We start from the raw sequence: 72,089 nt of genomic DNA on the forward strand, positions 1-72,089 counted from the left end.
AGAACCAGATACTACACTATGCAAAAATGGTATAGGTTTACAAAAGTATCAATAGATATTTGCATTTATCCATTTCAGCCAAATTAGTATCATGTTCAGAGAGTGTTTGTCATGAGTAATTAGTATAAAAAGGAGATGATTAGCAATCGTTTTAACATAAACTAGGCCCCTAGTGCTTTTGAGTGCTGCACGACCCAGTTTAATCATGATAGTGTTAAAACTCAGATCTATAAACACACAAACACACACACACACACACACACACAGAGAGAGAGAGAGAGAGAGAGAGAGAGAGAGAGAGAGAGAGAGGAGTTTCAGAAAAAGTGCACTACACAGACTTGTCTTCAGCTGTGATAAGCCAGGTGATTTTTCAATGCATCATCAATGGAAGTCATGCTTACTCTTTCAAATCTTCAAACCAACCTGTCACTGTCAGTACGTGGAACTTTTCCTGTGAGTAATCTTTCTCTCTCTCTCCCCCTCCTCCCATTTTTAGACCGGAAATTGTTATTTGCCATGGATGTCAGACTTGATTCATCTGTAGAATCTTTGCCTAGTAGAAATAAGTACTTTTTCTCCAGCTCGAGCTGGACCTGCACAGAATAAAAGTGAGATCTGAATAAAGATGAACACTCACTTTCTTGATGGGCAGAATCTGCTACAACTCCCTATCCAAGAAGGCTGTGAAAAGCTACCTTAACACCTTGTCTTTTGAAATTCCTTTGCTTCAACAACTGTAGCTTCATGCAAACTTTTAAAAATGCAAAAAAAATACAATGGTTTTGAAATTTGATTTATTATGAAAATATTTGCAAAAAAAATTCATTATTCATCATGTTTTTAACATTCTTCAAAATGCCTATTATACTTATTCTTCATAGCAGACATATTGTAATGAACTGACAGGAAAACAGGGAAGGGGAAGAGGATGCTAGTGAGGGTTGTAGCCTTGACTGATACACAGCTGGGCAAGCTGAGGATGGTGAAGGAGATAGAAAGTACTCACAGGGTGACAGAGGATGATGAAGGGATGGGGGGGTCAGTGCACAGGAACCAGAGGAGCAGGTCCCATCACCAGAGCCAGAGGGGCCGCTTCTCCCCGTCACTGGCATTCTGTCCCGTTCTGAGGGTAGCAATTCCAGTCTTGAGACTTCTTGTGGGGTTTTCCCACCTGATGGCCTTCCCATCTGTCCTGCCTTATGCACCATCCCCTGACAGCCACAGATCACTCTGGGCCATCCAACCCAACTTGTAGGTGCAACTCAGTCCAATACACAGGTCCTTCTGAATATGCCGAATTTGGCTTGGGCCTCAGTCAAATCTGATGCACAGCCCTCAGGCCTAGTGAGAAGAGAGCTTAAGCACAAGACTTCAATCGGGCCACACAAATCTTGCTGTGGCACAGCAGCAAAAAATGCCCATAGAAGAGCAAAGTTTCTTGGGGTTCTTCTCTAGGAGCCTGTGTGTTTCCACACTCTCCTTAAGCCAGGCTTTGGCTTAGGCCTATTTCTCTCTTGGCTCTCTCCTCTATGCTCCTTTCATCCTCTTTTATGCAACTTAGAAGGCAAAAAAGCAACTCTGTTTCTGCTCTTCCAGAATCTCCCTCCTGCAGTACACTTGGGCTTTGTACCAAACAGTTGGTGTGCGTGGAAAGGCAAAGAGCTTGACCGTCTCCTTCAACCGGATGATGATGATATCAGAAACAGCCTCCAATTTTGCATTGTAGTTAGACATGCTGCATAACATCTGTCCTTAGCTATGTTGACATTAAGGAGTCATTGCTTGGAAGAAGGCATGCAAAATGTACAGGGAAGACTCTAAATGCTGAACACCAAAACGGCTTTCTTAGCATGTCCCGTTGCATTTTCTTCCTTTTAATATCTTTGCCAGATGAGCAGTAGCTCTGTGACATTGATAGCGTCTTGTTTGGATGCACAAAGATGATGAAAATCAAAGACTTATTGGACATGACTTGCCTGAAGAATTCCTTAATGTGTTTTGCTGCCGTCAACTTAGACACACATTCCTTCTGCAACCTCCTGAGTTACTTGACCAGCCAGGCCATTTGTGATGTAGCAAACCATGAATGTGTACACATAATCACCATGCGAAGAAATCTGCTCTCTCTTGAATGAACACATATATTTAGCCTTGCTCATTACTGTAATGAATTCCGACCTCCTGAAGGTAATGCGCAAACAGAAGAGGCACTCTCAACGGATACACCTTTGACTAACTCCTCTTGTTCATTAGGTATCAATCATTAGCCATAATTTTTAATATATGGGTAATTTATTTGTTAATTATTTGCCAGAGATTTTGGAGGCATAAAGGAAAGGGCTGAAACGCCATTAGGATGAATTACTAGACACAGAAATAGGGCAAGAGCTCAGTGGGAAAGCACATTTTTCACAGGCAAAAGGTCTCAGGTTCAGTCTATGGTTCACACGCATGTATTTTAAAAAACTAATTACCTCTCTGTCTGCAATCATAGCTCATCAGAGTAAAGATTGTTATCAACTGATTAATATGTAATCTATAACCACAGCTACTGCCAAATAGTCTTTTTCCTGTCACTGTTTCCATCAGGAGGATCACTACCAAGTCACTACTGTGGTTTCATTCCAGATGTTTGGTGACTTGTATCTTTGTCATTTGTATCATTCATACCGCACATAGAGTGTGCATGGTACCTTACAGAGTTTCATAGGAGAGGGAGAGAGAGAGAAACAGAAAGAGAAAGAAAGAAGGTCGGTCCCTACTTCCAAGGAACTTACAAACTACAATATACAATACAGAAAACAACATAGACAGTGGTAGAAGAGATAAGGGTAGGGAGTGGGGATGGACAGATATGTTGCTTATAGTTCTCATTTTTCAAATCTTAAATTTAGCTCTCCACATTCCTGATAATTTGAGTGCAAATTTATATGAACAAACACATCTTTGCATGCAGTATTGATTAATTTGCACATTTTTGCAAGCAATTTCCCCTGATATAGTGCATTTTGCATGTTATTTTCACTACTTTGTTGATTTTTATGCACATGTTCCCTTGATATATACAATTTTGTAAACATTGTTTGGCTGGAGAACTGCTTTGCAAAATTCAGAAATTTGCGAAAATTGGAGGATCTCCATGCTTCTCTTCTTGTATTGTTTCAGAAAGTGCAAATGAGATGCTTTGGGCTTTAAATGTGAGCTGAGTTGCGTTTCTTCCCCATCCTTAGTAGGGAGGCAATGCAGATTTACAACAAAAACATAGCTATTCTTGGAATGAGTACTAGGGGGATAAGACTCTCCTGAAGAAATGGGGTTTGGAGAGGGAATCGAAGGAAGTGAAAGCAGCAGCACCATGCCAATGGTCCATGATGGAGCAGCAAGGGCAAATGGACAGGATTGTGATGATGGCAGAGTTGGAAAACTGAAGGTTGCAGAGAAGGATATAATGAGAAGCGAGGGGCGTTATGGTATACAAGGTTGTTAGGAATGTCAATGCAGGGGGACAAAGAGTAAATTGCTATCTACTTGTAAATCACTGTGTGATCTACAAGACTTCTGACTCTAGATTGTTTAACAACAGCAGCAACAAAAGCAACTTTCCCCATCTAAATTAGGTTGCTGAAACGAAGAAAGCTAAACAGTTGGCTTGCTCATCTTGGGATTCAAGTTTTTTTTTTGGGGGGGGTGTTAAGTTATAACAAGCCTAAAGTCTTTTTCAACCCTGGTTCAAAGAGTAAGCAAAAGGAGTTTCAGCTGAACAGAGAAAGGTACATTTATTTTTATTTAATAAAATATATGCAACCATTGATTGTAATGAAAGCCCTAAATGGTTTTCAAGGACAATTGAAATTACCAAGAAAAACAGTTAAGTAATACAAATCAGGTAATAGACTAGAAAGACATTAAAATATATTACTATCTATGTGTCTGGACTGACTTGCATTAACAAGACCAATGCTTTTGGGGAGCCCATTCACCTTTCTTCCATAATGGAACTCCAGGTTACGTAAATGGAGATCTTAGTGGCCTCCCATCTAGATCAGAGCCAGATCTGCTCATCCTCAGCAAGGTGACTGTGCTATGTGTCCATAGTCCATACCCTGAGACCTTAAAGAGGGCACAAAGGCAACAGCTCTCCCTCCCTGCTTGCCCTACAGCAACTTCTATTCATAGCCATTTGGGAATAAAATAGATCAGTCTGATTCCAGTTCAGGATGGACATTGTAGCACCAGTGGGATGGTAGAGCATTTCCCCTTTCTATTCTGTCTTCAGGGCTGAGTTTACCAGCACAACAGTCAGTGTCACAGCACACCCATAGCTACTTTGCCCTCTCATGTGGACATTGTGTACATTAAGTCATGGTACCTCCTATGAGCTAGCTCCAGAGGCATATTCAAAGCTGGATTTTAGCTGCTTATGCACTGTATCTCCAGAGCCAAATGAGTGATGAGGAAGAAAATAAACATACCAATCATCTCTAGTATAGTGTGAAATCCATCTCATCTTTTTTTCATTGCACAGCAGGTAATCAAATACATATACTATAAGGCATAGCTGATGTCTGTTGCATTTGCTACACTTTATAATGAGTGGGGGAAATGTTGATCATAGGAGTAGAAAGAAAACAGATCAGAAAATGGAGTGGAATTTTCCAATTTCAGCTATATTGTAGAAACTACAAGAATCTTTCCGCAGCCATTTGCTGAACAGGCTTTGAAATCCAAATATTGTTCTTCAGAAAAGGACCGAAGAAACTACAGTAGAATATGGACCTTTGGTTTCCATATTGTCCAGACTGATTCTCACATTGCACCTCCAATTCTGCAGTTACCCAGTTCACCTAAATTGATTTGTTTACTTCATTTCTATCCCATCTTTCTTTCCAGGTTTTAGGACACTGTATAAGTTTCTCTCTCATTCCTTTCATTCTATTTTAGGTTAGACTGAGAAACAGTGAATGACCTAAAGTCACCCAATGAGCTTCACTGGTTTCTTTAGTGCAACAATAATCACTACAGTTCCCCCTACAAGAAGTAAGAACAGCCAACAAATCCTCATGTTACAGTGGTACCCCGCAAGACGAATGCCTCGCAAGACGGAAAACCCGCAAGACGAAAGGGTTTTCTGTTTTGGAGGCACTTCGCAAGACGAATTTCCCTATGGGCTTGCTTCGCAAGACGAAAGCCCATAGGGAAATCTCCGGGGACCTGTTTTAAATTGCTGGCGGTCGGGAGCAAAGACTTTCGCCCACAGCTGGCCTTCAGAAGAGGTCCTGGACCTCTTCTGAAGGCCGGCGGGGGGCAAAAGTCTCTGCTCCCCCCCCGCCTGCCTTCCCGGGACAGCGGAGACTTCTCCTCTGCCCCGGGCGATCTTAAAATGCTGGCGGGCGGGAGCGAAGCGTTCACTGCCAACCCCCAGCATTTTAAAATCTCCCCGGGACAGCAGAGAAGCAGCCCCCTGCAACCCTCCCCCGGCTGGAGAGGTGACGCGTGCCTATGGCAGGAGCCTCCATAGGCGCGCGTCACTGTCCAGCTGGGAGAGCGCGCACGGGGCTAAAGCAGCCCCCTGTGACCCTCTCCCGGCTGGAGAGGTGACGCGCGCCTATGGCAGGAGCCTCCATAGGCGCACGTCACCTCTCCAGCTGGGAGAGCGCGCGCGGGGCTAAAGCAGCCCCTTGCGTCCCTCCCCCGGCTGGAGAGGTGACGCGTGCCTATGGCAGGAGCCTCCATAGGCGCGCGTCACCTCTCCAGCTGGGAGAGCGCGCGGGGGGCTAAAGCAGCCCCCTGCGACCCTCCCCCGGCTGGAGAGGTAACGCGGGGCTATGGCAGGAGCCTCCATAGGCGCGCGTCACCTCTCCAGCTGGGAGAGCGCACGCGGGGCTAAAGCAGCCCCCTGCGACCCTCTCCCGGCTGGAGAGGTAACGCGGGGCTATGGCAGGAGCCTCCATAGGCGCGCGTCACCTCTCCAGCTGGAAGAGCGCGCGGGGGGCTAAAGCAGCCCCCTGCAACCCTCTCCCGGCTGGAGAGGTAACGCGGGGCTATGGCAGGAGCCTCCATAGGCGCGCGTCACCTCTCCAGCTGGGAGAGCGCGCGCGGGGCTAAAGCAGCCCCCTGCGACCCTCTCCCGGCTGGAGAGGTGACGCGCGCCTATGGCAGGAGCCCGCCAGCATTTTAAAATCTCCCCGGGACAGCAGAGACTTCTCTGCTGTCCCGGGGAGATTTTAAAATGCTGGGGGTCGGCAGCGAAGCGTTCGCTCCCGACCCCCAGCATTTTAAAATCGCCCCGGGACAGCAGGGGCTTTTAAAATGCTGGCGGTCGGCAGCAAAGCCCTCCTGTCCCCGGAGCTTGCGGGGCGGGAGGTGGGAAGAAAAGCCCTTGTCCCCCCCCCAGCCTTCAGAAGAGGTCGGGGGACAGACTGTCCCTGGACCTGGTCTGAAGGCGGTTTCCCTAGGAACGCATTAATTGATTTTCAATGCATTCCTATGGGAAACCGTGCTTCGCAAGCCGAAAAACTCGCAAGAAGAAAAAACTTGCGGAACGAATTAATTTCGTCTTGCGAGGCACCACTGTATATAGGTAGAGAAATAGTAATAATTTACAGTGGTACCTCAGGTTAAGTACTTAATTCGTTCCGGAGGTCCGTTCGTAACCTGAAACTGTTCTTAACCTGAAGCACCCCTTCAGCTAATGGGGCCTCCTGCTGCCGCCGCACCACCAGAACATGATTTCTGTTCTCATCCTGAAGCAAAATTCTTAACCCGAGGTACTATTTCTGGGTTAGCGGAGTCTGTAACCTGAAGCGTATGTAACCTGAAGCTTATGTAACCCCAGGTACCACTGTATTGTTCAAACTATCATGGGGATTACAGGCGATAGGTAGAGAGGTCCATAACACCCTGTGTCTCCTTGATATCAGTGAAGGATCCAGAAGAGCAGTTTCATTTATTTGTCCAGAGCAGGGATAGTCAACCTTTTTATACCACCGCCCCCAATAATGCATCTTTCTTGATGGTAACATTTCCTTACCACCCACCAGTGCTCGATGAAAGGAGGATTCAGCTTGTGCTGTAGAACCCCCCCTACTGCCCACCTAGAATCTTGAAATGCCCACTAGTGGGCAGTAGGGACCACGTTGACAACCCCTAGTCTAGAGAATTGATATATTGCTTAACATTTTTGGCAAAAACAAAAACACTAAACAGTTTACAAAGATTACATCCTGCTCCTATTGGCCAGCGATAGCACAACATGGTACCTGCAGAGGTTGTCGCACTCTAATTCCTATCAGACCCCACCAGCATCAGCCAATAGTCAGGGATGGTGGGCATTAGAGTCAAGCAACATATTAGCTACCACTGCCATAGATCTTGTACAACGGCAGACATGCAACATCAGATCACTATCAGTGCTTTTTTGGCATATAATGCCACTTTGTAAGGATAAACGTATTCATATGAAACAAAGGCAGAAATCATGTAAGCCATTAATTCAAAAAGACTGTCATTCACATATGAAAAGAGCAATCAGCCAGTAAATAACTAACCTGCCAAAGGAGAACAAAGCCTGCATTGGCAGCAACTGGTGGCTGTTTGTCTAATGCAGTTTATTTGGCCAAAGTCTCACTAAAATGAATAGATCATCAGTCTTACATTGTTGCTGTAACAAAATTATAACCAGTCCCTGTATTTTGGGGAGCCAATCTCATTTCTAGGGAATGGTTTCAAAACTGGAAACATTTTTTTAAAAAACTGACCCACCTTCCTTCACTTAGCTAGGGATAGTTGCAGAGTGAAACATCTTCTCTGTGGTGTTTCCTCTATCATTTCCAGAAGGGTTAGCCTGCTATAGCAAAAGTAACAGTCTTTTGACACCTTGAGATGAACAGATTTTATATGACATAGGCGTGGAGTTTTAAACGAAACGTACTGTGGTCCATGAAACCACATGGCACAAGACTCCTCATTTTCCTTAATGATGCTTCTTTAACTCATGCAACTTGTCACATGGTGCATGAGGTTATGAGCATATTAGGGTTGAGGTGAACATTTTTGGTGGAAGAAAGTGAATTTGGATTCTCGAAAAGGGAACAATTTCATAGGTGGGTCAAACATAATCAGGGTATGTTGTGGGTTCACACTTGGTAGTGGCAGATGCTTCTCATTTAACTTCATATTCTTGTTGAGATGAGTTGTTTTGCCACTAGCTTCAATAGCAGGGGTAGTGGTAGGAGCAAAGGACGAACTCCTTGAGGCAGTTAGTAGCTGCCACCTACCCAGATGACCCTGAAATGGCACTACATGTGTTAGATGTTAAAATAGAGTCATTCTGGGGTATTCTGGAGATTGAAATTACATCTGAGCACTGGCAAGGATAGTTTCTCTCTTGTTGCTAGCATCATCACAAGAAGCGGGGTCAAAACCACACTCCTGACTGATGGGACAGTAAGCACCATTCTCCATAAAACACAGGGAATAATTATGTTTGGCCCATCTCCAGAAACTGGCAAAAATTACCATGGACAACCAGCATCTTTGAGATATGATCACTCTCTTTTCCTGGAGCTGTGGGGTTGAATGTTAAACTGTTAGAGGTATTAGATTATGGAAACAATCTTGGGACCAAAGAATCTCAACCAGTTCAGGATGCAATTAGGTATTTTAGAGTATGAAACATATTATGCAGCTTCTATTTGATGTGCCAGTTTGTGATCTACTGGGACTGGGCACACAGCCCCATAAGAACAGACAATTGATAAGCTACCTTATCAGGAAGAAGGCTTAAACATGTTTTCTTCTGACATGTCTTCTTCACATGAGAGTTATGTCCAGGAAGTGTGGGGGGGGGGCATGGCATGGTATTCCACCAAGGTTTTATTCAAAGAAAACCCATTGAAATTAATGAAAATAACTAAGGTTCATTAATTTCAATAGGTCAACTATGAGTAAAACTTAGTTGAATACCACTCACAAGGCGCTCTCAAACCAAATGCTTCCACTATGGCAAGGACTTTTGGCTTCACAATGGAACTTCCTCTCCTCCCCCCACACACCCCATCCCTTGTGACCCTTAAATCTGCCTTCCAGAGCAGATTCAGGGAGGACACAGGTGTGTGCAGGGAGACGACATGGCAGATCAGTTTCATGGCACAAGTGGAAATCCAAATGCTAGTGAAAGAACTTTGTTGAATACCTCCCATACACCATAAAGTTTAATAGATTCAAATTGGAGAAGTGAATAGGAGCTGCGGAAGAAGTTCGTTGGTGCTTTCTGCTGTCATACCATCGGACTGATGTCCATGTCCAGAATTCAGGGATGGCCCATTTTGTTTTTGGCACCTGAGGCGAACCACAAAATGGTGCCCCCTGCCAAGGAAGAAGGGCTTAATGAAATTCTACTTCAGGAACAAGGAGGGGATAAAAATCTACATTAGGAACAAGGGTGGGAGGAGACCAGCAGCACCTCCTATTTACCAAGAGGCCACAGTAAAGGCTGCTTTAGAGGGGCTGCAATGGAGATGGCAGATCCTGCCTCCAAGGAGCACGCCATAGCTGCTGCCATTGCAATTTCAGGAGTAGCGGGTGATGCATTTCTTGGGGTCTAGATCTGCTGCCCCTTTCGATTCAGCTGCCTGAGGCACTCACCTCACCTTGACACATGGGTGGGCCAGCCCTGCAAATTCAATCTATAAAACAGTAGTGATTTCTGTGGTACAGTAGAGTTGCCCTCCTGACAACAGTGTTGTTATGGCTTACCTAGGTAGCACTGAGGCAGGGCAGCAATGACTGGTCTCTCCAGTGACCCACATGGCCCTGACCTCAGCCCCACCCTGCCCCACCCCAAGCCACCCAGCAGCAGTGTAGTGAGGAGTATTCCATGGTTCCCCACCACCACACATGCCCCTACTGCTGCAAAGTATGAAATTAGACATTTTTAGGTACAGCACCTGGCTCTATTTTTGCTTGTGACTCCTTAGACTGCTTCGTTATTTGCCCATTCTGTGCAGCAAGTTGGAAGTTTGGCACATTAACAAATTATCTGACACTTAATTTCGAGATGTTTTACTGCTGTTGGCTTGCCGCTGCCCAACATCAGAAAATCAATTGCAGAACAAAGACAATGCGTGGTGGAGGTATAATTTTTCCGGGGGGGATTTTATGCTTAAACACTAGAATTTGTGTAAACACATTTTTCAAAGAAAATTAGCCATAATACTTGGCCCCCAGGTGAGCTATATTTAATGTGTGATATACTGGAAGTTGGGGCGGGGGGGGGGGGGAATCTGGCTCCTGTTGGTTTAGCATTTGTCAGAAAATGCCTATGTCCAATTACTAAGAGGTACTGGTCACTGGTAAATCTCTTAGTGGGTTGCGGTGGCCCAAGAACCAGTGTTATGAGTGGGAGGGAGAGTCCATTATCAGAGCTCTAGCATGGCTCCCAAATAGAGCATCATATACTATAGATCACAGCATGCTCTAAACAAACTGGCTTGGATCCAAAGGGGTGCCCGGTATACCCTTGCCTGAGAACAAGGCCCTTCTGCTTGCAAGGAGAGAGGGCTGATTTTTGCAGAGTTGTTCTTCCCACTACAATATTTGTGTCACATTTTATGCTATTCAAGAAGCTGCTCCAACTCCACAATAAAGTTTTGGGAAAGCAGAGAAAACCAGACTTGGATGGCAGGAAAGCCCTGTGATCATAAGTCTACCTCAAGAAGTAAGTATCCAAGTCATTAAGCTTTTACTGTGACAAAGAAATTTAATCTGAACACTTCCTTGGAGTTTTGTGGTACTTTCCTCAAGGAAAGGATAGGGGCTTGGGATTTTGAGACAGGGGCAAGCTAGGAATGGAAGGTTCTGAAAGCAAACTAATAAATATGTATGCTCCTCCTCACCCTGAAATAGTGATTCATTTTTATCTCTAACTTTGTACCAGCTTAGCTATATTACAACTGTCTCTTCCTTTCTTCTTTCCATGCCCCCCCCCCCAGTGTGTATGTAGTTCAGAATAGTTCAATGTGCTTTCAGTAATAATCCTGTATTAGTTCTCCTTTCTGGAAAGCAGTGCATTCTGTCAGCATATACTGCAGGGGTCCTCAAACTTTTTCAGCAGGGGACCAGTCCACTGTCCCTCAGACTTTGTGGGCGGCCGGACTGTATTTTTTTTTGGGGGGGGGAATGAATGAGGGATGATGAGCGGCGCGCAAAAGGGCTCTGGAGAGGGGCTGCTTTAAATGGCAGCTGCTCAAGAGGGGCGCCCAGCCAACTGTGGCTCCTGTGTTTTGCGAGCGGCAGGGGCTAGCGGCAGCGGCAGAGGGACAATGAGCGGCGCTCGAAAGGGCTCCAGAGAGGGGCCAGCACCAACAAAGCTCTGTCCCCTTCCTCCTCTAGGCAGGGTGGGGAGAAGCCAGGAGGAGGGAGGAAGGAGGCGCCGGCGCCGCCGCTGTGTGAGGAAGAGGGAGGGAGAATGAAAAAATGTACGCGCTGGCGATCCACATGCTGGCGATCCACGTGGCGATTCCTGGACCGCCCACAGGCCGGATTTAGAAGGCAATTGGGCCTGATCCAGCCCACGGACCTTAGTTTGCCGACCCATGATATAGTGTAATGAAAGACCGCTGGGTGCTGCTCATTTAACCCTAATGCATTCTAAATGAAATTATTGTGAAATGAGTTCATAACGAAGGTAAGGCTTGAAAGTTGCCATCCTTCACTGAATACATTCATTTGTACTGTTCAAAGTCTACTTTAAATGAAAACACATGCATTCTCGTTTTGAATGACTTTCTTCCATGTAAGGCTGTCTCTAAAATCCACAACTGTAAGGAAAATCTATCCCAGTTTGCTTGGGTTTGTTTCTCTTGGAGATGCTAAGGGTTTTACATCAGGCATCCATGAGCTGATCGTCTGAAGAAAAAATGGCACTGATCAACAGATAACTGTCCCCCTTTGAGCCTGTTAGTGATTTGATTTGAGCTTCATAATTAGCGGGCACACCACGGCCATAAGGGAGCTGAATGTCACAGCTCCTTAGCTGCTGACACAAATGCAGGGAGAGGCAAGGATTTGAGGAGTGACACCTCTTATTAGCTCTCGCATAGGAAAGACGCACACCAAATGACCTACAGAGGGAAATTACTAGTTATAGTACTCTTGTGTCAAAGTCAAGCTAGCTAGACAGTCATCCAGTCAAACAATTTAATTCTTAGACAATAAAAAGGGGAACTGACGGAAGAAGACCTTTTACTTAAAACCCTTCAACAAACCAGACATGTCAATAATATTTACTGTACCTGCCATTTGCACAAATACAGAGCACAGAGACTGCTAAAACCCTTCAAGCTGGCTACACACTGTCAAATGCAGTATCTCTATTATCATTGGTATTGATTTAATGAGCATGACAATTTTGGGATGTGTGGTGGCTGGATGAAATTTGGAGGCTGCCTCTTTTAGTGGTGGAACTGTAGTAAATCCACAGCAGGCATGGCTGCACAATAGGAAGATGTGGTGACGGTCAGCCCTCAGGTCTTCCCCCGAGAGGATGGGTGAAAATTTGTTGCCAACTCCTGTGTCTGCCCCATGTCTCCCTCATGAATTGTGGTTTAATTTTTTTTTTACATGTACAAGGGATAGCAGTCCCCCCCCCCACAACTTTGGACAGTCCCTGACTAGTGATGGGCAAACCCGTTAGTCTTTGTTTCTCTTTTTTCCAAACTTAAGATGCGATTTCTCCATCAATTTGCCAGTTTTTCGTTTAACATTCCACATGGAAATTTGCATACATTCTCTCACACATTTCTCTTAATATATGCTTCTTCTTCCCGTCTCTTTTTCCTGGCATGGCATGTCTTTTAAATCGTAATCCTGAGGGCAGAGACGGTCTTAAACTTCATCTTTGTAAATTTCTTTGGGAACCTTTTCAGCAAAAGAAAAAGGAAGGTAAATGTGTTATCTATGCGCCTCTTCCACAATTTACAGTATGTGAATAGGGAGTGCTGCTTGCAGGCATTGTAAGATGATTAGGCTGCAGGCAGTTTCTTACAAATTGCTGCCCATATATATAGAGAGACGGGGGCAGGCATTCATAAATAGATGCATACTTACAACAGGGCACTATATTATTCAATACAGCCTGTGTTTCACATGGTTATAGCCAATATCTTTGTAAGCAGTGGTCTGAAATGTTTTATTCTCAATTCTTTAAAAATAGCTTCCCTTGCAAAACAAAACAAAACAAAAAAACCTAAACTAAACTAAACTGGATGAATATTATATCTGCCCCTCCATTTTTTAACAGCAAAAGAACCTATTGAAGCCCTTTTACTCTTCATGGATTTTGCCTCCCACTTTTGTGCCCCCTTCCTCTTGCCTCTCATTGACAAGCCCGCCCATTCTGTTTCGACAATATGTTGTTATTAATCAATAAGCTGACTTATGGCACCTGTCACCCCAGAAAGATGCTGTAGAACGGCACAATATGGGATTGGGGGGGATTAAAGTCTTCTGCCTGCATATTCGTGCACTTCACTTTTGTATTAATTGTTTATTTCGCAGCAGGTGTGCCTGTAGAACAGCTGGCGCCCCGACTAAGCCCTTCATCTGGCACATGCCAATTTGACAATTGGAAATTCTCTCAACTTTGTAAGCAAGAGTCTGCCTTGAAAGCCCCAGGCTGTCACTCAAATCCCACAATGCTCAATTGCTCTTGTTCCTTCATGCACCTGAAACTCCCAGTCAAAAGACTGATAGCAACAAATGCTGCCATTTGAGCTTACGGAATCGGAAGCAAAGACATCTGGCAATAAAGTCTTCAAATAATGTCTTGCATGAGCCACACTTGGTAGCTTTTAAATCCAGTTATACTGGATTCATTGTTACTACTTTTGAAGTGGTCAGGTTTTCCAAAAGGCTACTTGTCCAATACGGCTTCTGCTAAAGCTGTAGATAATTAACCTGTTTTAGGCAATTATCTTACTCCCAAAGCTGTATTGATCATGATACACTTAGGACCAGTTGCCTTGCGTTTTTGTTGAATTTAAAAGTAGCTGCCGTGGGCTCCAAGGAATAACTCATTTCCCTAAATCTTCCTTCTCTTTTATGTGTATCTTGTTCTTTTTCTGTTCTCTTACTTTCTTTCTCTCACTTGTCTTTTTTATTATAGATTTTAAAAAGTTGTTGTGGATTTGGATGTCTCTTAAGATATTATGCAACAGCTTTTTGTCTGTTTGGATATAATGAGGTGCCATTTTGAATCAAGATGGTGAAGATACTGAACGTTTCAAAATCACTCTGATTTTAAACAGTGATTTCAAAGCTGCACTGATTTGGGGGTTTCTTAGAACTCCCGAGCAATGAGACTACTAGTAGTGTAATAATAAGAGGGAAAGGACCTGGGAAAGAATTAGGATGGGGTGTTGGGGGTGAAGGCCTGGTCCTGTTTCTTCACATGATAGCCCTATATGTAAGTAACACATGAAAAAGGCTGGTTCATGCCACTCTGTCTCAGTCCGTTGTGCAAATCACATAGGCAGAGTTCTACATAACCTTTCCTTCTGGTATTTGCTCTCTTGGATTGGGGGCAATAATCAGTGCAACATCCAAGTGGTGCATCTTGTCCAGACTGACGTACCCCTCAGAGGAGATGATATACCTTTTCTGAATTTAAGAAGATTTAGGAACCTGCCAACTGAACAATACTATGTGATCCATTCTGCCTTTTGTCCTAAACTGTCCCAACTATTTTTTCACCACCGTATTTCTATTCAGTGCAGTCAATAGGGTTTTTTTTGTTTGTTTTTAAAGGCAGCATGGGAGATTATAATGTAAGGAGAAGCACATACTCTTAGAATTCAGGAATGAATGCAGCAAAGATCAATCTTGTATCAACTGAACAAGCTTTTTTTTATCACTTGACAACCAAACCATATATCCAATAAGTTCTGCACCGCAGTCATTAATTGTAGACATGCTCCCAAGGGACCCTTATCAGTTAGTAAGAAAAAACTTTAAATGTTTCTGTTGTGGTGTCACTCCAAAGATATGTCCACTGTAGACATTTCATGAACACCACCACATAGCCCTGATAAGCTCTGAGACCAAGCATTACTTCTGTCATCTCAGTTTGACAAATAATATTTTTCTGTCTGCCAGGGAGCTGCTTTGGTTGACCTTCAAGAAATGCCATCCTCCAGACAAGGCACTAAAAACTCGGTCCCTTTTAGCCTGCATTAGAAGGCTAGAGATTTTGCGACATTTTGAATCATTGGAAATCAGCTGTGCACCTCTGTATCCCATCCAAAGAAAATCAATATGTCCTGGAAATCATAAGAAATGCTAATCTTAAAACACACAAAATTGCCGAGCGTAAACAGGCTCAGAGCAATATAGATTCAATCCATTATAAAATTGAGAATAACTGAACAAACGGATGAAATATTGTTCTAAGTGATGATACAGACACACAGGAGAATTCCAAGGGACGCACAGAAGTTTGTAACATTACTAATAATTCCCCAAAATCAAGCCTCCTTATTGGATCCCTTAATAGATGACAAAAATAATATGATTTCTTTCTAATATTGTGTGTGATCAGCTTGAATATATGCAATTGATGACAAAGTGGTATAAACATGCATTAAAAGTTTGATGTACCTTAAATTAGCTTTGGGCATTGCAGTATGGTGTATAGACCAGCATTTTTTTGCCTATACAGTAATAACTTGCAATAACTTGTGTTCCCTGTCCAACAAGATTTTGACCTCCACACATATTTGGAACTTATGTACCCCATAGGGGGCAGATCACAACTTTCTTTATTCTCATATTATACTGGAAACACAAAAAAAGTAGAAGCTTAAGTCACTTATACATCAGATGTCAGGGCTTGGCTGGATGAGAAACAGCAGCCAGTAGTCCAGGAGGCACCTGAGTGGGATGGGGACATTGAACCAGGTTCAGACTGGTGAGACAGGGAGGAATCATCAGCAGAGTGAGGGTGAAGTGGAGATGCTTGAGGTAGCCACAGACACTGATAGAGAAGGAGCAGGGACTGTGTCTTCTGCTCTGCAGTACAGTCCGGATTCAGCTCCTTCCCCTCCCCTACTCTCAGCACAAGAAAGAAGGGTCAGGAAAAGGCTAGAACAATTGAGAAAAGCTGAGTCATGACGGAAAGGAGGGAGGTACAAATAAGGCAAGGGGGGAGGTACAAATGAGGGGGAGAGCAGACGGAACTTTAGCTTCTGCAACTGACGTGTTTATCTGATGGATGTGCTGGGTGATGACTTCTTGATTGTTGTTGTTTAGTCATTTAGTCGTGTTCGACTCTTCATGACCCCATGGATCAGAACACGCCAGGCACTCCTGTCTTCCACTGCCTCCCGCAGTTTGGTCAAACTCATGCTGGTAGCTTCGAGAACACTGTCCAACCATCTTGTCCTCTGTCGCCCCCTTCTCCTTGTGCCCTCCATCTTTCCCAACATCAGGGTCTTTTCCAGGGAGTCTTCTCTTCTCATGAGGTGGCCAAAGTATTGGAGCCTCAGCTTCAGGATCTGTCCTTCCAGTGAGCACTCAGGGCTGATTTCCTTAAGAAGGGATAGGTTTGATCTTCTTGCAGTCCATGGGACTCTCAAGAGTCTCCTCCAGCACCATAATTCAAAAGCATCAATTCTTTGGCGATCAGCCTTCTTTATGGTCCAGCTCTCACTTCCATACATCACTACTGGGGAAACCATAGCTTTAACTATACGGACTTCTTGATTACTGAGCAATAAAGTTAATTACTGCAAGCACTGTGTCTAGTTCTGCTTACAGTGTCGGACAACAGATGGAGGGGTTTTTCTGGCAGCCTGATTCTTGTAACATGAGAAGAGGCACCCAAACTCATTTACATATGTTCTACTGATGTTCTAATACCTTCACTGTCAGACGTAGAATGCCATGCTCAGGCTTCCCACAGGTATCTAGTTGGCCATTGTAAGAAGAAGATGCTGGACTAGACAAACCTTTGGCTTTTCTTATGTTGTTATGTAATATTTTTACCTGGAATTACACAAGCCATATGTACAAGCTCTTGAGAGTGTGTTATGTGCCCCCTAAACTAGAAGTTGGTAACCTGTAGCCCTCCTGTTGTTGTTGGACTCCAAATCCCATCAGCTCCAGGCAGCATGGCCAATCACCAGTTGATGGGTGTCCAGCAAAATCTGGTCCAGCAACATCTGGAATCCAATAGGTTTCTCAGCCTGGCCTAGATCAGGGATAGCCTAGATAATGCTCTCCACATGTTACTGGACTACAACTTCCATTATCCCAAATTGTTGGCCATGTTGTCTAGGGCTGATGGGCTTGGAGTTGAGCCACGTCTGGAGGTTACCATGTTGGCTATCCCTGTCAAGATACTGAAACACACAATCAGAATCTGATCAGAAGGTCTGTCCATATCAAGTGCCTGAAGAAGACTGCAGCTGCTTCCATCTTTGTGACTGTTCTCACATAACTCCAGGAACTAATATGGCTTACAGTATATGGCCAAATCCCACTGATTTGGGAGGCGTGACATTTGCATGCTATATAAATAAAACTTCAGAATGTTCCTGGATCCTGAAAATTGTAGAAGCCACCATGAAAGAGGAGGTAACCACATTGCCTCGGGCATGTCTACCATACTGCGACAGTAAGTGGGATATGCAGGACAAACTGCAATTGTCTACATATTGAGAGTCAATTTTCTTCTGTGGATCCTGTAGTAATTATTTTTTAAAAAAATCCATAAATATCATATTTTCCCTGGCATTAAACCACAGTGTTTTGCTAGTGCATCCACTGAAATTATGAATACTGTAGGTAACATGATTACACAGGTTCTTGGCTGCCATGGACCAGAAGAGATGAATTTCATAACTCCGTCTCCTCTGCATGCTGCATTTCATGACCTATTTTATTTTCTTTAAAATATTTGCAGAATAATCCTATACATGTCTAATTGCCAATGCTCTATATAGTCCAGCATCCTGTTCTCACAGTTGTCAACTCAAATATAAGTCCCATTCATTTCAATAAGGCTTACTCTCAGGTAAAATGGCATAGGATTGAGCACTTGCCCATTAGTCTATGAGCAAGACTGACCCCCTTAACATGTCACCAATGCCTTACCATGTTATGAACCCTCTTCAGTGATGGACCTTGATTTGTGGGTATGGCTATCCCTCAGCCCCACTGCAACACACCAACCCCAAACCCATCCATTGCATGAGAACAGAATTATTGTGTTACTGGCAACAGATTTTAAGGAATAACTGAAAACTAAGTAACAAAAAAAACAAAACCCTGTTTTCCAGTTGCCTGGAACGGGTCTACTTTCAGTGTTTCTATTCTTTCAAAAACCAGGACCAATATTTGACAGTTGCATCACACCTACATGGTAGCAAAATGAATACACTGAGGCTTATTCATTATAACTCATTGTATAATAATGTTTCAGAGAAGGTTCGGTAAATCCATTTTCCCTTAGAGTACCCCAGCACAAAATTGCCCCAGTTCAGTCCTAAATGCATGTATAGAATAGTAGAAAGTGAAATCTTGGAACCATCAGGACCCAATTTTTCTGCCCTTCATTTGCAGCTATGGGAACAGCTATCTAGATTTAATTTTAATATGTCACCGTTTTTTCCATTTAGATCCAATAAATAGCTGCAGGATATTCAAATAGCTTCCACCACCTGAGACTTATATAATGTTCCAGGGCAATTTGCCTGTTATTTTCGGAAAGCCAGATTAGCTGCAGGTCTGATTGAGAGATGCTCACTTAAGAATATGAACACAGTAGTTCAAATATTATTTATTAGGAGAGAAAATAATTGCAGGGGAAAGTTGTCTAGCAACTTACTCACTCAAATGCACACACAGAAACACACACACACACATACAATGTATACAATTATTCTTCTGTCTGATTTAAGGAAAACTGTGACTAATTATACTGTCAAAAAATAATCTAGCTAAAAGACCAGACTTGGTGGGAACTGTGGATTCAGCAGCATGGGTTGTGCTTTATTTTATTTTATCTAACACCTCACAAAAGGATATTAATAATTTTGTATTAATGTACAGTTTAAAAGCCTCCTCTTATCAGGAAGTTGCAAGAAATCAAATCTGACATATAGTCTTTCATTTCTTGCCTGCCTACATTGATTTGTTACCTGGTGTGAGTTCTTGCAGAAGAGTGGAAAACAAGCCTAAAATCGTAACAGTCTTCTTATCTGCATTTTTGTACAGTGGGTTTAGCTTTGCAACTGCACAGGGAAATAAGCAGGCTGGGTGAATTGGGCCACATATATTAATGTAACAACAACTGCAATCGACCGGCACCTGGAAACCATGGTGTGGGATATTCTGTGTCCAGACCCAGGAATAAGGAGGCCAGACAGTGGTGATGGATTGAACTACAGTCACATTTTCTTTAAACTCCAGGGCCCCACAACTCCAGGCAGATGTGGCAGGTAGACCTCAAGACTGTTCCATCTGGCCACCAGAAAAGCCCTTCACTTTCAAAGGTATTACATTATCTAACCTGAACCTTTCCTGCACCTCCCTACCAGCAATGTGACCAACTCTGATCACAAAGTCAGATGTTACTGGATTATATTGTCGCTGTCTATTGGCCAATAATGACTGGCTCCCTATCCCTCTATAGCAGAAGAGCATCACCACCTGCTGGTGCATCTGGCACTAAGGTTTGATTAAGAGCAATGACAATGGTTTGGAGCAAAAAGAATAAGCAACAAAGGTCATCACAATCACAATACGCTATTATTATTTTTGTAAAAAATGATTTGTAACAAGGGCACGTTTTATAATGTCATCCAAAAAATTTCCCATCAGATTTCGGAAGCAGCAGAACGAAAAATATCTAATGCAGGGTCTCTCTGGATTTTGAATAGAAACCTATGGACAGTTACTGTACTTGGGAATAAATCCCATTGAATTCAATGGGACTTGCTTCTATATAACAGCTGTTGATGTGGATGATTAAAAAAAAGTGAATGCCATATTAGGCTGCATTAACAAAACAAAACAAACATATCACGAGAAGCAATAGTACCATTCTATTCTGTGCTGGTTATACTGCATTTGGAGTATTCTGTCTGGTTGTGGGCACCACATTTTAAGAATGACTTTGACAAAAACTAGTATGGGTCCAGAAGAGGGAGGCTGCTGAGCAGGATAGTGAGGGATCTTGAAACCAACTCCTGTGAACAGTGCTATTTTTGTAGAAACTGAGAAGCCAGAACTCACCATAGATACCTCCCTTGTTCTCTTGCAATGGCAATGGCACCCATTTGAGAGGTGCTGGAATTGAGTTCCAGTTGAAAAAAAGCTCTGTCCATGAGAAAGAGCTGGTGATGTTTAACTTCCTTAAGAGAAGAGTGAAGACATGATAGCTGCCTTCATTTTTTTTTTATTATATGCTTTTATTAAATCCAACTCATTATACATTAACCATTTTACAACAAATCATATGCATTTTCGACTTCCTTCAACGTCGCTGACATTCTTTCATAGCTATTATTTTAGTACACATTCCATTCTTCCATATTGCCATTTACACCTCCTTTCCTCCTATATTTCTATTAAACAATATTCATTAGTTCTTTACAAAGCCTCTTTAAACCCCACCAGCGTTGTATTTACACCATAATTATTTTCCAGATAACACACAAATTTCTCCCAGTCTTTTATAAATTTTTGATCTTTTGTATATCTGATCTTCCCTGTTAATCATGATAGCTGCCTTCAAACACACAAAGAGCTGCCATACAGAAGATGGAGCATGCTTGTTCTGCGTAGCTCCAGGGGAAATGACTAGAACTAATACCTGGAAGTAGATTTCGCCTAAACATTAGGATACCCTTTCTAATGGCAAGGGCTGAGTGAAACAGAGTATCTCAAAAGGTGATGGGACTCTTCATAGTTGCAGATGTTCAACTAGAGGCATAAAGCTATCTGTCAAGGATCTTGATTCCTGAACTGAACAGCGGTAGGAATAAATGATCTCAAAGTTTCTTCCCACTTCCATGATTCTTTGCATATGACTAGTCAATCAGTCTTTCTTGTCATTGCGATACATTTTTCTCCCCCCCCCCATCTCCCAGGCACATCTTATAATTCATATGCTTCCTGGAGAGTGAACTTTAACCTTTCTGCAAGTCTGACCGCAGCACTCAGATCAGCTCTTTTGATCAGTGCTCATTGGAATACATAGTAAAGCTTTCAGATGTGCTGGTGTTTATAGGGCTATTTTTCAAAGCTACAAGATAAATTTGAGCCTGGAACATCAGCGTGTGTGCTTAAGGGTGCCAAGTGCTCATTTTTTAATCATTGAAGGAAAGCAGCTTGCAGGTTGGGAGGAAAATACTAAAATTGTGCATTAATCAAGCAGGGGTTGACCAATAGATCACAAATACTGCACAGTGCAGAGCTGTGCATTTCCAGCTTTTTAAATGAAGAAAAAAGCAAATGCTGAGAAGTGAGATGGGAGATCTTTCAAAACATATCCTTCACTCTGCTCTATTGACTAGAGCCAGTCACAAGGAAATTTACCATAATTTGGAGGAATGAAATGAAACCACATTTAAGATCATTCTTAAGGAAAATAGAGAATATTCCTTAGTGAATTATTGCCTGGCATGCAGCCTTACCTTAAGGCTTCAGCAGATGGTAAATCACTTTCTAGAAGTTTTGTGCTAAGTTTAAAGCAAGCACAAGAAATAAATGCATATATTGTTTCTAAACTCTTTTCTACCACTATTTTAAAATAATCTTTTATACTATTTATGGAAACTGCTTGGATCGTTTGATTGTTTTGTTTGATTGAGCAATATATAAATCTTGCTAAATAAATTAAAATACCTAAGAACTACAGGCAAAATTGCAAATTTCACAGCAGTAAATGCATGTTTGCCAGGAAAGAATGGTTGAACAGTGTGCTATAGTAAATCCGAATTTCATAATAAGGCTATATATGTATATGTTGCACGTGTCTGAGTCATGTATTTGGGCCCCCTCAGATGTTTTGGATGACAAGTCTGCTTATCTTAAATGGTCAGAAGGCATTGAGGCCTGGCCACAGCCCTGGTCAGCGATCTGGCAGCCAGCCAGGGAGGACTGCAGGCATGCCTGCAGATTGGCCTTTGGCAGACAGGCCCGGGTCCAGCGACTCCCCAAGGGGTGGGCCAAACAGCCAATGGGTCTTGCTTGGGTCCACCCCCTGGGAAATAAATTGAGGTGAGCCCAGCACTCCTCGGTTTTTCTGTTTGGGCAACAACTCCCATTAGTCCAAAATACAGTTGTACCTCAGAAGTGGAATGGAATCTTTTCTGGAAGTCCGTTCGACTTCCAAAACGTTCGGAAACCATAGTGTGGTTTCACAATTGGAAGCCGCAGAACCCCCGTTGGACGTTTGGGTTCCAAAGAATGTTCACAAACTGGAACACTCACTTCCTGGTTTGTGGCATTCGGTAGCCAAAACGTCCAAGTACCAGGGCGTTCAGGATCAAGGGTACGACTGTATCTGGAGAGCAACAAATTGGCAAAAGCTCCTCTAACCATCACACTATGCTGACATTTTTCACTTAAAACACCTTAGGTGTACACCTAAAATATAATGTAGGGAACAGCTCTTCTACCCCATAAAAGCAGGGAGTATAGAACCAGATGTACCAGTATCTGCAGGAAGAATTAGCTGAAAGGCACATTTCAGATTCACTTAAGTATTTAGAGGGAAAGTAATCAAACTGCTAAGTGAAAGCCTGGGAGGATAATTATAATTACATTTTGTTAATGTAGTACTGTGAATGTAATGAATGCTTGGTCAACATTTCTGCTCTCTCTTTGTAAGTGCATTTCTGAACTGCATACCAACATCTCTGCAAGGGAAGAATCTGAAGTTGTGTGTATCTGCTTAAGATCACAAGAAGAGTATAAACTGGATCTGACCAATGATGCAACCCATTATCTGACTGTTCAGCCCTCGCTTTGTAACATTTCAGTGTACCGCTTCATTAAGTGATCATTCTGACCCTGGGCATGGCTCTTACGTCTCCAAATAACGCCAGGCTAAGTGTGCATTTCTTCTTGCATCTTCCCTGCCATTCTTCTGGACATTGGCAGAGGTTTTCAGAGCAGGAAGGATTGTTGCTCTTATCCAGCCTGGCCTCATTTAATTACAACCCAGCCTTCACTTGTGTTAGAAGCCTACTGAATTTCATTAACTCCAATTGGACTAAATTGGCTTATATCCAAATGCTTCTGCTTGATTGGCTTGTGGATGAGACCGCTAGTCTTCTGCATCCCCTCTAGTTATTATTAAGCTAAAGTCGGCTTGTGCTTAAACAAATTCCAGCCTTTGGAGAGCTGTTTGAAGAGTGCAGCATATTGAGATTCCACAACTTTCCCTGGACGCCTCTTGCAATCTCTGCTCACCCTCATTAATAAATATTTGTCTCTTATTTCCAGGTTTAGTTTGTGTTGATCTCCCAGTGGTCCGTCTCAGCCAACTTTCCGTCTCTTACCATGGCAATTTCAGATCCTTCACAGAAAGGAACCCAATAAGCAAACAAACAGAGGAGGCATTTACAACCACTACCTGCTGCTAGCTGACAAATACCCTGAAGCAGAGGAACACAAGCGACAATGTACAGGATGAAAGAAAAGATGGCCTCTCGGTAGTAAACTGTGCCTGAATTTGAGCAGCAGTAACTTTCATGAGGACAATATAGCAATGCACTGTGGATAAGGGAACAAACGAGTGTGTGTGTGTGTGTGTGTGTGTGTGTGTTGCACTTTAAAACTATTGTCTTCCCATTTCAGTCAACATAAGAACATTGGGATATATACACCAGAAGCCTCCTGATGTATATTTTGTTCTAGGAGGCTTAGTTTGATCAGAATCGAGTATACACTTTCGGAGTTAACACTAAATACATTACTTCTGGTACATGAGCCACCATAGCAACTAGAAGGCTGTGAAAATTTGTGTCCCAGACGTTTTAGACTTATCTACCAATGTACTATCTGAAACCAAAGGGGAGGATTGGTTGACAGATGTGAAATATATTGGCATTATTTTCAGCTCTCCTACTCCACTATCATGGTGTGTGGTTTTTCCCCAGTGGGTAAAATGTAGTGAACTACCACCCTGTGGCTTTATATAGCCCTCTCTGTTTTCTCCTAATTGGAATAATTGCAAAAGTGATCATCGTATTGGTTTGGATAGCTCTAGAAGTAATGGATTGATGATACACTAGGGATAGTGTCTACTCCAAGGAGAACCCCACTTTGATGCATGTGTTAAGTCCTATGCATGTGTTTTTTCCTCATGCAAAGAATGTGCAGACAGGGACAGAGGCATATTTAGGCCAGTATGTGACTACGTCCACTACACTACTGTAGGTGCAGAGCCATGGGGACTCTGCAGGGCGTCACAGGTATGATGTAGTGAATTGAGCAGAACAGAAGGTGAAAGGCAGGGGGCGTTGAATTTTGGCCTTGCACAGGGCGCCACTGAAATATGAAAGACCAATGTCTGCAAGATGTCACCCATCCCCACAACCTCCACTGTTAGACTCGGCATGCTGAGGCCGAATGTCTGAACACATACACATTCACCTGCTCAACTGAACATACTGAACATGCGCAGTCAAGGCTCCCGATTGCAGAGGGGATTTTTAAGAGCATTCAGACAACTGCACAAAGAGTTGCCCTTCAGCTCTTCATCAACATGCAAAGGTTGAGAGTGGAGCTGATGAGGGTTAGTTGGTGGGGTGTGAATCCTGCTTCCTGCTTTCTCTGGCTAACATCTGGGTAGAGCTACAGGTAGACTGAAACTGTTGTTGCCATCTCATATATGATGGCTTGAAGCATTATGGGTAATTGCAACTGTTATTCAAATACTGCACCACAGATACAACATAAACTTCATTTATATACTTGGACGTTATTTTTCAAAATGCCCCTCGGTCTTGAATAACAAACTTTTCCTGTGCTTTAAGATACGAGAGGCCCATTTATTCTCCTGCACATGAAACCTAGACATGGAGTCTTAAAGCACAGCCTGCCAACATGCCAAATGAATGATCGTTTTATAATGAGGGCAGTGTTGGACTGCAAACACAGCACAGCCAGCTAGATTTAGTTCACTTGCAACCTTTACAGCCACCTAAATCTAATCAGTATAACATCCAGCCATTAATAATTTTGTTTGGGAGTCTGAAGTTTCTCCAGCTCAACTTCCCATCCTTGGTAAATGAAGTATAATTCCTCAGTTTAATGGCATGGAGGATAATATAAAATGAAGGATGAACTAAAGTGTGCAATATATATTAAAATTAGGGATGGGAAGAACATCCCTGCTCTGCTTTGTAGTTAATTTGATTTTAAATATGGAATTCCAATCAATCACAGATAGGCTGTAAGGTCATCCACACGCACCACTGTTACTTGGTGGCTTCCACAAACTGCTCAACACAGATGAGGGCTTCTCCACAACCTCAATTTTCCTCCCAAAGTTATCTGAGGAAGGCCAGTGTAAGTCTCCACAGCCTGCACAGTCTGCAGCCTTTGATGCCTCTTGCCACATGGGAAAGATCATTCCCATAATGTCAAAAGTCCCAAACATGTACAATAGCATCTCCAGCCTCTATACATCTTATAGCCTTTGTGGCTAGATAATCTTTCACCTGTCTCCTTTATGCTGCTCCACAGAGTCAGGGAGAGTGGCGAAAGGGCAGCATTAGCCTAGGAAATCGCATCATCCACCCCTTGGCCATGTGCTCCCCATTCAGTGTTATCGGAACAGTGTGAACTGCAACCATGCAGGACTAGCGACCATACCACCTGAGTCATGTAAGAACCAATGGCAAGCCTCCCTGATTCCAGGAGAATTGCGTTTGGAAGATCCTGTGTACAGAAAGGTCTCACCAATGTTCTCCATGGAATGTTTGGATTGCCTTTTGAGCCCAGTACACTGTTCATGGGCACTTGCCCATGAATATTCAGGCATGATGACAGATGTGTGGTGACTGACTTACTAACACGTCCAGGTTTCCGAATGTCGGACTATGCATCTGAAATTAAGACAGAGATCACTGCATGTGCAGTTGAATATTCAAGAATGCTGAACATTATATGTATAAAAATGTAAACAACAGGCAAGGGACTTGGTTCTTAGCAGCGAACAAGGAAGAAAAACATCCTGTAACTGCTATCGTTTTTATTTGTAGCCACTGATGTGGAATAATCCTTAATATCACATTAAGTGTAATGTGCTTGAAATGTTGCACTAAGAAGAAAATGTTCATGGTTTGGCCAGTGACTAAGAAGGGGTTTTTTGCTGCCCTTTTTAGCATAGACTTGTGCTACTGTGGCAAGTGCAGAATACATTTCCATAGTTTACAGGTTGCTACTTCTTAGCTTCAGAAGGCATTTTAAGCCCTTCTCTATCAGACCATACCTTCTCCCTCTAGTCCAGTTTTCTGTTTTGCGCTGTGGCCAACCAGGTGTCTTGAAGAAGAACACCAGCAATCCTCAGCAGCCATCCATTGTTACTCTTTCCTCATAAACAGGTATGCAGAAGTACACTGCCTTTGAAGATTGAAGTTCCCTTTCGCTATTGTACAATCTTCATTTCAGTCTCACATCTTTGCCTTGGAATGTACAAAGTAATACTGTTTTGAAACTATGTGTTTCCTGGTCTCCATAAACTGTGGCTAAGATGGCATGTTTGTGGAATGCTCTCCCCAGGGAGGTTTACCTTCATTCTGTATTTTTCGGCACGAGGCAAAAACAGTCCTCTTCAACCAGTCCTCTTCAACCAGGCCTTTTAAATGTATCTGGTTTACTTATTTACTTGTGTTTTATACAGTGGTACCTCAGGTTAAGAACTTAATTCATTCTGGAGGTCTGTTTTTAACTTGAAACTGTTCTTAACCTGAGGTACCACTTTAGCTAATGGGGTCTCCCGCTGCCGCCATGCTGCAGGAGCACAATTTCTGTTCTCATCCTGAAGCAAAGTTCTTAACCCGAGGTACTATTTCTGGGTCAGTGTCTGTAACCTGAGGTACCACTGTATTGTATTTTACTCTGTGAATCACGCTGGGGTCTCCTGATGAAGGGTGGCATGCAAATTTAATAGACAAAAAAATAAAATATGTTTGTAGTATGGCTATACTTGATCACCTACCAAACCCAACACACATAGGACTGAGAAAGAAACAATTCAGAGGGCAGAGCTAATTCTTGTCTTTGCCTCTGTCTCTTTGTTACTCCTGGACAACAGTACAGTCATTTAAATGCTGAAGCTTAAAAACAGATCAATATGCACTACACAGAGACAATATTTGGCAGTAGTGGCCAAACTGGGAAACCGCATGAGGTTCAGCAATAAGAAAGCAGGATTTGGTGCCTCCAAATCCAACTGCTGCTCTCCATGCCATATCATACCCATTCTAATTAATGCTCAAGTAATGGAGTTTACTGTGGATCTGCAACATCTGCTCTGCATTAATGTATGAAACCGCACTGTGCTAAGCCAAGGGAGAGCATTAGGTTATATGAGCTGGTGATGTTCTGAAAGAATGACAAGCCTTTAAAATAAGAATATCTGGTGGACCGCACCACTCTCCAGTGCAATATGGGAACAGGTCTTCTCTGTACCTCAGGGCTACAACAATGTAACGATACCAGAAACATGCAGTTTCTGTACTTATGGGGGTGTATCTTCCATATGTCCATAGATATTAAAGTTGGTTTAGAGATACTACGTTTGTTTGAGGGATCAGGAGCCCTGCGGAGAGCTTCCCACATCCTACCCATATCTTTATTTTATTTTATTTTTACAAATTCCAGTATGTCCATCTCACTGCAGATCATCACACATTGTATTGCTGTAGGAATATGAAATCTAGTTTACTTATTACAGTAGATAAGGAATGGGGAAGTGTGGCCCTCTTTTTTCAATTTTATTTTATTAAATTTTCAAAAGTTTAACATATGCATATTATTTTTTTTCTTTTGTTTTGTCAACTTCCCCCCTGTTTTCCATGGTGTTTCTATTTCTCTCCCTCTGCTGCATACCATAACAACATTACTATAATCTCTAATTTCTTCTGTCACTCATAGTTCAAATCCTGGCTCGTGAGTTCATCATACTACAGTGGTACCTCTGTTATGAACTTAATTCGTTCTGGAGGTCCGTTCTTAAGCTGAAACTGTTCTTATCCTGAGGCGTGCTTTCACTAATGGGGTCTCCTACTGTGTGCGCCTCTGGCGCACAATTTCCATTCACATCCTGGGGCAAAGTTCGCAACCAGGAGAGCTACTTCTGGGTTAACAGAGCTCGTAACCTGAAGCGTTTGTAACCAGAAGCATTCATAACCAGAGGTACCACTGTATAGTATTTCTTTAAGTAATCCGAAAAAGCCTTCAATTCTTCTACAAAACAATGGTCATCAAGTTTTCTTTTTCTGGCTCTTAACTTCGCCAATTCTTCATAGTATATCACTTTGTTTTTCTATTCTTCTTTGGTGGTAGCTTCTTGTTCCTTCCATTTTTGTGCATAAAGAATCCCAGCTGCTGTCATTGCTTACATAAACCTCGTAATAATCTGAAGTGTGTTCCTTTTAATGCTGTTGAATGACATATCTCATCCTCCTTGATCACTGTCCATGCTCTCTAGGCTGATGGGAGTCTCAGAAAACTTCACTAGAATTTTGCCAAATGGGTTGCTTTGATCAGAGCGGCACACTCCCTTTCCTTTTTCTCGTCTCCTTTCTTAGTAAATCAGAGACACCTATGTTGCAAGTACACCGGGCAGTGCCAATTTTATTTGGCATAATGGATAAAACAAGAGGGTTCCCATTGCGGCTGCTTGCCGATGAACTGACATTTGGCAGTAAGCAACCTTTCTAAAGTTCAGGAACTGCATTAAAGAGAGGATTATAAAGGGCATCATTACAATTTAGCAAGGGGAAACTGTTATTCAGCATTTCAATTACGGAGCTGCTTGGAGTGGCAGAAGGAAATAATAGACACAAATTAGTACTATTGAATGTTCCCAAATATCTATTCAGCAGCCTTGAAAAGTGATCTGGACTTCGATGCTGCTTTAAATGTGAAAATATTCAAATGCACTCTTTTGCCTGACAGTCAGCTGCTTTCTCACAGCATTGCTTTCTAAAGAGCTTTATCAATGTAGAATTATAGACCTGGAACATCCACCTTATTAGCCTGATTGTAGCTCTATTAGCATTTTCTCCACCTTACCCACTGCAGTAGACACACATAATTTATTTAAGACTTACTCACAAGTTACGGCCCAACAAAATAAACAAGGATTCTGCTTCCACACAGTTTTAATTAGTCCACAGAGACTCCTATTGCAATACCTTGGCATACATAATGCCAGTGCCATATCTCAGCATGCATAATGCTCTCGCTATTGTAGTAAATCACGCTGCACAGAAAATAAAGATTACCATGTGGTTTATGGCGGTGAGTTAGGGAAGCCTATGAGGAATGGAAATGGTGGGTTTCTAAGCTGCTCGTAATTTGTTTTTAATCTAAAAATGTTGCACACCTGTGTTTGTTCACTATATTCTCCACCATAGCTAAAATTATATACTCTTTCTACATCTTATAATAAGGTTGTCATTTCACTAAGTAATTATCCAGGAGGGGGGAAAATCATTTGCTTTGATCTTCATGAATATATAAACCTCGTTGATTTTGGAAGTGGCATGTGGATAGCATAGTAACAACACTGCTGGAAAACCTGATCCGAACAAATGCTCTCCTTGATCCACATTAATGGATTTTCCCCACCTGCATTACTCACTTAGGACCCATTTTTAAACTGATTATGTTGATAACAACAGGTGAGCAATGGATCCATCTATCACTAGTTCAAATAAACGCTTCCTCATGGGGAAGCAGGTCCTTTCCCATCAACCAGGCAACCCCATCAGTATAGTGGTACCTCTGGATGAGAATGGGATCCGTTCCAGAGCCCCGTTCGCATCCAGAAGCGAACGCAACCCATGTCCGCGGGTTGTGATTCGCCGCTTCCACGCATGGTGTCATTTTGAGCATCTGCGCATGTGCGAGCGGCAAAACCCAGAAGTAACACACTCCATTACTTCTGGGTCGCCATAGCCTGCAACCCGAAAATACTTATCCCGAAGCTACTTCAACCCGAGGTATGACTGTACATTAATGCAGGCCACACACCCCAACAGCGGCATATTGTTGGAAGGCTCAGGACAGTCAAAAGAAAGTACTTCCTCACACAGTTAAACTATGGAACTCAGTCCCATAAGAGGCAGTAATGTCCACCAACCTAATAGGTTTTAATAGAGTATTAGGTAAATTCATGTGTGAGAGGACTATCAATGGCTATTAGCCATGATGGCAATGCTCTGCCTCCACTGTTGCTTCTGAATACCAGTTGTTCAAAAGTACCAAAGTTCTTGTGCTCAAATCCTTCTTCTGAGTTCTCCACAGGCATCTGGTTGGCCACTGTGAGATCACGATGCTGAACTAGATGGGCCATTGATCTAGTCTAGCAGACTTTTCTTGTGTTTTTTTATGTTCTTCTATTTGGTGAGCATGAAAAGGGGTATTAAACAGGCATATACAGCTCCCACATGCAAGGAAGGGTCCTTGGCCATCATGATCCCTCCTCTATAGGTGTATATTGGTGCACATGTAGGACCTGTTGTTGTCACCTGTAAATGTGGTGATGACAGGCATGCCTGGCTGATGCACCAGTGATGGTGGCAGGGCTGGTGGAGATGTCCTCATTCCCCTTTCAGTGTAGGCATGGGGTGTTCATTGAAATACTCTCATGTTTTCATGGAAAGAAGGGGAAATGAATCAGGCACTAAATAAATAAATAAATCAGGATCAGACGAGAGAGGTCAGATACAAGCCAACCTCCTGTGGGAAATATGTGGGATATCCCTAAGTCCTTGCAAGATGCTAAATTTTAACCTACAATGAGTTAAGTCATAGAATCATAGAGTTGGAAGAGACCACAAGGGCCATCGAGTCCAACCCCCTGGTCTTAAGCTCCAACATGGTAGCTCCAACAGGGTGGGTCCTACCATTAAGCAAAATGAAGTGACTGTCTCAGGCAGGAGATGATGACATCTGTTAGAGGACTGTTAGAGGACAGAACTGTGTCTTGTTAGAGGACAGAACTGTGTATGCCACATGGCATGTCCTAGCTTCCCTAAATGAGCCTGCTGTTGTGATGGATATTACTCCCCACTATCAGTGTTTCATTAATATTCACCTGCCAGTCCACTCACTTTCTGTATGTGGAATGGGCAGGGATGTCATCTTGTCCACCTCAGGCCACAAAATGTATTGGGCCAGCTCTGTCTCCAAGCCAGAACAGCAGCACCCACACAAGGAACTCTTTGTCGGATAACTGCCCAAGAGATATTGGCATTTGCAATATGCAGAGGAGCAGCTCTCTGCAGTTACTCATACAATCCAACAAATAGGGGGCCGGCGGAAACTGATTTAAAGGCTTCAGGATAACATGGGAAATACCCCTATTAAAAAATCTGTTTCTTCTTCTTCTTCTTCTTCTTCTTCTTCTTCTTCTTCTTCTTCTTCTTCTTCTTCTTCTTTACAAAGGTTTGCTTGCTTTAATAAATGTGAGAAATTGACTTGATTTCATTTGGAAGTAATGTAGTTTGAAATTGAAATGAATCGCACTTCATGCCTCCTGGAGGTCTGTTGACATTTCTACTGTTACATTTGAGCCTATAAAACAGATCTGTTTATATGAAGACAGATAAACAGGACAAACTTGTCAGAGTTTGCACAAGGAACAGGCTTTATAAGGTTGAGATCAATTAAATGCCCTGTTTTAGGAAGCTTTTAATATTTGATGAATTATTGTATTTTAATATTTTGCTGGAAGCTGCCCAGAGTAGCTGGGGAATTATTATTATTATTATTATTATTATTATTATTATTATTATTATTATTAATTCAAAAACATTGGTTGGAGGAGCTGTTAGGGTTTTATGGTTAGTTCAGTTCCTTGCCCTTGGAAGCCTTGCAAGAAGCGGCAGGAGAAGGGCTTTGAGCAACATCATGGGATGAATGTTTCTAAGACTAAGGTGAAACTGTGAAGCTCCCTTGTCGTTTTGCTGTTGGGATATGCATGTTATTATTTTTTAATATTGGAGGGTGATTTGTTGATATGTTATTATATTTGGTGTTGCTTAGCTATTTGTTATTATGAAATTGTTTTTGTAGCGTTTGTTTGCAATGTGTCTCTATTACTTTGTTGTAAGCCACTTTAAGCATTTTTTTGTGTATGGAAAAGTTGTTAAGAATAATTGTTTAATTAACATTGAAATGGAAAATAATTCTGTATATGCCTGTATCTGTATTGCTAAGAATTTAGCATTGAATATTCCATTGAAGCTGAGGTCTCTGAGTACCTGGTGGGTTGATGATTAGCTGTTAGTGTATATCTGCTCTGCCCTCTCACATGGTGTTTAACTTTAGATCAAATGAGAGGGGTATTCAGTTGCAAATCACCATTTGAAGGGTGTTTCCTTTCAAAGTTCTTTCTCTGAAAGCCACAGAGAGCAAAGGATGTGATAATGATGTCCATTAGCTCCAGGCTAATGGAGGCTGTGGGTATAGACAAACCTTTGATTTTAGGTTTGGAGTTATTTCAAATTTGTAGGAAGATGAACCTGTGCTGGACATGCACATGATATTGTGTGACTATTTGGATGTATCATTTGTCTTTGTTTTGTTTTGTTTGTTTTGTATCTGTTTGGAAAAAAGTTATGAGAGTAAAGCTTTTGAATAATATTTATGGGTCTTGACCATTTTTATTCCAAGAGGAATCAGTTTTTACTGCTGATTCAAGCTGCACAATATTAATATCTGCAATAAAACTGGCATACAAATAAAATGAATGAATGAAATGTTTTGAAATTATCTGATTTTGCAGGAAGATTTTTAGTATGGTACATAGTTTTTCACCCTACTTTTAAACAGGAATAATTACCCTAAGTCAAGAATTAAAAAAATAACCATCTAGTACTGTTTCCTAAAATGATTGGTTCCCCTTCCTCCCAAAAAGCGGGCCTTGGATTTAGTATAAACACTCATCCATCATTAAGGTTGTCATTCTTCGGTTTTTGAAGATACTGGAATAATAATGAAACAAATGAAATGTTCACTGATATCATGATACCATATACATAGTCCTAAAGCACCACATTTGATCCTGCAGTCTCCCAGCCCAGGGTTAGAGAAAGGGCAGGGTTTACTCAACTTGCCCACAAAGCTCTCTGGATGACCATGGACCAGTTGCCATCTCACCTACCTTGCAGGGTTGCTGTGAGGGTAAAGTGGAGGTGGACCTTATACACTTCATTGAGTTCCCTAGAAGAATGACTGGATTTACATGTAGTAAAAGAATAAATAAAGAATATCACAAAAATGTAAACTGCAAAACATACACAGGCTGGGAAGAGAGAAAAAGTCTGATTGCAGTAGTTGGTAAATACATATTCATTTATTTCCTTGAACAGCTGCTTCTGTCTGAATTTCATGCATTTCATCCATTTGATCTTGCTTTTTAAAAAAAAAAAACCATCATATATTTGCCCCAAGGAACACTAGATGGCAAAGGATTAAGCATGACACCTGCTAAAGAAATGGCATAAATATAGAATAATCATCCAGATTTGTTGAGTCAAAATTTAGGACACAGCAGTAAACATCTATCACTAGATCATGAGGGCGGGGGGGATCCAAAGGGAAAATAGCAGAAGATGTGCCAGATCTCATTAGTACAAGAAATAAGATATGTTATGGCCTTGGGAGATTCTGTGGGCAATGTAATAAAGTAACAAGAGGTAATATGCAAGAGCAGAGAAGAAAGAACCTATCAGCTACAGAAAGAGTTGAGTGATACAGTATTTTCCTCTGTCAAATACTTGGGTGGAAATGAACTTGGAAGGAAGCCTCCAGCAAAATTTGCTTGCAAAAGTTCGATTTCTGCTAACTTGTTGCTTCCCCCACCCCAAGGCACCAGTTACAGGTTCTTTTGAATTTTAAGATTTACATTTAAAATAGTTTGCAAAGGGGCAGTTACAGAATTTAGCAAGTTGCACCTGATTATTTTACAAGAAGAAGATAGTTTTAGTACTTACTTCATGATGGCCTTGTTCTATGCTAGCTGCTTCACACATACCTAAATCCCACCTGCAGTCTGCCTCAGGCTGAGGCTTCGCCTTCCTACATTAACTTCCAGAGGGTTTCCCTACAAAGCATTTGTACATTCTGAAACAATATGTGAGCCAAAACACTGCCTCATTCATAGAATCATAGAAATGTAGAGCCGGAAAGGAACCCCGATCTCATCCAACTCACAGCATTGCAGGAATCTCAACTGAAGCATCCATGACAGATGGCTATCCAACCTCTACTTAAAAACCTGCAAGGAAGGAGAATCCACCACCTCTCTTGGGAGTCTGTTCCATTTTTGAATGGCTCTTACTGTCAGAAAGTTCTTCCTGATGTTTAATTAGAATTTCCCTTCTTGTAATTTGAATCCATTATTTCTGGTCCTAGCCTACAGAGCAGGAGAAAATAAGCTTGCTCGCTCCTCCATTTGACACCCCTTTAGATGTCTGAAGATGGCTATCATATCTCCTCAGTCTCCTCTTATCCAGGCTAAACATACCCAACTCCCTCAACCATTCCTCACAAGGCTTGGCTTCCTTTATCATTTTGGCCACCCTCTTCTTGCAGCTTGTCAATACTCTTCTCAAATTGCGGCACCCAGAATTGGACACATGAGGGCTTTTGTAAAAATTGCAAAATCATGTGGAAACGTGGAGAACTTAGCATAACATTGGGAAAATGAGAAACTGAGAGCGGGGCAGCCCATCCCGTTTTGGCATCTGAGGCAAAAACAGGAAGGTGCCAGCCCTCCCTCCAATTGCCACTTTCCTCTCCACAGCCTTGCTTACTAGGGTCATACAGCTGCAGTTTCCAGCTTCTGGCTTCTGGCAAGTTCTCACAAGAGGTTCACAAGATCTTCCCACAACCTGGAAGTTGCAGCCAGTTCTCCTTGCTTCTCTGGTGGTAGAGGTGGCAGGCAGGCAGATGGGGCACCCCCATACCATGGGAGAAGTGGTGGCGGCAACAGGAGCTCATGAGATCTCATTGGAAGCTGCCACCACCACTTCTCCAGCAACCACCAAGGTAGGTGGGCCAGCCCTGGCTGAGATAAACCAATAGCAACATATGCAGCCATCTCTGCTTAATGCTATGTTTGCCTTAACATTCATCTTCAGGAGTTGAAATTTTGACACATTCCTCAAAGATTAATTTGAAAAACAAACAGCCAAAATATTTTTAAAAATTTTAAAAAATAATGCCAAATTTCAAATGTGCAGAAATGTTTGCCCTCCCTTTATAAGACATTTTCTATAGGCAGAGAGACTCCATCCATTCTGATACCCCCCCCTCAACTCCATGAAACAGAAATATTCATGGCTGCCAAATCTGTAGAGAGAGAGAACAATATATGTTTTAGCTCTGTCCGACCAATACTTCCTACCATAACTGTGTTCATTTCCAGGTATATAATCAGCCTCTCTGGACAAAAAGAAAAAAAGAAACTTTTGAAAATGGAAAAGTAAACAACACAATATTTCATTTTAACCCGGGCGCTTGACAAATAGGGAAACCAACAGAGACTCAATCTATTTTTTGGTAACTGCCTTCAATAGGCTTGCTACATCCTTATTTTATTTTATTTTTTTAAAAAGGTTGTTATTAATCTGTATATGGAAGGTGGCTCCTTAGCCAGTATTGAATTTATTGTATTACACGGTGTCACCGATTCAAATAACATCCCATTCGTTAGGTGAAATTCAAATGGAATTTCAAATATTATACTTATTTATTTAAAATGTGCTTACAGCAAGTAGAATAACAATGAATAAACAACCATAAGACAAAAGCACAATTGCCCTTCTTTCCATTCAGGTTCTTACAATCTATATTTTATTCAGGCTTTTGGCATATAGCTGGATGGGAATTTTGTAGTCCAACTGTTAGCTCCTTGTTATATTGCATTTTACAGCTCTAATGTTATTATTTTACATTGGTTTTATCTATTGTTTTATGTTGGTGGTATTTTGGTATGGTGGTTAGCTGCCCTGTGTTTCTTTCTGAGAAAGGTGGGGTATAAAAATAAATCATTGTCATGATTGAAAATCTGGGAGTTTAATATGATTAGGAAAGTTAAACTTTAAAATACCTGGAATGATTTTGTGTGTCTCTCCCCCCCTCCCCCGCCTCCCGTAACATGCAAAAGAACAATGCTGGATGCAAGATATATCTCTTTGCTGGGAAAGGCATTCCATACTACCAAGATATTGTTATTATTATACGCCTGTTTCCAATATAAAAACACAAAAATATACCATAGTTACAAACAAAAACAATAATCCCGCACATGCAGTTCAAAAGGCCATAGATTGTTTAATTAGCCAAAGGCCTGGGGGGGGGGAAGGAATGTTTGTGCCTGTCAACTAAAGATATGTAACAATGGCACCAGGCAAGCTTCTCTGGGGAGAGCATCCCATAAGTAGGAAGCCATCACAGAAAAAGCTTGCTCTTGTGTTGCTGCTCTCTGGACCTCTCATGGATAAGTGCACACAAAGAAGGACCTCAGATTATGACTGCGGGTGTGGCGTTTGCCCATTCCTTGTAATTTTGTTTGTACAGGGGGATGGAAATGGTTAATGTAGATTGACCAATGAGAAAGCTCAGAGGCGGAGCCTACCTGGTTTTGAGGTTCAGCCCAGGGGTTTTACCATTTGTCAGCTTCCTTCAGGAGCTGACAGAGGCTGTGAATGAGAGCAGACAAAGAGAGATAAGGACACTGGAATGTGAGGTGGAATGTGACAGGGAGGAGGGACAGCCTAGTGGGATGGCTTCAGAGAGCAGGCAGCAGATAGCAATGGTAACCTGATCCCAGAGAATACTGAGCAAGGAAAGGGGAGCCAGGGCAGAGATACACAAAATAGCAGTCTGAGCTCAGAAACAGAGGGAGGAAGGCTGGGAATAGCCAGCCCAAAAACTCGAAGGTGCAAAAAGGTCAGTGAGAGGAGGAAAAAAGAGCGAAAGCTAAAGGGCTTTTTCTCCTGTTGAAGGAAGAGGAAGGGGTGGAGTTTAGACTCGGCAACTGCAAACTTGGAGTCAGACACGGAGTGAAGGAGCTCCGGAGTGATTTATGTGTTTGGGCAATAAACTTGAGATAATTACTACCGGTGTCTCACTTCTGTGGGAGAGCCAAGCCAAGCCATTACACCATTGGAGGAGTCAGAGTCAGACAGAGCCAGTAAGACGAACATAGCGGTTGTGACAGTTAGAGTGAGAGACAGGGATAGAACTGAGAGAGAAGAGTGTGACAGAGTGAGATAGTGCCACATCTAGTTAAGGGTGCGCATTTGAGAAACCGTTCTGAATCTATTTAAAACTTGTTTGTTCTTCAGTAAACTTTAATCTTCGTTGTTGACTTTACAACCTGACTGAGACTCAGTATTTTACCAGACGAAACCTGGTTGATGGCAGAGGAAGAATAAAGCAGTGGTGGACAGGTCAATAGTCCGTGAAACAACCGGGGGCTCTGTAAGAATGCCACAGTGGGGGTCCAGGTTTGTTCAGTTATAGTTGGGGTCTGTCTGGTGCCTTTTGACATCTGAGGCAAACCACAAAAAGGTGCTGCCCACCCCACCAGGGAAGAAGGTGTGAGTGAAGATCTACATCAGGAGCAAGGGGAGGAAGACATTTGGACCTGGTGCCCCTGTGGATTCTGCCACTTCACCTTGCCTCATAGGTGGGCTCACCCTGTTGGGCAGTGGAGCAGTGTCCCGAGCATCCTGTTCCAGGAATGCCTAAGAAGAGCCTGCTGGATCAAGCCAATGGCCCATCTAGCCCAGCACCCTGTTTTCACAGTGGCCAACAAGATGCCTCTGAGAAGTACACAAGCAGGACCCAGGCATCAGGGCACTTTCCCGTGATATTCAGAAGCACTATTGCCTCTAATCACAGAGGCAGAGCATACTGTAGCTATTGTGGCTTGTAGCCATCAATAGCTTTCTCCTCTATGAATTTGTCAAATCCTCGTTGAAAGCCATGTGATGGTGGACATCACTGCCTCCTATGGGAGCACGAGCAGGACCTTTCTTCTTGTTGCTTATATTTTCTCAAAAAGGAAGGAGAAAAACACTTAGCCACTGTGTCTTTAAAGGCAAGAGCCAAATCCCTGCTTCCCTAAAAGTCACCAATGATTGCATTGCTGATCCTATATAAATGAGGAGGGGTTATTCAAGGCTAGGTTTTCTCAGCAGCTATGGCTGTCTTTCTTTGCTCCTCATTTAATCTAGCCAGTTTATCTCCCTGCAGCCATGGCAGAATCCAGGAATATCCTCCCCACACGGAAAATGAGTCTAACAGTCACCGTTCACTTCTTCCAGGCTTTGCTGGGATCAGATGCACATCGCGACTCAAGAGTTGCTACATCCTGCACAAGCTATCAGAAATGTTTTGTGCTGAGTACCAGTTGACTCAGAGTTGCACGTTGATGTGCAAATCAGACTGTTACTTTTTGCAGCAATGGCCACGGTGAAGGATCAAACTGGTTGGCTCACTGTTCAGCACACAAACAACTTCCATTTGTCATTGCTCACATCTGCACCATACACATTTATAGCACATGAAAAAATCCTGGGATTTGTTTGTTAATGGTGCTGGGAGTTGTAGCTCTGTGAAGGGTAAAATACCATTCCCAGAAATCTTTGGGGAATCCACAACTGTTAAGTAGTATAAATATCCTTTAATGTATGGTGTGAATGTTACCATACATGTTAACCAGTTGACACACAGCATTGTCAACTGTGTGCACAATGAAACAATCCAACACCACGGTGGCAATGAATCCTGCACATTAACATGCAATTGTAGTAACTTCCCCTGACTTTGGAATATATTACATCAGGGTAAAGATGACTTGAGAATTTTAACTATGTATTGAAGCCATGTGAGTGCAAGGTACATTGTCAAAGAATTAAACATTTGATTAACGAGTCACTTATATTTTCCAGATAGAGGGAGTTTTCCTTTTTTTCTTTTTTATCTTCAGGGGTCTCGAGAATTTTCCCACAATGATGTGTCAGTCTGTGATCTTTTCATAACTTCCACTCTAATAGTCCTGTCAAATGCATGTCTACTTCTGAAGTTTTTTAGGTTTCTTTTTTAAAAAAAAAATGTGATAGTTGTGAATTGATTTTGGATAAAGTCTAATCTCCACGTAGTATTTTTCTTTACCTCAGAAATAGCAAAAGCTTAAACTTCAGATGAGGTTGATGGCCTGCGATTTCCTATTTTATCATTTCCAGCTTCGTGATGCAAGCTGGGATTCCCTCCTCCCTTTTTCGTCTCCCTTCTCCACTTCAGTCAGATCCATTCTGAAGTTCACAGACTGCCACGGAATAAATGTCATTCAATCAAGTGCAGAAGAGTGCAAGGAATCAAAATGAGCAAGATGTCTCAAGTATGAACACTGTTTCAATGTACATCTCTGGAGAATACAATTGCCATTTTGAAAAAAAGATGGAGGTGCCTTCTGGAATCTCATCAAACCAATTCTTGAGACCTTTCTGTTTCATAGGCCACATCAGGAAAATTTCTTAACTTGTCCATTTGGTGGATTTCTCTTATCATTCTTAATCTGCAGAAAATATTGAAAGACATTTCCCTTAAATTAGGGAAGCATGTGTAACCTTAATTAAAAAAAACCAAGATGTCAAACCCTATCTTGTAACATTGCATTCATAATCCTAATTAAGCTTCACATGCACTGCAATGTGTGGATTTGGCTAAGATTAAATTCATCGTTGTTTACACATCTCACATAATTCTGTCTCTTTTACCCTAAGGGACAGCGTGGAGAATTTTAGAGGCATGAGTAAGCAAGCTAATTTTGAGAGAAATGAAGCAGATCCAGTTAATGAATGTCTTGTATAACCATAATATAAAAGAGAAAGGACTCCAAGTATTGCTTAGAGATCACCCTTTCCTCTCAGTCAGACAAGCAGTTCAACTAAGTGTCTTGGCTTCAGACGCTCTTTGGGGATTTAAATCAATCTACCTCGCCATTTCTTTCTTTCACTAGATGCTCTAGCAGAGAGGAAGTTCTCCATTTTATCCCCCCCCCCCTTAAGCTGGCCTCTGTTTAGATAATGGCTGTTGTTAAGTACATAGTAAAAATGCATTAAGAGTTTGAATTTACATCCCTGAAAAGAGTAACACTTTAGTTACTATGTTTGATGTTTTCCTCTAGGATAAATATCAACAATCTATATTTAGGAAGACTCACTCCATACAGCAGTAATGGTTATGGTTTAGTAATAGGAACCAACACTGAGGTTACTGAAATTGGATTTATTTTCTTAAACGCAACACGGACTAGGGATGGGGGATCAGCCTAGTCTATGCCATTATTGCATGTATTCACTTATAAATTAGAACATCTGAAGACTGGGAGGCTTTTAGCATTTTTGCTCCCCAACCATGCCACCAGAGCTAAGGGCTGAGAGTGACATTAGCTGCCCAGTGTCAAAGCTCTGGACTATAAAGGACTAACATCTGGTTGCTTTAACCCTCACATTCAGTCCAGGAGCTTTGGCTGCAGAGTTGCACTTATTGGAATGTCAGAGAATTACTAAAGGGGAAAATTCATATATAACTTTGCTCTTCTCTTCTAACTATTGCACTCCAGAATAAAGAAATAAGTATGTTCAGTCCAATTTCTACATCTATCTAACTATCATCTATCTATCTATCTATCTATCTATCTATCTATCTATCTATCTATCTATCTATATTATCTATCTATCTATCTATCTATCTATCTATCTATCTATCTATCATCTACAAACATTTGTTATATAGAGATCTATTTTAATACACATTTTCTGGACGTATTTTCTTTTTGGATTTGCATTTCTGAATGTACTTTATATTAGTAGCTTAACAGGTGTGGATCAGGTCAGTTTGTAAGTGAACTCACAAAGACTGAGTCCCACCAGCTTCCCATGCACAGCTTTTAAAAGGCTTTCTGGAAGAGTACATCACAAAACCTTTCAAACTTCAATGTAAATATAGAATTCAGCAATAATTATTGAAACATCCATATTCTGGTACTGCACCTTTCACTCAACAATACTGTACCATTGTGTTTCCCATTTTCTCCCATGATTTGCTGTTTAAAGTAGTAAAAAGGTAAAGGTAAAGGTACCCCTGCCCGTACGGGCCAGTCGTGTCCGACTCTGGGGTTGCACGCCCATCTCGCTTAAGAGGCTGGGAGCCAGCGCTGTCCGAAGACACTTCCGGGTCACGTGGCCAGTGTGACAAGCTGCATCTGGCGAGCCAGCGCAGCACACGGAAACACCGTTTACCTTCCCACTATTAAGCGGTCCCTATTTATCTACTTGCACCCGGGGGTGCTTTTGAACTGCTAGGTTGGCAGGCGCTGGGACCGAGCAACGGGAGCGCACCCCGCCGCGGGGATTCGAACTGCCGACCTGACGATCAGCAAGTCCTAGGCGCTGAGGTTTTACCCACAGCGCCACCCGCGTTTAAAGTAGTAGTAATAATAATTAAGGGACGCGGGTGGCACTCTGGGTCAAACCACAGAGCCTAGGGCTTGCTGATCAGAAGCTCGGCGGTTTGAATCCCCGCGACGGGGTGAGCTCCCGTTGCTCGGTCCCAGCTCCTGCCAACCTAGCAGTTCGAAAGCATGTCAAAGTGCAAGTAGATAAATAGGTACCGCTCCGGCAGGAAGGTAAATGGCGTTTCCGTGTGCTGCTCTGGTTCACCAGAAGTGGCTTAATCATGCTGGCCACATGACCTGGAAGCTGTACGCCGGCTCCCTCGGCCAGTAAAGTGAGATGAGCGCCGCAACCCCAGAGTCGGCCACGACTGGACCTAATGGTCAGGGGTCCCTTTACTTTTAATAATAATTAAAGATTTGGTCTGCATATCATGTACATGTGTAAAATGGGTCTCTCCAGTTTGCTACTTTAACCCCAGGGTTCCCAGTGTAGTGCCTACAGGCACCACAGACCCCAAAGACACCCCTTTTTGTACCCACCTCCATTTTAAAAAAATGATCTGAGGTTTATCGGGAGACAGTTGCCTGTTTCAGGGAGGGAGCTGCCTACTGTTTTTGTCTGTGTTTTATTTGTTTCTTGTGGAGAGGGTTCTGAGTATGGTCAGTTTTGTGGTGACCACAACAGTTTTTTTAGCTTTCCAAATGCACCTTTAGGCCAAGAAAAGTTGGGTACCCTTGGTTTAACCACTACTCCACACTGTCTCTGACATTTCCTCACTTGCCAATAAAACTATTTCACAGAAATGTCAGGCAATCTTTCAGCTGTGGAAAGAATCATTGCAATTCAGGGGAGCCAAGCTAGCCCTCACTCCACATACTTTAAGTGATCTCGTTTCCGTAGATCTGCTCAAGAATAACTGCTTTGAGAATGCTAGCTTCTAAAGTGAGCCTCATCCAGCGGCCTCAGAATTAGTTCAAAGTGAAAACGCTGCTTCTAAATTGCATTCTCTCTCTCTCTCTTTACCCAACTTACATCTATAGTCACAGACCCCACAAGACTTAACAATTTCCAGGGTGTTTCTTTATTCTCAGAAGTGTTTTTGGGAACTGAGAAAAGGTCAGCCTTTTTACTGTGAGGCAGTGGAAAGTGTAAAAAAACACACAAAAAAACTTTCCCCTTCAACAATGTGAGAGGTTAGCTGTCCAAAGCTGTTCTTTTGGTTAGTGTCGTTTAAAAAGCAGGCTGAAGGAAGCCTTTGGCATGAATTTAACGCTCTGACTGTAAGAAACCTGTGAGATTGTATTGAGCAATCTAAATAAGAGGGTTCCATCAATCAGTCAGATGTCAAGAGAGAAAGGTCTGTATGTTTGTGTGACAGTCGTTCAGCTTGTTGTTTTTCATTTCAAGTTATGGTTAATGTTAACAGTTAATGATAATGAATAAAGGCTGGATCGTAAGATATTTCACTTCAGATTCAACTTCCATTACCAATTCGGCTTAGAGAAATGCAATGTGGCTGCTGAACCGCATATGCAAAAAAATAAAAATAAAAAGGATTTTTGCCTCACAAAAAATAATGTTGATCTATCTATCGAATTGAAATATAGAAGCTTTTAGGCTATGCAAACCTCTTTGTCAGAATCATATATCAAATTTAGCTGTTGATTTTAGATTTATCGCACACCCTGTTCTAAGATCTCCGGATAGTTAAATGCAATTTCACTTGCCACAGATAAATCTCTGTCTCAAAGGGCTCACATAACCAGGACTTGGACGGAACAAAAGAGGGCAACAAAGAGAGAGAATTTAAATAGTTTACTTTAAAGGATAGCCACAGCCACTCTTATTTCCCTGTCTATTACCTGAATATATATATTATATTATGATATACTAAGCTATGTGCACAATATTTCTGGGACATATCTCGTAAGATTATTTTTTTTCCTGACAGTCTTATAAACAAAATATTTATTCTCACACATCCAAAAATGACTCCCCCCCCCCTCAGCTTGATACAGCACAGGAGGCTTAGATGTGCACCAATCTGGCTGCTAATACTATAACCTCACCCAAAAAAGATTGATGCTAAAAGACTTTTGAATCAAAGTAAGACATATTTATAGGGTATAATAATATTTATATAGCTTGAAGTCCTGGGTTTATGGGGGGAAATATCACTTCCAGAGCTGAAAAAGTGACCTCCAGTGAGCAATAATGCCCATGGAGTCAGGCAGTATATCGCCTTGTTGGTGATTCCTGCAGTTTTCTCACGGGTATTTTATCCCACTAATATAAAAATGGCATATCTGATACCTTGCACTGCAAACACGCAAGATGAGTTAGGGTGATGACAATGCTGGTACCAAATTGGAGAGTGCTTTATAGTACAATTTCAGCTCACCTGCTTGGTTTATTTATTTACTCTATGAGCAGAGAAAGCCTATACTGCAATTATGCTGGGACCAGAGATACGCTAAAGCTTAATCAGCAGAACAGCCACAGTATTCACTGCATGCTCAGCTCAGTAAGGGAGAAGGAAACCTGGAGGAACGAAAAATGCTGCAACGCCCTGTTTCCTACCACCACAACTGAACTTGTGAGCTCTTAAGTAGGCACAACATGAAACCAGCCAGAGATCATCTCATGCCACCCATCCTATCATTTCACCATTAGGGTTTACATATTGGTGATGATGTGCTATGACTGGGAGCTAAATTTTCCTAGACCTTATGCTGAGTCATGGCACCAACAGTTGTGTAGTCAATTGCATGACATCAAAGAGAGGAAACATTCCTACATGAAGTCTGGGGTTGGTGAAAGTTGTTCCACTGATTGGAGCGACACATCAACTGGAGAGGTAAGAAGGATCCAGGGTTGTACCCTATATTACCGTATTTTTTGCTCTATAAGATGCACCAGACCATAAGACGCACCTAGTTTTGGGCAGAAGAAAACAAGAAAAAATAATATTCTGAATCTCAGAAGCCAGAAGAGCAAGAGGGATGGCTGCGCAGCAATCCCTCTTGCTGTTCTGGCTTCTGGGATAGCTGCACAGCCTGTATTTGCTCCATAAGATGCAGACACATTTCCCCTTACTTTTTGGGAGGGAAAAAGTGAGTCTTATAGAGCAAAAAATACAGTATCTATCCATTAGTGCAAGGTGCCTTGCACTAGTGGTTAGGTGAGTTCTAAGGTTGCACAACAAGGAAATCCAACATAGCAGCTGTACTAGCAGAAACTCGCTGTGCAACAGATTGCAACAGATTGCGCAATCTCTTGTTGCCCTGACATTCTGAATTCTGAGAGAGCAGTGAAATAATGGGAACAGGACACCAGAAAAATCAGGCCAGTTCCGGGAAACCACTCATGCCTGGTTCCTGGTTGGGGGTTTCACAGACATGTAGTTGGCCACGGTGAGAAAAGGATGCTGGACTAATTTGGCTATTGGCGTGATCCAGAAGGCTCTTCTTCTGCTCTTAGAGCTGGAGCTCTGAGGTTAAAAGACTGTGAAAGAAAGAGGAAAGCCTATAAAGTGAAAATCCATTTCATGAAGCGCCAAAGCTGAGGAATCTTCTCATTGCCCATTGTTGCTGATCTCCTGGAATGATTAAAGAAGGAGAAGCTAACTTGGTGTTCTCCAGATATTTTTGGACTCCAATTCTCATTATCCCTAATAATTGGCCTTCTTCTTCTTTGGCGATCACCCATAGCCGAGTAAGATTGTCTTCTATGAACACGGTCTTAACAGTGAGCCCGTAAGTGATTGTGGAAGCCATTTCTGTGAACACTTTTAAATGTTGGAAGTGACCATATGTTATGACATGCCACTCCTTCCTGGGTAATCATCCCACACAAAAATAAATGGTTCCTTCCACGGACCTCTGAAGGTAGTCCTATTTTCCCCCATACAATGTCTCTGGCAGCCTTAATCCACACGTCTACATCCTGATGAGTCACAGATGGGGCTTCATATTGTGGTGTGAACCAACATCCACCCTCCATCCCTAGATACACTGCTAGGTTTTGCAATCCTGCACAAGCCATAAAACTTGGCAACATGACCAGAGGCAAGAGTACCAATGGCGCTACTTGCGCAGGGCAGTAGTTATCTCCTGGCCTTTAAATCACCTATAAAGCAGGTAGGTAGTGATGTATGGAAGTGAGAGCTGGACCATAAAGAAGGCTGATCGCAGAAGAATTGATGCTTTTGAATTAAGGTGCTGGAGGAGACTCTTGAGAGTCCCATGGACTGCAAGAAGATCAAACCTATCCATTCTGAAGGAAATCAGCCTTGAGTGCTCGCTGGAAGGACAGATCGTGAAGCTGAGGCTCCAATACTTTGGCCACCTTATGAGAAGAGATGACTCCCTGCAAAAGACCCTGATGTTGGGAAAGATGGAGGGCACAAGGAGAAGGGGACGACAGAGGACGAGATGGTTGGATAGTGTTCTCGAAGCTACCAACATGCGTCTGACCAAACTGCAGGAGGCAGTGGAAGACAGGAGTGCCTGGCGTGCTCTGGTCCATGGGGTCACGAAGAGTTGGACACGACTAAACGATGAAACAACAAAGCAGGTAGGAGAGCAGCTCGTCTCATTCGGACCTGTATTTGTGCCCCTGCTATGAGAATAGTTGAGAGGGAAAGTGGCATCTGGCTTTGCTGATTTCCAAGGCTTAATCTACAAGTTTGAGTAACAGTCTGTTTTAGTTACAAATATAGGTATGAGTCATAAGCTAATTTTGTGCACAGTGTGTGCTCTGTTCAGCTGAGATGAATGAGAATAATGCCTTTAATTTAAAACAAAGTTATCTCTAAAGACTGAAAATAAACAAGCATGGACGATAAATATTGTTAATAGAGCTGCATTCCCCCCCCACTTGGAAGTGATAATTAAGGTTGAAACCTGAACCCATTTACATGATTTCACCATTGATTTTAGCGGGAGTCCATAGACAGTAGGAGTACTGATGAATTCAGCCCCACTCAAAATTTTTGTGTATGTATTCTGGTTGAAACAGAATTTGTATATTATATTTTAATGAATTTCCATTTATAACAAATTGCTACAACACAACATGTAGAGCAATAGCATATATTAGCAGAACAACAATTAAAATATCCCACTCTAATTAAGACAACACTGAATGTTCTCCTTTTTCAGTGTTTGGGTCAGGAAAACTGCTTTTAGCAGGAGGAATGCTTACTAACAACAACTCTTAATAAAGATAATGTTCACATTTTTCAGCCCAGTGTCATTTGTTTCTTCTTATCTGCTATGCTGCTGTTTCTGTGTGACTATTTCCTGGCTAGGACTTTTTTAAAAAAATAATATTTCCTAGAGAGATCCCAGTCAATTTGGGATCACTCAGTAAATATAGTCACAACTCAAGATTACCTATTGAGTCCGTTTTGACAATAGCCTTGTGCAAGTGTTACTCACATAGAGCATTCTTTCCCATAGCCAGAGAAACAAGGCCACACCGCTAGCCCCAGCCATGGTGAAGCCAAGCTAACTCTACCTGCCACATATTGAGCATGGTGTTTGAAGAGGAAACCCCACATGTGAGCAGAGCCCCTCTGCCTGAGTAACTGTGATTGGGGAAACTTCACAACATTGGAGACTACCAGGGAGGGCAGCAGGCTGATTCCTCTACTCGTAATACATGAGAGCTCTATATGCAACTTCCATGTGAAGAAGATGGATGAGTTTTTGCCACTCAGGAGAAAGAAAACTCAGGATTAAAAGGGACTGGAGGGAAATGGCCTTTCCCAGATTACTTGAGTGTGGCAGCAATACTGTGGAACTCTGTCTATTGACATCACACAGGCACCTTCACTATACAGTGGTACCTCAGGTTACATACGCTTCAGGTTAAAGACTCCGCTAACCCAGAAATAGTGCTTCAGGTTAAGAACTTTGCTTCAGAATGAGAACAGAAATTGTGGTCCGGGAGCGCAGCAGCAGCAGCAGGAGGCCCCATTAGCTAAAGTAGTGCTTCAGGTTAAGAACAGTTTCAGGTTAAGTACGGACCTCCAGAACGAATTAAGTACTTAATCTGAGGTACCACTGTACTCTTTTGGTGTCTCCTAAAAAGTATCTTAGACATGTATAACGTCACCACGTGTTTTAATCTAGCTTTTAGCTTATTGTTGATTTTAATTGCATTTGAAGGTTTTAAATAAAAGGTAAAGGTAAAGGTACCCCTGCCCATACGGGCCAGTCTTGACAGACTCTAGGGTTGTGCGCCCATCTCACTCAAGAGGCCGGGGGCCAGCGCTGTCCGGAGACACTTCCGGGTCACGTGGCCAGCGTGACATCGCTGCTCTGGCGAGCCAGAGCCGCACACGGAAACGCCGTTTACCTTCCCGCTAGTAAGCGGTCCCTATTTATCTACTTGCACCCGGGGGTGCTTTCGAACTGCTAGGTTGGCAGGCGCTGGGACCGAATGACGGGAGCGCACCCCGCCGCGGGGATTCGAACCGCCGACCTTTCGATTGGCAAGCCCTAGGCGCTGAGGCTTTTACCCACAGAGCCACCCGCCACAAGGTTTTAAATAGTTGTTTTTAAATATTTTTACTGATAATTTCATTATTCTTTTTGTAAACCACTCTAAGGTATGTTTTTAACAGTCAAACAATCAAATTCTGTGAACTTAATAAATTCACCACTTCTCTCAGAAGGGCCATTTCAGCAACTGTTTTCATCCTAAATTCTAATGGCATGATGTTTTACAAATGGCTGCTTAACCATGGCAGCAGCAGTGGCTTTCTATCATTTCCTTTAAAGCTGTCAGTTCTGCTGGTGGTTTTGGTGGAGGCAGAAAGAGTAGAGCTCTGGCCTCTGGTACCAAGTTCCCCCTCCAACTCCCTGGATTGGGTCAATTCTGCCCTGCCCTTGAGGTTTCCCATTCCCTGTCCCTGCTGAATAGCTCAGAAAAATTCTCAGCCACTGCAGGCAGTGCCTCCCCATCTCTAGCAGTCGGGAACATGAATGTGTAGCTAAATGCTATCCCATACTGTGGAAATTAGACATAACCTAACTATGTGGAAGCTAAATAACTGGTACAACTGCAGCCTCAGTCACCACCCAGTGGCGTAGCGTGGGGGGTGCAGGGGGGCCGTCCGCACCGGGCGCAACATCTGGGGGTTAGGGTTAGGGGGCACAAATCCACGGGTTAGGGGGCGCAAATCCACGGGTTAGGGGGCGCAAATTACTTGCCTTGCCCCGGATGCTGACAACCCATGCTACGCCACTGTCACCACCAGTCCATTCAGCTCAGTATTGTCCACACTAACTAGCAGTATGGTCAACATGAACTCTCCAGGGTTTCAAACAGAGAACATAACCAGCTGTCCTTGGAGATGGCAGGTATGGAATCTGGGATCTTCCTGACAAACAGATGCTGTTCCACCGTATTGTAATTTACCAATATTGAATTCCTCAAGCATCTCTAATATGTAGTTTAATAGGCTTAAGAAAATTTTGCTTGCCTCTGTTTTTATCTGGCTTTTAACACTCTTTTTTGTTTTTGTTGTTTTAATGTTATTTGTTTTATTTGGCTGTTTTTAATTACCGTATTTTTCGCTCTATAAGACGCACCAGACCACAAGACGCACCAAGTTTTTGGAGGAGGAAAACAAGAAAAAAAATATTCTGAATTTCAGAAGCCAGAACAGCAAGAGGGATCGCTGCACAGTGAAAGCAGCAATCCCTCTTGCTGTTCTGGCTTCTGGGATAGCTGCACAGCCTACATTCACTCCATAAGACGCACACACATTTCCCCTTACTTTTTAGGAGGGAAAAAGTGAGTCTTATAGAGCAAAAAATACGGTATGTTGATTGTGCTCTGAGAATTCTTCAGAGTTAAAGAGCAGAGCTGAAATATTTGTATAAACATATCCATAAATAAAACACCCAATGGGTCGACCAAACTGCAATTCAGTCCAATTACAACCCCCTGCTTCAAGTACAGAAAACAAATAATACCCCATAAGGAGGCCAAAATGTTCCTAAGAAGTGGAAAAAAGAGAGAACCAGGAGACTAATCCAGTTATTGCAAGGGAAAGGTTTGGTGTTTGAGAGTTACCGGTAGGTTGTTGGGAAATCAAAATCCAAAGAGTTAGAGGCAAACATTACATTCATCCATGAACATTCAACTATTCAGTGTATGTAGCAACAAGGTAGCTGAACAGAATATGAATTTTAACCTCTGACTTTGAGAGGTCAAGGAAAGCTTTTAAGAATTAGCTCTAGGGAAATAGATAAGTGAGATAAGATTTTTGAACGTCAGAGGCCTCTTTCATTTAGCAGATGAAGGACACGTATGCATTGTCTGAAAAATAGAACATTACTAATAGAAAACAAGGTGCAAGCTTGAAGCTCAAATGATTATCCACTTGAAAATGTTGAAGAGGGTCCTCTGAAACTGTCTCCTGCTTCCATGTGGTTTCACCTGAAGCCATTAAGTCACTGAGTGAATAAATATCTGTTGCTGAGGATCAGGAGTGGGAAAGTGCTATTGTACTCTCCTGTCCTGTCCTTCTTGTGGACTTTCTATAAGCATTAGACCAACCACTGTAGGGACCAAATGCTGCACTAGATAGATCTTTGGTCTGCTCCAGGAAGGCTCTTGTGCTCTTATCGACAACAGAATACAGAGAGATATTCTAGGCACAGCCTAAGGATTGAACCAGCCTAAAGGGGGTGTTAATCAAACACCAGGCACGTACTCAACATCACAAACAAAAGCCCTGCATTTCAGAAGTAATTTACTTCTGCGTTTTCAGAAATACAAATTTTAAATCCTCTTAGATGTGCAGAGCAAGTTTTTTTGGGTTTTCTGAATTATGGTTTGAATGGGGTTTTTTTAAAAAATAAAATCCCATAGGATTTAATCTGCATTTCTTTCACAAAGCGAATCAGCCTCCAGCAATCGTGATTTATGATGTTGCTGTTCTAGTGCTAGTCCTGCAGTTGGCTGATATGCCAGGCAACAACAAAGAAAGGTGCTTTGCTGCCTTAAAGCAAGCTTCCCCAACCTGGTGCCCTCAAAATGTTTTGTACTATAACTCCCATCATCCTTGACCACTGGCCATGCCAAGTGGGGCTGATGGGAATTGGAGTCCAAAACATCTGGAAACACCAGAGCCTGCATTAGAGATACCTGAGTTAGTGCTGGGTGAAAATATTTGGCCTGCAGTTACCTGCCAATATAGGGGAAGGGAATAAAATATTTTGGGAACCAAATTCTATTAATATTCAGGGGATTGGGTGCTTACCTTTATAAGGTGAAACTGAGGTTCTTGAAGCAGAAGAAGAAGAAGAAGAAGAAGAAGAAGAAGAAGAAGAAGAAGAAGAAGAAGAGGAGTTTGGCTTTGATATACCGCCTTTCACTCCCTTTAAGGAGTCTCAAAGCGGCTCACATTCTCCTTTCCCTTCCTCCCCCACAACAAACACTCTGTGAGGTGAGTGGGGCTGAGAGACTTCAAGGAAGTGTGACTGGCCCAAGGTCACCCAGCAGCTGCACGTGGAGGAGCGGAGACGCGAACCCAGTTCCCCAGATTACGAGTCCACCGCTCTTAACCACTACACCACACTGGCTCACTTCGATTAGCAGCACAGTGTGGGTTATCCCTCTCCATTTGCCACAGAACAATGGGAAGGATGCTATGAGGAGCAAGCCTCCCACAATAAATAATAGAATTCAGCTGCACTAATTGAAAACCTGCCTAAAAAGCACACCATCACTTTCTGGGGATCCAAAGGACCCTATAAAAGCAAGAGGTGATATTTGGTCCAGCACTACTGGATTTTCAGAAGGGGCGAAGGGAGAAAATGTGTCAGTTTGGCATTCAGACATATGGAGAACCAGAATATAGTGATGACCCTTAATTCTATAAGCTCTCTTGTTAACACACTCACTGCCAGTTATGGGAGAGGGCTGGGCGGTGTTCTGTGACAATATGTTGTCAGTGTGGCCTTCTTTCTAAAAGAGTCTCCTTCTTCCACTGTCATCACTACCCTGTCACTTGGCCTTCCCTCTGAGTCAGCTGGCACCACCTCCAGAAGGAGAGAAGAAGAAAGAGAGAGGGAAATTCCTTCTCCTTGTTTCTCACTGTTTGCTATCTGATTTTTAAAAAAATAAAAGAAGAATGATTAAAGATTTTATTGGATTACAAAAGTACATAAAATGTCTCTTTTTCAGGTTGTAGAATCTTTTCTACAGAGAATGTAGATGAGAAAGCAACAATAATGGAAGGGAAGTGAGGCTCCAAGAATGGGTAGTCGACCAGGTGTTGGAGTGTGGTCTTTGGCAATTGGCCAATAGTGCTGCCTCCTGAAACCAGGCTTGAATGCAGAACCACAGCACACAGAAAGCACTAATACACAATAAAGAGCCTTTATCTACAACTGTCTAGAATATTATCATTAGCACATTGTGTGCATTAACTAGTTTACCAATGCCAGAATGTCTGTGTTAACAAAATCTGTTAAGTACGCAATGAACACTGTCTGCACTCTTCTGCATTTCATTTATCTCTGACCTCACTTTTTCCAACACGCCCCCCCCCCAACAATTTACGTATGTACCTGCAACTCAAGACAGTGCTCCATGCAGCTAATGAATTGGACCATAGTCACAAATTCTTATGTCACAAAATGTTAGTCTTTATATACCACAAGACTCTCCATTGTTTTTGCTGCGAAAGGCTTACACAGCTGCTCCCCTGGAAATAGATGACCACTGTCCCTTTTGTGTTTAAAATGAAAGGATTTTGATTGATGCATTGATTTATGTAAAAGAGACACACAAGTTTGTCAATCATAGCAAATCTCAGGTACAATGTACTATACCAAGGGTCGGCAAATTTTTTCAGCAGGCGGCCAGTCCACTATCCCTCAGACCTTGTGAGGGCCAGACTATATTTTGAAGGGGAAAAAATGAATGAATTCCTATGCTCCACAAATAACCCAGAGATGCATTTTAAATAAAAGCACACATACTATTCATGTAAAAACACGCTCATTCCCAGACCATCCGCGGGCCGGAAGGCACAGAAGGTGATTGGGCTGGATCCGGCCCCCGGGCATTAGTTTGCCTACCCATGTACTATACTGAACACAACCGGAGATAAAGACTTCTCCATTTGTTACTTTTCACCCTTTGTTAAGGATTATTAAATTGCCTCTCCTCCAAATGAGTACATAAAACAGAATATATATGTGTGAAATCTGAAATAAAGATATTGAAAGATATCCTGTTCCAAAGATACAACAGCTGACCAATATAAAGTCTAGGCATAAACATTCTTCCAGGATTTTTAACCCTCCATCAAACTGATGGACAGACTGTGTGATGGCCTGGGACTTGGGCTCGGGCTTGGAACCAGAGGAGACTCAGTCCGCACCGGATCCTTTGCCTCAGGCATCATCTGAACCAAGTTTGGGGCCTGATCCTGAAGAGTCCCAGTCTGCACAGGTTCCCCTGCTACAAACACCAGCTGGGCCAAGTCAGGGGCCTGAGCCTGCCCTGGCTCCAGATGCGGGGATTACCTTGTTGCCTTCAGCTGGGCCATCACTTACAGCTGCTCCACTACCGGTTTGGTCAGGGGAGGCTGAGACTGCCCCTGGGTCTAGTAACCCACCGACGTCTCCCGAGCTGCAGAGACTAAAGTCTGAGAGAAGGAGAGACCTGAGTACTCACAGGAGGAGTGCTCGCCTTTGGGCGAAACAGGGAGGTGAGTCGCTGGGAGGATCAGAACCGGCCGTTTCCCCGGCAAAGAAAAATGGCTGTCGGACCCGACCCCAGGTTGCGGGAGCAACATTGCTGTATGCTAGATCCTGCCTGAGATCCTGTACCTGTCCTTGCTTGGTTTCCTGCCTCGTGTCCTGCCTTGGCCCTGTCAGACTGACTCCTAGCAGAACCTTTGGATTCTGGACAAGTCCTGGACTGTATTTCACAGGTTACCCCAGGGCCCAGCACAGACTGGAAAAAATGTAAGCAGGAAACTTTTTCTATTTCTGCCACTGGTGGTCAGGTGTCAGGAATGGCATTTATTTTATTTTATGTTTCATTTTACTTTATTTTTTTTAAAAAAACATGTTATTCTATGTACCATAGCACAGTAGGGAGAAAGTAAAAATACAGAGTGCTTCTATGTATTGGAACTGCAGTTTAATTGCCAGTTTAAAGTGAAATTCACAAAGCCTTTTTTGCTGTCAGGAGAATAGACATGGTGTACTGGACGTCAGAGGACTGGTATGAATTCTCTCTCTGAGATGTGGTGATTGGTGGTTGCCACAGTGCTAAGTCTATAATAGTTCCTTTAGTTCCTAAACCACCACTCTAGAATCTACAATGGCTATAATGCATTCTCTGCCCCCCCCCCCCAAAAAAAACAGGATATTGAAAAACTTGCAGAGTGAAAGAAATCTGAGTTGAGGGGGGGGAGACAATATTGTCATAGTGGAAATGTGGAAATGAGAACATCATTGCATTATGTGCTGCAGAAAAGAATAAATTGTGTACTAAATAGTTGACACGAATGCAGTGTCTCAGAGAATCAAAGGCTGAGGCCACCTATTTATCATAACTACATTGAGATAAATTACATCTTATTTTAGGCTGTAATCATGGAAGTCCACTGAACTTAGTGGGACCTACTTATGAGTAGATATGTGTAAGATTGCTCTGCCATAGCCCAGGTGCTCACCATCTTGTCACAAAACTAGAACCAGAGTATATCTATCTGCCCATTTAAACTTGATGGGTTTTTTTTAAAAAAAACTTTCTCTTTTTATTAGCAGCACTGAGATTTGCATTGGCAATTTTTTAACATAAATCTATTAACACTAGGTGATAAAGAAAAGCAGATAGCATTGCTTAGGATTAGATTCTGCTAATGAAATCTGCTAGTGGAAAAGTACAAATGAAAATTGCACTGAATATAGATGAAAGCTAAACCAACTTTGTAATCTCAAATTCATTTTGCAAAACTTCATCCTTAACTTTTTCTCCAGTAAATGAATACTCTGATTCCACAGGTAGCCATTTGTTTCCCATCTATGGAAATCACTATTCCTGTAAAATCATTATTAATATAATATTGAGGTAAGGGCCTTGTAAATGCTATAGCTAAGTTTTTAAATGTGTGAGTCTAGCTCCATTCTGTATGTGGACCCTTGATTCCCATCAGAAGTGCCGAAACGAGTCCATATTTATTTTTTCCAAAGCCACCCAAAAATTATAGGAAGTAATCCTATTGCCACTGTTTATTCAGAGAACCTTCGTTTATGTTTCCAAAATGGAAACACCCCTTTTACAACATGGGTGTACATCAGCAGACTTGATGGAATGTCATTGTTCATAGAAGTACAAAAAAGGGGGGACACCTCCCAAAAAATTAATAAAAACTGAGTAGAAATGAAGAAATATGTCTGTTTTGATTTTTCAGTCTTGAAATAAGTTTGCTGATTGTATTTTTAAAAAAAATCTTGAAAATTCACCAGCATTTTAGTGCAAATTTCTCCCAAATGTACACATTTCTGTATGCAATTGCGCCTAACATACACATTGTTGCAAAATAATTTCCCCTCATTACTTCACATTTTTCTATATGTGTTTTTGTGCATTCAGTTTTGTACACATTACTTGGATGGAGGACTGCATTGCAAAATTCAGAAAAGTGTGAATTATGAAAGATGGCTGTGCTTGGTTTCTTGTCTTGCTTTGGAAAGTGTGCATTAAGTAGGCTTGCCTTTAAATGTGATCTAACTTTAATGTCTCCCCCATCCCTAGAACTGAGTATGCTCAGTGACTTCAGTATAAAATGCTGACTGACTGTCACGGAAAACTGGAAAACTGGTGGGATGTGTGGAAATTGAATGCTGTGTCTGGAATAATGAACAGAAGCATTCCACACTGCAGGATTTTGCTGAAGGTTCCACTTGTCTATATCATGTTTATTTTGTGACATTCAAATGGTGCCATTTATTTTATGAAGCTGTTCCTTTGTTCTTTATCTATGGCTGCAAAGTCAAGGAAGCTCTTTCTCTTCTGCCAAAAAAGTTTCACATCCAGGATTCTCAGTAGCTTGTTTTGATGTATGTACCACAGGGTGAGCTAGCTTTGGACCGCTGTGACAGGAAAAGATGCATCTGCTGAACTTCTTCCAGCTATTGACATTTCCTTTGGGTCATGAGTTGGGAATCTTATTCACATGCAGAATGCAGTTTTGAAAATGTACATTAAAAATATGGTCATCTGTAAACATATTCCTAAAGAAAGCCTGCAGATCTTTTCTGAGATGCGTTCTGTAGCATAAAACAATGGTGTTTTGTTTAGCTCCTGGCGCTTACTAACTAAGACCATTTGGGGGGCAATACACCTGAAACTTTGGGACATAAGGGAGGTGCCCTGGGTTATTATTATTTTTAAAAACCTGCAGAAGTTCAGACAAATAAATCCAGGGGCTATTGTGCTAGGTGATTCTCCTTTGTTATTAAAAGATGGAAAAGTTACTATGATTGGAGTTCACTGAGAAAATTAGTCCCAGTGTGATTAAAAGCTAGACCTGTCAAAAGAAGAAAATCTCCACACCCTCTCCTTTCCTTTATATTCTCACCACTCTCAATCTCTGGCTGTTTCCTGGGAAGCTTGGTTTCATTTCCAAGAAAAGAAAAGGAGTGGTGGTTGTTCTTTTCACAACCTGGCACTGTGAAATGGTCTCCCCCTCCCCACCCTCTGTGCACCCCGTATATCTGTTCTACGGGTCCCCCCCCCCCCACTGTCCAGAGCAGGAGCAGGAAAGTTCCATTGTGAGAGTGAAAAACCTTGAGCTGAAAGGAAACATTAGTTGAGTACCACCCTCTAAAGGGATAGGCAAATCTACTTGCCTATGGAGGATGAGTAGGGGACATTTTTCTGCAGAGGTCGGCATTCCTCTGGAGGTACTTACTGGGGGGATGCACACTGACTGTGGGTGTGACAAGAGCCAAAAATGTATGATGCCACTCCATTTTGTCTCTGGGTCAGCCCCCTTTCACTTTCAGCCATCCCTTTTCACTGACTCACTCATTCCCCACCTCCCATATGCCAGGGGAGAAACAGATACGTATTTCTTGCCAGAATTCTGGAGGTATTTCTTAGAGAGCATCTGCTCCAGTTTGCCACCCCCCCTTTCCCTTGCTCACTATCCTCCCCCCTCATGGTCTTCCAATCCACATTAGGCCAAGGAACATATGAAATTAAGCAGAGAGTCATGTGTGGTTATCAGCTTGAAAGTGTCACTCCTGTTACAGAGTTTCTTGCCTTTTTCTGTTACCTTGGGAGCATAATAATTGGCCATATCCTCTGTCATAAAATAATGTTTTCAGAATCAGGTTGGAAGAGGATGAAAATACTTTGATTTCCCTAAAATGACTGCATTGTACAAGTGCAGGTGTGTGTCTCAGCACCTTCTGACTTTGCCAGAAGTCCTTGGACACCCTCCCGAATCACATCACAGGGTGTAATAGAATCATAGAATTGTAGAATTGAAAAGGACCCTGAGGATCATCAACACAGGAGTATGCAGCTCTCCCATACAGGGATTGAACCTGCAACCTTGGTGTTATCAGCCCCATGATCCATCCAACTGAGCTATTGGTGTAATAGGGTGCTCATGTGTCTTACTTTACAGAAGACCATCATCTATTTGAAGGGCTGCCAGATGACAGCTCTCTGTCTGAAGGAGTCCTTTGCTGCCCATATCTTAAAGTTTAAGAACATAAGAAGGGAAATCAGAGGGTGGTAAAAATTCGCATCAACAGTTACCTGGATTGAGCAGACCCATAGCTCACCTGATCATAGTCTATATTTCTATTTAATTCACAGGAATTATTTCTAAATTTGTATCTGTATGTGTAAAGTAGCATATGCAAATATACATGCAAACCTTCTTTTGTCCTGTTTTGTTTTGTTTAAGCAGTTTCCTCTTTTTAAAGAAATACATAGACACCCATTGCATGATACTTTGGATACCAATATTGGAATCTGTGCTGTGTTTTTGCTCTCCCTGCTTAACATATACAATATTCAGGGATCACTGAATTCAGTTATTTTACTCCTGTGCTAAGCTATGTAGTAAATAGGTGCAGCAGTGTCTGTGCTGAACACACTTCCAAGGTAAGCCACAAAAAAAACAGCTCTCTGCTTTGAAAAGTTAAGCAGGACTCTCTAAATAAGATTAATGCTCATGGTCTACACAAATTATTCCTGTGTCAGTCATGGGTCTGCTCATTCCCATGTAGAAGAAACAATATTGGTCCTGGCAAGTGTACAAACACACTTTGAAATGTATGGAGGCAGGACGTTCTGTCTGAAATCTGAATTCAAATTACAGCCTGCATTAATTACAAGTAGTAAAAGTTTTCTCTGATTAAGATTAATGATACTGGCGCTCAGAGTTGATAGCAGGACAATAGCATTTGCATTGTAAAACACATATCTGCATGCCATTACCAACAGCATTTTACAATGGGGGTGTGCATGGACATGGACCTGTGTGACAGCAGATTGTGTTAGTTGTGCCCTTTAGTGTCAGTTTTTGGCTGTCAAAATTTATCACAATTTGAATGGGAACATCGTTTCACTAAAACATGCATGCTGAAGTCTTATTGCTTTCCAAAATGGGGAGAACTCACTTTAAAGAAAGGGGGAAAAAATCTGCTTTCTGAATGAGGACCCTATAAATAGCAGAACAGGCTGCTTTTGAGTGTGAATCCTTTTGGATACAGGATGGTCCTGATTAAAATGACTTACACATTGTTACACATTGCCTTTCCACAGCGTCACCATCTGGAATTACTGACCATGAAACCTAGGAAGCCATCAATGTAGTGCATAATATTCACTGAATAGAATCATCACCATCATATTCTGATGACCTATATTTGGGCTATTTTGAAGTGACTCCCTGTGGTTGTTATCCTAAACAACCAGCAAATAAGTCTCCTTGAACTAAGTATCACTCCAAGTAGATATTCATAGGATTCTGTTGGTGAATTTCTATTTTATTCTTTTCCATATCTGGTAGCTTTTATATAAATTTATATAATTTTGTTCTGTATTCAGTAATCCATCTCATGCCAGAAAATGTAGACCTCTTCGAGTGTGACAATTACCTTTTCCTCTTTGTTCTTCTTTTCTTTAAAAAAAGGAAGAACACAAGACAGTTTTTGTGTTTCAAGAAATGCATGTACCGTAGGCACACAAAAATGGAAAATGTAACAGATTCTGAGATAATAGAAACAGAATTGAATTTACCTAGGAGTTCTGTTTATGAACAGCAATATTTAGACTGCTGTGAAGTATCCTAAGGCACCATTTATGATTCTAAAAACAAAATTATCCAACTGTGTTTACTCTTGTTGAGCAGCAAGTATCAGCCATCTTACAAAGTTTAACCTTGCTTTTGAGCAACCTTATATTCAGAAAATTACTAAATTATTGTATTTTGCATTGCTCTTTTTTTATAACTTGCTAGTAATTGGTTTATGACCTGTTGGCATTATATGCAGTAAATATCGGGACTTCATTTATTTAATACAATTCTTCTCAAGGAAACATGAAAATCCATTATTTCAAGCCCAGAGAATGCGATTTGTGACATGGTCAATAGCATTAAGATTTGGATTGGACTATAATTGTGCAGAAAAACTTTCCTGTGTCATCTCCAATACTTGCAGCCATCATATAGTGAAGGAACACAAAACACGGACGATTTGTTTTGGTTTTATTCTTTTTCTTTGTTTACTCAACAGGTGATAAATATTTTACTATGATTAAAAGCTAGACCTGGACATCAAAATGAAAGTTTCCCCCCCCTCATCTTCACAGACTTCCCTCTAGAATTCTGTTTCCTCAATCGACTTCATTTTACTTCTCACAGGGGCAGTGGGGGAAGGAGGCAATGGCCAGAGAGCCACTTGAAAACTTAAGGGCATCCTTGATCCACTTTAAGATGTCTTGTTAATAATGCAATCTCACCTGGAAATGTAACAATCTTTCTGAATCTTCCTGATTCACATTGTAATTTGGTGTGCACAGAGTGTGAAAGCACACCTTTATTACTTAATGGGAAATGAAGAATAATTCACAATGCACAATAATTCTTACACTGGAGCAGGCAAATTATAATGTGAGGAAGCAGTGGTGACTTTCTTAACTGTCTACATCATGGGCAACACCACCCTGTCTCAAGGCACAGATCAGCCAGTAATAACAATAATAATAATAATTTTATTATTTATACCCCACCCATCTAGAAGGGTTTCCCCAGCCACTCTAGGAGGCTTCCAACAGAACACTAAAAACAGAATAAAACTTCAAACATTAAAAACTTCCCTAAACAGATGTCTTCTAAAAGTCAGATAGTTGTTTATTTCCTTGACATCTGATGGGAGAACGTTCCACAGGGCAGGCGCCACTACCGAGAAGGCCCTCTGCATGGTTTCCTGTAACCTCACTTCTCGCAGTGAGGGAACCTCCAGAAGGCCCTCAGTGCTGGACCTCAGTGTCCAGGTTGAATAACGGGGGTGGAGACGCTACTTTAGGTATACTGGGCCGAGGCCATTTAGGTCTTTAAAGGTCAGAACCAACACTTTGAATTGTGCTTGGAAATGTACTGGGAGTCAGTGAAGATCCTTTAGGACTGGTGTTATATGGTCCTGGCGGCCACTACCAGTCAGCAGTCTGGCTGCCACATTCTGGATTAATTGTAGTTTCCAGGTCACCTTCAAAGGTAGCCCCACATAGAGCACATTGCAGTAATCCACAGGAGATAACTAGAGCATGCACCACTCTGGCGAGAGTCTGCAGGCAGGTAGGGTCTCAGCCTGCATACCAGATGGAGCTGGTAGACAGCTGCCCAGGACACAGAATTGACCTGTACCTCCATGGACAGCTGTGAGTCCAAAATGACTCCTAGGCTGAGCACCTAGTCTTTCGGGGGCACAGTTACCCCATTCAGGACCAGGGAATCCCCCACACCTGCTCACCCTGTCCCCCCAAAATGGTACTTCTGACTTGTCAGGATTCAACCTTAATCTGTTTGCCGCCATCCATCCTCCAACTGCCTTTCAATGCCAACTAACCATAAAAACAAGCTGAGGAAGACCCTGCATGCTCTGCCCCATCCCACCTGACCTGATAAGCATGTGATGAGCTGGTGTCCTCAAGTACCCAAGGAATCGCCTGTTCCCACATCCTCTCAGACTGGGTGACAATAAAAAGTAGGTAGAGATGGTATCCTTCACTCTCCAGGTGCCTCAGGTTGCTCACCAGAGTAGCTGAACTTACCAACCTACTTTCCTGCAGCACCTGCTGGTTGAGACAAATGGAAAACAACCAATTAACCACCCAAACAGTATAGAATTGGTGAAAGGTGTTGTTTTTATGGCTAATTGTAGAAACCACTCCCTGCCCCCTGCCCCAGAATCCCACTCAGCCTTCTGTAAGGTGACTGGCTAATCCCATACTCCTAACAAAGTTGAATGGATGGATAAGTTGCCATTTTATAAGGCTGTGTTCCGTCTATACCATTTTGCAACTGAATGATGCACATCACTGCCATGGGGGCACACTTCTTCATTCTCCCAAAGGGAGGAGGGTAAACCCATGTCCTTCTGATAACTAAGGGGCCATCATTCTCACAGTGTGATGAAAAGAATAAGCAGTGTTGAATTCTGCATAGTAAATACATTTGCATGTCCCTCTGTGCTACTTCCCACATCCCTTAATTATAGTGTTGTTGCATATCCTGCTGGTGCATATATTTTATAAACCTAAACTGGGGGAGAGGAGTTAAGTATCTGCCTAAAGGAAAAATTACATTCTCCTGCAAAAATAATAATAATACCCAGTGTACACAGCATTTAACTTTTTATGAAAAGGTGATGTTCTCCTCTTTATATATGGATGACCAAATCTTTCTTTTGCTGAATATTTCCCTTCATTGCCTGCACACCCTGTCCATATCCACATTAGTCTTCCCATCTGGCTCCCTTAACTTACATTTATCAAGCTCGCCTTTATTAATGATATGCTCTTCATGTGGGCACACAGGAAGTAAGTAGGGTTTGTTTTTGTTTCCCCCCTGCTATTCATAATTGCTGCGCTAGTTCACAGGCTCCCTAATATTTTTATTTTTCTTACTTATACCTTGTGGGTACCACATTCATTTTGCCCTGTCCCTCTTTTTCTTCCCCATTTGTCTGTTCTGTGCCACAGAGCAACTGCAGCAACTTGTAAACTCAATAGTCCATCAATCCTCTGCCGTTGATCCATTCATCCCATAAACACTCTTTCAATCAAATCTCTGCCTGCAATCCATCCTATATTTTCCTCACTGGCTTGCCAATCAGTTTTCTAGTCCCTGAACCATTCTTTGCCTCAATCCATCTCCTGTATCCCAGAACCCTAGATAAATTCTCCCTCTCCATTGACCCCTAATCAATTTTTCAGTCCACTGTCAGCATAGCCTCCGGTGCATCCTCTGTCTACTTCCAGCTAGTCCCAGCTATCAGCTTCCTATTTTTAAGTGTTCAAAAAGATAACAAATATTTTATATCATTTCTACTAATGGAGGCAAATATAATTTGGCTAAATTTCCTAAGCTCTTAAATCAAATCTCCCATGCATGAAACCTAGAAAGGAGGACTGCAACACAACACTGTGTTTTGTATTCATTTGGCATCTCTAAAAGGAATGGATTACATGCCGTGGGACTAAATAAATAAAAAGAAGCATTCAATAAATTCTCAGTTACTTTGACATTTACCTATTACATCATCTGGTTTTAGGTACACAGCGTCAGGGGCTTAAGAGTCAATGGTCATGGCAGAGATCTGATGATATGTAGGCCAATAAAATAAGTAAGATATGATATCATGGACAGTAACAAGAAATCACTTGCCCTTATCAGTTTTTTTATATAAAAAATCTTGACTGTAATCATCAATTTTGCAGCACTTTCTAGCACTTTATCACAGTCCCATCTCAGACTGAAAGAAGCTTGAAATGGCAGTCCATGATAAGCCTTGGTGATGTGAACTTTTTTCTAAAGAAGAATCTAAAGCAGAATGACCCAAAATGTCTGAATCCTGAGGAAAAGTCTATTGTTTTCTGGGCAGGTCCCACAACAGAACAGCATGTTGGGATTGTGTACTGAGTGAATTCTTGGAAAGGCTGACATAGGGTGAACTTGTGACTGATTCATCATTCAATCATTAGTGTCAGGTACTAAGTAGTCCTCCTCGTTTTGAACTCCAGCTACCATAACCTCCAGCCAACATGTCCAATGGTCAGGAATGATGGGAACTGAAGTCTAAAAGCATTTAGGCCACATGTTCCTCTCTGTGCCCTATAGAATTATCACAAAAATATGGATTAGTATAGCATTCACTGGCGAAATCCCACATATTCAATGCGTTCATTGTCTCTTCAGCACAGAGCCCTAATAACAATAATAATAATAATTTATTATTATTTATACCCCACCCATCTGGCTGGGTTTCCCCAGCCACTCTGGGCAGCTTCCAACAGAATATTAAAATACAATAGTGTATTAAACATTAGAAGCTTCCCTAAACAGGGCTGCCTTCAAATGTCTTCTAAAAATCTGGTAGTTGTTTTTCTCTTTGACATCTGGTGGGAGGGCGTTCCACGGGGCGGGTGCCACTAACCAAGAAGGCCCTCTGCCTGGTTCCCTGTAACTTGGCTTCTCACAGTGAGGGAACTGCCAGAAGGCCCTCGGGACTGGCCCTCAGTGTCCGGGCAGAACAATGGAGGTGGAGACGCTCCTTCAGCGTCTCCTGGAACAGGCAAAATGGTTGCCTCTGGACATTGCTGGACAATTTCCCTCATCCCTGATTATTTGCCATGCTGACTGGTTCTAGGGGAAGCTGGACTACAATACAGGAGGGTCATTGGTTCCATAATCCTGGCATAGATGATGGTGCTTAGCCTATGCAACATTAAGAAGAAGAAGAAGAGTTTGGATTTGATATCCCGCCTTTCACTCCCCTTCAGGAGTCTCAAAGCGGCTAACATTCTCCTTTCCCTTCCTCCCCCACAACAAACACTCTGTGAGGTGAGTGGGGCTGAGAGACTTCACAGAAGTGTGACTGGCCCAAGGTCACCCAGCAGCTGCATGTGGAGGAGCGGAGACACGAACCCGGTTTCCCAGATTACGTGACTACCGCTCTTAACCACTACACCACACTGGCTCTTAAGTGCAATATATATACTTATTACACTTTTAACACTCCAGACTCTTTGAGGCCACAGGTTATCCACCCCTGCTAAGTACATGATCTGAACCTTGCAGAAATGCTGGGTATGGATGATGCAGAGAAAGGCTACACACATTTATTCTGTACACATGCAGGCTAATGAACTAACAAGCGAGGTCTAATGAATGAGGTCAGGAGGCACCAGTGTACACAGTTCTGTTATCCATCCTCCCTGTTAATTCCAAACATATTTGTCCTGTGAGCGCATGCTGTGGCCTCAGTAAGTCAGGGAGAGGTCTAGCACGCAGTAATATTCAGGGGAAGAGAAGAATGTGAAGAAACATGCTGCAGATAGGCAGGATAAGATTATTTGAGTTGGGTTGGAGGGGAGTCTGATGGCATTATGAAACATCCAAGCAGCTTCCATAGGGTGTCTATGGGAGAAAACCAGAACTCATTGGTCCCCCCTGATCACCCTACTCCCTGGCTAGAAGGCTTCTTGCTAGAGATTTCCACCTAGGAGGGCAGTCATGGGGATATAAAAGCCTGATTTAGGAGCTTTCCTTTCAAGCCTAAAGGGTCTGAGTTTGTATTATTTATTTTAATTGAAGTATTCATAATCTGCCCTTGCAAAGCTTGAAACAAAATTAAATTAAAACAACATAAAACAAAATGCAGGCTTCAGTTACCAATAAAACAACTAGTCCATGTGAAGTATCACCTCAAAGTGATGGAAAATAGTTTGACTTCTTACTGGTGGGGTAGTAGAACAACACACACACAAAGGAAGTGAAAAAGTTCATTACATGAACCCTGACATTCAAAATCATGTGCAGAAGTATTCTGTCCTGTCCACAGCAAGGCAGGCTGTTGGTTGCAGAACCTTGGACAGCTCCAAATGAGCAACCAGCTCTGGTGAATAATGGAGTGGACTGAGGCCAAAATGTCCATCTAACACACCTAAGCATTGCCTCTTCTTGCCTGAAGAATATAAAACCTGCAAGGGCTAACACTTTAACTTGAAGGAAATCACTTCTTTCCATGTCTTCTCAAAATGGGGTGCTCCCTGTGTACATGTCACCAGATATCCAGGCTAGATTGACTGGGGGGCACAGATCCCCAGTCCTAATAATCTGCCATTCCTAAAAAATAGTATCTTTGGAGCTGCAAGACTTTGAATGCATATTTGTTTATCTGCATTCAAATTACTTCCTTCGAGCAACACCTCTTTTTGAATCATTCCACTTACTTTTCTCATTCTGTACATCAGTAATTCACCTCCAAGACTCTTACTTTCTGAATGCCAGATGTAACTTCCTTCTGCTCTTTTTTCTATGCCTTGTGCTATTTCCAAAATAATCAGTTTCGAACCACTTCCATTTCAACATGTCATTCTGTTTTTGTTTATTCCTGAGGCACTTCACTGGTCATCTAGAACCCTCTTTTATTGGAACTTCTCCTAATTGTGTGTTCATACATTGAAACATATTCAGACTACTACTCCAGATCACTGGACTTGTCTTTCCTTTCCCCTTAAAATAAACAGTAAACATCCCTAGGCATGTTCCCTAAATCATACTTCTAAACCAAAGTACAATACTCCACAGCTTCCAGACATTTTCTAACCATCTACTTGCTTAAGTTCTATTGAGTACAAGCTTTCCTACTGCTTAGAGAACTGACATTTATTCTACCTCCAGACCAATATTGGACATGCTGATTGTGCATAAAAGTTAATAACATAGGTTTACATAGGTTTGAGGGCTTTTGTATGTAGCCATATCCATGGAGACCTAAGTTGTACATTCAGCTGCTAAGATCACTTCATTATAAGTAATGGGTTCCACACCATATATTAAAACTCTGGGGGATCCTTGCAGAATAGGGCTTTGAGAGTTTAGACCAACATTTAACGTTTAACTCTTGAAATTCATTTTTCCATTGGGAATACTCAGCTTCATTGCCATGATGATTAAAGCTTAATTTACATTTTTAAAAGCATTACATTTCTAGGAGGCCTATTTTTAAAAGATTTTGAAGTGTGACCTCATTCAGGTTGATTGTCTTGCTCTGCTAGGCTTTGCTTTACTAGAAATGGAATATTTTTTTAAATGCCAGGTTGCAAATGATTCTGTAGACAAAGAAATCATTAGAGTGCTTTTTCGCTGTGATAAAATTGATAGAGCAAGTACAGAGTTACCAAGTTTCGCCAATTAAGCTCTGGAATAGTTCCTTCATTCTTTCTGAAACTCAATGAAGCCAAAAGGAATTACCCTTGAAAAGAACAAACATTTCACATGGTTAAGTATTCATAAAAATGAGAGACGTATTCCATATCAAGACAAATAATACAGAACCAAAATGAGAAACTAAAGAATAAAAAATAGTTTTCTTTGGTTCCGACAGGCTGATTGAATATTCACCTGTTGTTTTCATTTCTAGTTGGTCTCTCAGCTATATATTCAGTGGCACCAATATTTTAAGAAATGCATATGTCACATTAGTGCCATATTCATGTCCGTTTTTCATACTAGAGATTTGAAGGAGGGTAAGAATTAAAAGTGCAAGTAGATAAATAGGTACCGCTCCGGCAGGAAGGTAAACGGCATTTCCGTGTGCTGCTCTGGTTTCACCAGAAGCGGCTTAGTCATGCTGGCCACATGACCCAGAAGCTGTACGGTGGCTCCCTCGGCCAGTAAAGCAAGATGAGTACCACAACCCCAGAGTCATCCGTGACTGGACCTAATGGTCAGGGGTCCCTTTACCTTTACCTAAGAATTAAAAAGCCTACTGGACCATGAAATATAAACAGTATATTAAAATATAGAATTGGTCTAGGTTAAAAATTATAATTGTCACAAAGTTTACATTTTTTCCCTTAAATTTGCATCAATCTTTCTTCCACTCCCATGGTGGCAAGTAGGTCCCAGGTATACAGTGGTACCTCGGGTTAAGAACTTAATTTGTTCCAAATGTCTGTTCTTAACCTGAAACTGTTCTTAACCTGAGGTATCACTTTAGCTAATGGGGCCTCCTGCTGCCACTGCGCTGCTGCTGCGCGATTTCTGTTCTCATCCTGAAGCAAAGTTCTTAACCCGAGGTACTATTTCTGGGTTAGCGGAGTCTGTAACCCGAGGTACCACTGCACATCCCTCCAGATGCCGATCAGATCTGGTTAGCATCAGTTAACCAGCAGACCTAGTTAGCATCAGCAAAGTGGAGATTTCATGTGCTTTTAGACCAACTTCAAAGGGTCTGAGACTTAGAACACTGTTCAGGAGATACTCCCCAACTCTTAGGAAGGGTTTTTGTTTTTTAGAGGAGGGAATGTGGGAAGCTGTAAGGGAGGAGAGAGAGAGAGAGAGAGAGAGAGAGAGAGAGAGAGAGAGAGAGAGAGATCAGTTGCACAAGATGCTTTCCACTCACATTCATACTCATGAGTTTGTGAATTTTACACTCGCCTTTGGGAATTTTGTATGTAATTCATAGGATCATATTTTGGTGTGTTCACATATTCCATTCAAGCCACATCAAACAGATGATAAAGCATAGAACCTCCCTTGCTTGGTTGTGATGTAACAGGAGACTCACGTTCCATGAGGACAGTTTCTCTCACATTTAAATTATCTAGTGGTATCTGACATTTATATCATGGTAAATAAGCTTGGCCTTTGTTTCACAATATTGCCAGAACAATTCTGGTGCTTTCTGTACTTGGTAAGCAGAGAACTTGTTAAGAACAAATCCATCTTTTCGATCTGACATCGCTAGAAACCACTTCTATGATGAACATTTCCCTGTAATGGCTGTGAAACGACTCCTGATCCACTAGTTTATTATCAGTTGAAATACAAACTTACGACAACAAGAAAAAGAACAGAAACCTATGTCAGCAGATATAAGAAAGCTTCTACTCTCTGCCTTTACAGGGTGTACTACTTGTCACAAAAATCAGAAGCAATCAAAGGCCAAATGTCCACTTCAGGCTTTCTAAATGCTGCCATATCGACTCCTTCTGGATATTATATATTTCAAGAGCTTATTCTGGTTCCATGACCTACAGCTACTGTCACAAGATATTCTCACTCAGTGAACCCTTGAGGGCTCCCTGATAGCATTGCCAATGGAGAAAGGAAACAGCGGGGACGCTTTTTGGCCTCTGAGCTACTGGCAGACTACAGAATTTGTCCGTGTGCAGCAGATTATAGCTCAGAAGCAGTGGTAACAAAATTCATACACGTTCCCATGTGCTCTACTTCCCTCACTTATTCTTATTGTTCTTACTTCCCTTTTGACTTTCACAAAAGGGTTAGCCATTCCATATACAGTGGCATACAGGCATATATACTTCACATGTGTACAGGCTCTGCCTGCAGTATCTATACCAGGGATGAGGAATCTGTGCCCTCCAGATGTTGCGGGATTCCAACTTCCATCATCCATGACTATTAGCCAGGCTGGCTGGGAGCCAATGGTAGCTGGAGTTTAACAACATCTAGAGGTCTACAACTTCTCCAGCCCTGCTCTATACACTCCCATTTTCCGATCACATACCCAGAACTTAGGCATATTGGTTTGTGCAAGGAGATGCTCCTTTGAAAACAGAAGCTTGAACAAACAGAAGATTTCTGCCTTGGGTTCCTTTGGGATGAAGGGAAGGATATACATTCAATTCATTTAATAAATAAATAAAACTTGTGGAGGTTGTATATAGCAATAGGGAGAGCACCCCCCAAATTTAGCGCTTCCACACATGTTAGTCCTAAGAGTGAAGGCAGCCAGGGTCACAGCATGAGTTACACCAGGGGTAGGCAACCTAAGGCCCATGGGCCGGATGCGGCCCAATCGCCTTCTCAATCTGGCCCGTGGATGGTCCAGGAATCAGCGTGTTTTTACATGAGTAGAATGTGTCCTTTTATTTAAAATGCATCTCTGGATTATTTGTGGGGCCTGCCTGGTGTTTTTACATGAGTAGAATGTGTGCTTTTATTTAAAGTATATCTCTGGGTTATTTGTGGGCATAGGAATTTGTTCATTAATTTTTTTCAAGATATAGTCCAGCCCACCACATGGTCTGAGGGACGGTGAATCGGCCCACAGCTAAAAAAGGTTGCTGACCCCTGAGTTACACTAACACCAAGCACAGAGTTTCCCTTCCCTTACTCAAATGAATGGGGAGTATAGAATTGTATTCAGCAAGAAACACAAGAAGATGCAACTGTCTGTTTGGAACAGTTTTCAAGCAAATCTTTTTCCTCCTGGTGAACCGACAAGTTAAAATTAAAATGTCAGCAAAAAAAACCTAACTCTTATTTCTTTAAGTAAGTGTAAAAACAACAACAGCAGCAGCAACAAAGAAAGAGTTCTGCTTTGGCACAGGGATTTTGCATATCTGTACAATTTATTTTCAATCAGTTCTATATTTATGAAATAATTTTTTTAAAGGCATACAAATGCAACTATTTATATTCTGTCCTGTGCTCTTGCATATATACAAAATCTCAATTGGGTAGGAAGACTAAGGGGCAGTTTAATAATCTAGTTTTCCACTGTGATACTATATTACAATCCATAAAGAAAGAATATTATTATTATTATTATTATGGTGTGTGCATACATTGATATATAACTAATTATGTGCACTGTTAGAGCCTGTCTCAGCTTGTGTTCCTGTAGCAAATTGTAATTGTTCAAGTTGCTGGAACAAAGCTCTGGAGTCTAGGTAATACAATTCATTAATGTACCGGCTGCCATCTTAGAAGTAACGTATTTACATCAGTTTGCTTACACTTGCTGAACCAACAAATAAGGACTTTGTGTGGAGTGAATCAGCAAGTACTCTAATTGTGTAACTCTGGATGAAGCTGAGAAGAAAGGTATCTTGGCTCCATGCACTGGCCAACAGAAACATCACCTCTAATGCAGCAAACTATGTGCCATTGTGCAGAAGATCTGCCCTTAACCGGAGTAGTAACTTGACCATATGAAGTTCTCTGTTGAAGTTATTTTTAAAATGCCATTTACAAAGTAACAGAAGCTTATTGCATAACTGTAATTGATGGAGATAAGTGTGGGCCTTCACAATCACTAACTGCTGCAATTCCAAATATTCATTTCAAAAGAAGAATAAGAACTATTTATTTCAAGTAGGTTTACTAATTTGGCAAAGGCCATAGGCAAGGATAATCATATCTCCCCAACATATAAAGTTGCAGGCTTCACAAATCTGGAGGTTTTGGACTTCAACTCCCCTCAGCAGAGACAGAGAGGGGTGAGTGACTGCATCAGTGACATTAGGCATAGAGCCTCAGGGGTTGGCGCAACCAGTGCTTTTTTTTGGAAAACATGCAAATGAATAAGTATTTGATGGGACAAGATTAAAAATGAACGTGACTCTCCAGTGGGGGGATCCTGACTACTAAAAATGTAATTTCCTTAACTTCTGATATCTCTTTCAAGAGCTGCTCCAGCACCACTTTCATGACCTGCACTTGACTCATTATGACAAGATTTAGCACAGCCATGTGCTTCTTGTTTGCGTTCAGCAGATAATACCAAAAGGAAATAGACTATAAAAAACATTTGTCCTGCCCTCCTACACACTGTAAATTTATAATAGCATAGTGGAAAGGGATCTTGCTAATAAAGCCAACCTTTGAGATCCCAGGAGAGGCCCTCTCATCCAAAAGGCTAGGTATGCTGAAAATGTTCCCGTTAGCAAACAAAAAAAAAATATTGTAGCATGGAGTGCATTGTTTTTATATATAAAGAGATGTCAAGGGTTCCAGACAACTATGCCTTCATTCAGGATACCATTCCATTCCTTTCTCTTCCCCTAGTTTTCCCAACCTCCCAAAAGTTGCAGAGAATCCCTGGCACAGAGCTCTATAATGAGCCCACAGAAGTTTTGGCAGTAATTGATAATAGAAAAGCAATAGGTAAAATTAAGTCCACAATGGTGGCTCAGGGAGTGGAACAAAGACTGTTTACTGCATGGTCAATCTATTCACAGCTTTTGCGGTCTTCAGAATGGAAGAAGAAGAAGAGTTTGTATTTGATATCCCGCTTTATCACTATCCTAAGGAGTCTCAAAGCGGCTAACATTCTCCTTTCCCTTCCTCCCCGACAACAAACACTTTGTGAGGTGAGTGGGGCTGAGAGACTTCAGAGAAGTGTGACTAGCCCAAGGTCACCCAGCAGCTGCATGTGGAGGAGCGGAGACGCGAACCTGGTTCACCAGATTACAAGTCCACAGCTCTTAACCACTACATCACACTGGCTCCCATGTGTGGATGCAAGACCTCTTGGGGAGTTCCTTAGAAAATCGGATGAAATAATAGAATTGAAGAGTTGGAAGGGACTCGGGGGGTAATCTAGAAGTGTCATAATGCTAAATATGTACCTTTCAGCTTCATCCAGCACTTTTGGTGCTTATTCAGTGATCTCACTGGAACAGTTTGCACTTTGAAGCAAAACTGTATGCTTAAGAGATATTTTAAATCAGGAGCAGGGAACCAGCAACCCACGGGCCATATCCAGCCTTTGAACCCTTTGGACCAACCTGCCAGCATCCTTAATGGTAATCCCATCTGGATTGCAAAAGTAACAGCTTCTTGAACTGCCACTTTGAGTGGTAGCTGAAAGGCAATGTGGGTAGAGCACTGTGAGCTTCAGAGGTGAAAGGTTAAAAACAACAATTTGTTGTTGTCGTTTAGTTGTTTAGTCGTGTCCAACCCTTCGTGACCCCATGGACCAGAGCATGCCAGGCACTCCTGTTTTCCACTGCCTCCTGCAGTTTCATCAAATTCATGTTGGTAGTTTTGAGAACATTGTCCAAACATCTCATCCTCTGTCGTCCCCTTCTCCTTGTGCTCTCAGTCTTTCCCAACAACAATAGAATGGTCCAATTAGTGAAAGCCAAGGCTTATTTTCAATGTTATGAAAAAGGATTAAGTCAGGGTTTTCAGCTTCTGGGGAAAAGCTGGTGATGCCATGTAAGATATTAACTTCCTCCCCCTCCACTCCCCCATGTTATGTAGTGGCACATAAACAATCTGCTAATATATTTCACAACATATAAAATCAA

General features: G+C 42.1%; 1 long non-coding RNA gene across 2 annotated transcripts; it reads left to right on the forward strand.

The window, feature by feature from the left end:
- Nucleotides 1-3,954: 3,954 nt before the first annotated feature.
- Nucleotides 3,955-26,698, forward strand: LOC310688837. 2 transcript variants are annotated; one of them, XR_014517218.1, is made up of 4 exons: nt 3,955-4,528; nt 4,942-5,071; nt 19,468-19,550; nt 23,512-26,698. It is a non-coding gene; the product is annotated as an uncharacterized lncRNA (long non-coding RNA). The 2 variants fall into 2 exon arrangements; XR_014517217.1 differs by having other exon boundaries at nt 3,955-5,071.
- Nucleotides 26,699-72,089: the final 45,391 nt, after the last annotated feature.

This window comes from Podarcis liolepis, assembly GCF_965112155.1.
Source record: "Podarcis liolepis genome assembly, chromosome: 11".
NCBI classification, from domain to species: Eukaryota; Metazoa; Chordata; class Lepidosauria; order Squamata; family Lacertidae; genus Podarcis; species Podarcis liolepis.